This window comes from Dromiciops gliroides, chromosome 3, assembly GCF_019393635.1.
Source record: "Dromiciops gliroides isolate mDroGli1 chromosome 3, mDroGli1.pri, whole genome shotgun sequence".
Classification (NCBI taxonomy): domain Eukaryota; kingdom Metazoa; phylum Chordata; class Mammalia; order Microbiotheria; family Microbiotheriidae; genus Dromiciops; species Dromiciops gliroides.
In genome coordinates, this window is record NC_057863.1 from 261,523,475 (window position 1) to 261,595,055 (window position 71,581).

The 71,581-nt window shown below is 41.4% G+C and overlaps 5 protein-coding genes and 1 pseudogene across 8 annotated transcripts; all 6 read left to right on the top strand.

The window, feature by feature from the left end:
* The first annotated feature begins 7,301 nt into the window (after positions 1-7,301).
* LOC122746064 (keratin-associated protein 19-7-like) lies at positions 7,302-7,614 on the top strand. 2 transcript variants are annotated; one of them, XM_043991538.1, is made up of 2 exons: positions 7,303-7,363; positions 7,445-7,614. In XM_043991538.1, the coding sequence occupies exons 1-2, from the start codon at positions 7,303-7,305 to the stop codon at positions 7,612-7,614; spliced, it is 231 nt and encodes a 76-aa protein (XP_043847473.1). The 2 variants fall into 2 exon arrangements, with proteins under 2 accessions (XP_043847472.1, XP_043847473.1); XM_043991537.1 differs by having other exon boundaries at positions 7,302-7,614.
* Positions 7,615-13,416: 5,802 nt separating this feature from the next.
* LOC122745957 (keratin-associated protein 19-7-like) lies at positions 13,417-13,728 on the top strand. 2 transcript variants are annotated; one of them, XM_043991421.1, is made up of 2 exons: positions 13,417-13,477; positions 13,559-13,728. In XM_043991421.1, exons 1-2 carry the CDS (start codon positions 13,417-13,419, stop codon positions 13,726-13,728), a joined length of 231 nt encoding a protein of 76 aa, XP_043847356.1. The 2 variants fall into 2 exon arrangements, with proteins under 2 accessions (XP_043847356.1, XP_043847355.1); XM_043991420.1 differs by having other exon boundaries at positions 13,417-13,728.
* A 2,348-nt stretch (positions 13,729-16,076) lies between these two features.
* LOC122747438 lies at positions 16,077-17,289 on the top strand (annotated as a pseudogene).
* Positions 17,290-21,485: 4,196 nt separating this feature from the next.
* LOC122747439 (keratin-associated protein 6-2-like) lies at positions 21,486-21,719 on the top strand. The gene has a single exon (XM_043993457.1). The coding sequence runs from the start codon at positions 21,486-21,488 to the stop codon at positions 21,717-21,719; it is 234 nt and encodes a 77-aa protein (XP_043849392.1).
* A 5,376-nt stretch (positions 21,720-27,095) lies between these two features.
* LOC122751904 (keratin-associated protein 19-3-like) lies at positions 27,096-27,687 on the top strand. Its single transcript, XM_043999140.1, has one exon. It carries the CDS (start codon positions 27,131-27,133, stop codon positions 27,371-27,373), a length of 243 nt encoding a protein of 80 aa, XP_043855075.1. The 5' UTR covers positions 27,096-27,130; the 3' UTR covers positions 27,374-27,687.
* Positions 27,688-37,087: 9,400 nt separating this feature from the next.
* On the top strand, positions 37,088-41,143 carry LOC122745681 (keratin-associated protein 19-3-like). Of its 2 annotated transcripts, XM_043991090.1 has the most exons (2): positions 37,088-37,235; positions 41,064-41,143. In XM_043991090.1, the coding sequence occupies exons 1-2, from the start codon at positions 37,088-37,090 to the stop codon at positions 41,141-41,143; spliced, it is 228 nt and encodes a 75-aa protein (XP_043847025.1). The 2 variants fall into 2 exon arrangements, with proteins under 2 accessions (XP_043847025.1, XP_043847024.1); XM_043991089.1 differs by lacking the exon at positions 41,064-41,143 and having other exon boundaries at positions 37,088-37,521.
* The last annotated feature ends 30,438 nt before the right edge of the window (positions 41,144-71,581 follow it).

The window sequence follows — 71,581 nt, forward strand, 5'->3', positions numbered from 1 at the left end:
TTCCACATTTAAATAGTCCTTGCTTCTACTGCAATGCTGGGGTATTACTCAGAATGTCTAGTTGTTCTCATTTCACTTTCTTTGAAAACCGTGAAAATCACATTCCTGACCCTCACCTCAAGAGAAGCTGCTCCCTCCAAATTGTCCAGTGATGTCCTCATGACTAAATCTAAAGACCTCTTCTGAATCTTCCTGCTTCTTGAACTCTCCTTGGCTTTTGACACTACTAGGCAATTGTTCTTCCAAGTGTGCATGCTCTTTCAGCCTGAATGCTCCTTCGTGTTCATCTTAAATAATTTGCCATTTTGTCCTTTCATGAAAAATAACTCTGGCTGAAGCCTGAGGTTTTGTCTCTTTTATATCTCTCAGTTATGCTCTTTTGAATGACGAGAGTAGAGATTTCTTAGGTTCTAGGATTTCCAAGACATTCCTTTGGTCACTCACTGCCAAATGTCTAGATCCATAATGGCATCTCTGTTAAAATTCAGACCCACATTATCAATATTCAATATAAATAATTTCAACTTGATAACCAATAAATCTCTCAAATCACCCCAAATTGAAAAGATATTTCCTCATCCTGTATCATCCAAAGCACCCCAACTCTTCTCAACTTCTCTACTCTTTCAGGAGCACAAACATTAAACCAAGACCGTAGGTATATACTCAAGGACTTCCCTGACCCAACACTATCAATGTAAATATCTGATTAGTTGACTAAAGTTGTCTGTCATACCTTCACAGCATTACTGGCATCCAAAAATTCTTTCTACTCACATAGTTCCCACCTTGGACTAGGTGCTCACAGAACCTCGCCAAAAGAGTCTTTAATTGGTCTTGATTCAATAGCTTGCCCACCCAGATCATCTCTCCAATCAGCTGCACAATGGATTTTGCAAAGGCCTTCTTCTGAATCCTGGTCCATTATAACTCCCAAAAGTCTCAGGTCCCACACATGCTGTCTTAAATTCAAGATACTTTTCTTTCAGTGATGATTTAAATTGGAAGCTTCCATAAGGCATTTCACCCTCTTGTTTAGCTGGCCTATACCCACCTTTGCAGTATCAATACACTTTATTTCCCTCACCACATTTTATGGCCTTGCCCAACTTCTTTATTTTTTTTCGTTTTTTTTTCCCATATTTTTTACAGGGCAATGAGGGTTAAGTGACTTGCCCAGGGTCACACAGCTAGTAAAGTGTCAAGTGTCTGAGACCGGATTTGAACTCAGGCCCTCCTGAATCCAAGGCCAGTGTTTTATCCACAGTACCACTTAGCTGCTCCCCCAACTTATTTCAATAAGACAATGCACTGCATATGCCTTCTGCTTTCCTTTGCACTGAATGGCTGTGCTACCTGCCCAGAATCCTTTCCTCTCTCTTTCCTTCCCCTCTGACTTTCTTGGGTCCATTATATTCTCAGTTGGAAACCAGCCAAGGGCATATGGCCTTGATCCTTTGCCCAAGTACCTTGTGCCTCTGCATCTGAGGTCTCCTATCAACTCTACATGGTTGTGGCAGGTACCTTTGCATTTACACATTCCCCTGGGCCTTAGAACTTTGGAGCTGTGCAAGCAGATGATTCTGTGACATTGCTTTGTAACTCCAACCATGAGCACAGTGGCTGACACAGTGTAAACCCTGGAGAGGTGGTTTGTGCTTTGGATGCTCTTGGAATAGTCGTTGAATGGATGGATTCCATCAAGAGATACTCCACCCCAATCTCAACTCCAATCTGAAATTTGTGTGAACTGTCCTGTCACTTGAGTCTCAGGAAGAACTGATTTAGAGAGGTCAAATTCCATAGCCCAGATGAAGTTTCAGAGGGCCAGGGAGGCAAGTGTAATGGAAGGAGCACAATGACTACTGGGAGAGAGCTGCCATGGAGCCTAGGTAGGGCATCAGCCCATTAGCTCCATAGGCTTGGATTACACTATAATCTTTTCTCATTACAGGAATGAGATTGTGGCTGAGCCTTCCCAGAAAAACAACAAAGAGAGGGGGGGGTGGAGAGAGAGAGAGAGAGAGAGAGAGAGAGAGAGAGAGAGAGAGAGAGAGAGAGAGAGAGAGAGAGAGAGAGAGAGAGAAAACACCTTAATGAGCTGGGGAATGTTGTTGTCAGGTACCAAACAATGACAAGAATGTGATTTTCCCTTGGCAATTTGGTAAATAGGAATTGTGCAGATTTGGCTTCCATTGGCCACACCTCCTGATGGAAATGTATAAAAGTCTTCTTGAAGATGATGCCATACACATTCATTCACACAAAGGAAACCCTAACATCCATCTTGACAGAATGAGCTACTGTGGCAGCTGCTATGGGGGCCTGGGCTATGGCTATGGCTCTGGGTATGGCTGTGGATGTGGCAGCTACCGTGGTGGCCTAGGCTATGGCTATGGCTCTGGGTATGGCTGTGGATGTGGCAGCTACCGCGGATATGGCTATGGCTGTGGTGGCTATGGCTATGGCTGCTGCCGCCCATCTTGCTATGGAAGATATTATTCCTGTGGCTTCTACTGAAAAACTGCCTGCTCTGGCACTGTCATGGAATCCTTGTGCAAAATACCTTGGGATAATTCCATGGCTTTATAAGGACATCACATTCCATCTGCCTCTACAGCTGGGTAGTATAGCAAAGCTACCACAACAAGGCCATGGAATCACCAAGGAGCACTCAGGGAAAGGAAATGGCCAGGATTGTGAAGCAGCAGGACCCGTTCTTCTGGGAAATGATCCAGAATCTCACCTATCATGAGGGAGATGGCTTCAACAAAAATCCATTTCCAGCAAGTGTGTTCAACTCTGATACACCATGGTTGGGTGCTAATTATGATTTTCTAATAAATTTGTTTCACTGGTTTAGCAAAACTGTTTTTACCTGGCCTCCTTGAACTCCCTAGACTTGTGTTTTAGCCTCTCATCATGGAGAGATTTTCAACCTTGAGGTACTTATCTTGCATCTTTTGCAATTAGGTGATCAGGATTTTCTGGTCAGGAAGCATATTATTTCCATGTTAAATGTCTTTCTAACATTTGACTTTCACAGTACTCACATTTTAGTCCATTATAATGCCCAGGTCCCACTTTACTGAAGGGAAGGTATTTGTCCCTTATAACTGCATCCCTTCTCCCACATTCTGAACATAAATGGGCAGTGATTTTATCTTCATGGTTTCAAAAAGATTTACATGCTCATGGTGTCACTTTTGTGGCCCATGACTTCCACATGCAAGGTGTCCTGGATGATTCCAGAATTGTCTTCACAATCCCTTGTCTGGGAAAGCTGGGTAGAGCAGTGGATTGAGTGCCAGACCTGGAGTCAGGAAGACTCATCTTTTCAGAGTTTCAATCTGTCACTAGACAGACCCTGCATAAGTCACTTAGCCCTGGTTGCCATAGTTTCCATATATGTATATCACCTGGAGAAGAAAATGGCAAATTATTTTATTTTCTTGGCCAAGAAATTCTCAAAGAGGGTGACAGTGATTCAGACACTAGTGGAAAATTGCTGAAAATCAAATCCCTTGCCTTGCTGTCTTCCACCATCAAGGAATCTGAAGATTTGGAGCACAGAACAAGTAGATGGCATACCCCAAATATTACAGAAGAGAGTTATTTCCAAACTATGAACATTGTCATGCACCTTCTGTGTTGGGTGGACCTCATTGCTTCCAGCCAACTTCCCAGCCTATCCAACTTAAACACTGACCATGAACTGAGGCTCTCCCTCCAAATAATTAGTGAGCCCATGGTTGTAAGGAAGTTGTGGACAATACCCAAACACTTACATGCTCTTATCAACTCAAACACCCTGGGAAAGAAAGCAGCCTGGATACCCACCTTTGGATTCCTCAGCTGCACATGTCAGGCTGTCCCCAAAATCATGTCCCTCAAATGGGTCCTTAAGAAGAAAGCAAGAGTTTGGCACTCTGACACATAATAGGTGTTTACTAAATTTTTTTTGATTCAAATTCTACTTCAGGGAGTAGAGCAAATCCTATAATGTCCAGTAACAGTGACCTATCTGACCTGCTGTTTGTTAGTTTAAAAAGCATTTTCATTATTATATATTGTTCCTAAGCATTATTTTTCATTGAAAAAAAGGCATTTAAGTTTCTGTATCTCTACTACATCCACTGTATTTCAGAGGACAATGCCTCACTCTATCGAGTTCTCCCTAAACATGCCTCAAAAAGATTGACGGCCATGGTAAATGGCCATAAAAAGGTAAATTCTCCCTTAGACACATCTCATGGGGCAAAGAATATTTCATTCTCTTTAGCACAGACAAACATCAGTTGATGGGGATAATGCTATCTGTGAATCCATGTTATTCTCCTTAAGGACAAACAGAAGAGATCTTGTACTTGAACTATATGGTGGCCATAGAAACACCTTAAGAGAGCTAGGACAAGTCCCTGAGTGACCTCTAAACCCAAGAGTCCAAGTTCCTTGAAATGAGTCTCTTAGGTCTTGAGCTAGAGGGCCTTCTATCATGTAGTCTGGACTCCTCTGGATTCTCCTCAGCTTAGTCATAGACCAGTCATGCACACTGAGGAGTGCAGGTTATAGACAGACCATTGCCTCCATTTTCCTTAGTGCTAATCCCTTGTATTCCTCATCATGAAATCTCATAGTCACAGTAGGATTTTTGGTTGTCATGTGACATCTTTTGAGGTTACCCTTACCCTTTAGAATGTAGTTGTAAGAGGATTGGAAAGTGAGAAAAGAGATAACGCCCCCAAGGCTGCCCTGACAGTCTTGAGTTCATTTTTCTCGTGGTCAATTGAAGAATTTCTGAGCAGTGTTCAGAGGGCAAAAGTCTCTTTCTCTTCTCTCAACCACACTTTCCCAAATGGTGACCACCTCATTTGCCATGGGCTCAGTTATTTTCTCCTTTTGACATACAATGCCCCATCTCCAGTTCCACATCACCATTTCTCCTAAATCACTGGCTCAGTGGGCTGTCTATCTATTCCCATATTGCATGATTCTACCCAACCTGGTATTATCAGAGCTGTACTTCCACATTTAAATAGTCCTTGCCTTTATTATGGTCCTTTGGGCCTACTCAGAGTCTCTAGTTGTTCTTGTTTCACTGTCTTTGAAAGCCCTAAGCATCACATTCCTGACCCTCACCTGTAAGAGAAATTGTTCTTTCCAAGTTGTCCAGTGAGGTCCTCATAGCTATATCTAAGGGGCTCTTCTGAATCTTCCTGCTTCTTGAGCTCTCTTTGGCTTTTGACACTGCTGGCCAATTGCTGCTCCTGGTGTGTTTGACACTGCTCTTCCTCCATGATTGTTGCCTCTTGTTCAACTTAAATAGCTCACCATCTTGTCCTTTCATGCAAAATGACTTATGGCAGAAGCCCATGGTTCTTCTCTTTTCTTTCTTTTACCCATGATCTCTCAAAGGATGAGAGAGCATATCCCACTTATGTGCTGGAGTTTCCAAGACCTCTCAGCTACCCACTGTCACATGTGCAGAACCATACCTGCATCTCTCCTAAGATCTATACTGACATCAATAATCAATATACACAATTTGAACTTGATGACCCTTAGACATCTCAAATGACTCCAAGTCTAGATCAGATCATCCTGTCTCTTCCAAAGCACCCTACGTCTTCCCAATTTCTCTATTCCTTTGAAGAGCACCAACATTAAGCAAAAGTCTCAGGTTTAAAGTCTTGGGGCAGCTATGTGGTGAAGTAGGTAAAGCACCAGCCCTGGATTCAGGAGTACCTGAGGTAAAATCTGACCTCAGACACTTGAAACTAGCTGTGTGACCCTAGGCAAGTCACTTAACCTTCATTGTCCTGGAAAAAAAAGTCTTAGCAACTTCCCTGACTCTACACTATTAATGCAGCTTTCTAATTAGTTGACTAAACTTGTCTATTCTACCTTCACAAAATCACTGACATACAAAAACTTCTTTCTAATCACATAGTTCCCACCTTAGACTAGGTGCTCACAGAACCTTGCCAAAAAAGTCTTTCACTGGTCTTGATTCAATAGCTTGCCTACCCAGATCTTCTCTCCAATCAGCTGCACAATGGATTTTGCAAAAGCCTTCTTCTGAATCCTGGTCCACTATGACTCCCCAAGGTATCAGGTCCCACACATGGTGTCTTAAACTCAAGATACTTTTCTTTCTGGGATTATTTTAATTGAAAGCTTCTGTCTGGCATTTCACCCTCTTCTTTAGGTGGCCTACACCCACCTTTGCAGTATCAATATACTTTCCTTCCCTCACCACATTTTATGCTCTTGCCCAACTTCTTTCAATAAGACAATGCACTGCATATGCCTTCAGCTTTCCTTTGCACTGAATGGCTGTGCTACCTGCCCAGAAACCTTTCCTCTCTTTTTCCTTCCCCTCTGACTTTCTTGGGTCCATTATATTCTCAGTTGGAAACCAGCCAAGGGCATATGGCCTTGCTCCTTTGCCCAAGTACCTTGTGCCTCTGGCTCTGTGATCTTCTCCAATCAACTCTCCATGGTTGTGGCAGGTACCTTTGCATTTACACGTTCCCCTGGGGCTTAGAACTTTGGAGCTGTGCAAGCAGATGATTCTGTGACATTCCTTTGTAACTCCAACCATAAGCACAGTGGCTGACACAGTGTAAACACTGGGGAGGTGGTTTGTGCTTTGGATGCTCTTGGAATAGTCCTTGGATGGATGGATTCCATCAAGAGATACTCCACCCCAATCTCAACTCCAATCTGAAATTTGTGTGAACTGTCCTGTCACTTGAGTCTCAGGAAGAACTGATTTAGAGAGGTGAGATTCCATAGCCCAGATAAAGTTTCAGAGGGCCAGGGAGGCAAGTGTAATGGAAGGAGCACAATGACTACTGGGAGAGAGCTGCCATGGAGCCTGGGTAGGGCATCAGCCCATTAGCTCCACAGGCTTGGATCACACTATAATCTTTTCTCATTACAGGAATGAGATTGTGGCTGAGCCTTCCCAGAAAAACAACAAAGAGAGAGGGGGGGAGTGGAGAGAGAGAGAGAGAGAGAGAGAGAGAGAGAGAGAGAGAGAGAGAGAGAGAGAGAGAGAGAGAGAGGGAGAGAGGGAGAGAGAGAGAGAAAACACCTTAATGAGCTGGGGAATGTTGTTGTCAGGTACCAAACAATGACAAGAATGTGATTTTCCCTTGGCAATTTGGTAAATAGGAATTGTGCAGATTTGGCTTCCATTGGCCACACCTCCTGATGGAAATGTATAAAAGTCTTCTTGAAGATGATGCCATACACATTCATTCACACAAAGGAAACCCTAACATCCATCTTGACAGAATGAGCTACTGTGGCAGCTGCTATGGGGGCCTGGGCTATGGCTATGGCTCTGGGTATGGCTGTGGATGTGGCAGCTACTGTGGAGGCCTAGGCTATGGCTATGGCTCTGGGTATGGCTGTGGATGTGGCAGCTACCGTGGAGGCCTAGGCTATGGCTATGGCTCTGGGTATGGCTGTGGATGTGGCAGCTACCGCGGATATGGCTATGGCTGTGGTGGCTATGGCTATGGAGGCCTGGGCTGTGGTGGCTATGGCTATGGCTGCTGCCGCCCATCTTGCTGTGGAAGATATTATTCCTGTGGCTTCTACTGAAAAACTGCCTGCTATGGCATTATCAAGGAATCCTTGTGCAAAATACCTTGGGATAATTCCATGGCTTTATAAGGACATCACATTCCATCTGCCTCTACAGCTGGGTAGTATAGCAAAGCTACCACAACAAGACCATGGAATCACCAAGGAGCACTCAGGGAAAGGAAATGGCCAGGATTGTGAAGCAGCAGGACCCGTTCTTCTGGGAAATGATCCAGAATCTCATCTATCATGAGGGAGTTGGCTTCAACAAAAATCCATTTCCAGCAAGTTTGTTCAACTCTGTTACACCATGACTGGGTGCTGATTATGATTTTCTAATAAATTTGTTTCACTGGTTTAGCAAAACTGTTTTTACCTATCCTCCTTGAGTGTTTTAGCTTCTCATCATGAAGAGATTTTCAACCTTGATGTACTAATCATTGTTATTGAAGAAGATTTGTTTTCCAGTGCATCTTTGCAATTAGGTGATCAGGATTTTCTGGTCAGGAAACATATTATTTCCATGTTAAATGTCTTTCTAACATTTGACTTTCACAGTACTCACATTTTAGTCCATTATAATGCCCAGGTCCCACTTTACTGAAGGGAAGGTATTTGTCCCTTATAACTGCATCCCTTCTCCCACATTCTGAACATAAATGGGCAGTGATTTTATCTTCATGGTTTCAAAAAGATTTACATGCTCATGGTGTCACTTTTGTGGCCCATGACTTCCACATGCAAAGTGTCCTGGATGATTCCAGAATTGTCTTCACAATCCCTTGTCTGGGAAAGCTGGGTAGAGCAGTGGATTGAGTGCCAGACCTGGAGTCAGGAAGACTCATCTTTTCAGAGTTTCAATCTGTCACTAGACAGACCCTGCATAAGTCACTTAGCCCTGGTTGCCATAGTTTCCATATATGTATATCACCTGGAGAAGAAAATGGCAAATTATTTTATTTTCTTGGCCAAGAAATTCTCAAAGAGGGTGACAGTGATTCAGACACTAGTGGAAAATTGCTGAAAATCAAATCCCTTGCCTTGCTGTCTTCCACCATCAAGGAATCTGAAGATTTGGAGCACAGAACAAGTAGATGGCATACCCCAAATATTACAGAAGAGAGTTATTTCCAAACTATGAACATTGTCATGCACCTTCTGTGTTGGGTGGACCTCATTGCTTCCAGCCAACTTCCCAGCCTATCCAACTTAAACACTGACCATGAACTGAGGCTCTCCCTCCAAATAATTAGTGAGCCCATGGTTGTAAGGAAGTTGTGGACAATACCCAAACACTTACATGCTCTTATCAACTCAAACACCCTGGGAAAGAAAACAGCCTGGATACCCACCTTTGGATTCCTCAGCTGCACATGTCAGGCTGTCCCCAAAATCATGTCCCTCAAATGGGTCCTTAAGAAGAAAGCAAGAGTTTGGCACTCTGACACATAATAGGTGTTTACTAAATTTTTTTTGATTCAAATTCTACTTCAGGGAGTAGAGCAAATCCTATAATGTCCAGTAACAGTGACCTATCTGACCTGCTGTTTGTTAGTTTAAAAAGCATTTTCATTATTATATATTGTTCCTAAGCATTATTTTTCATTGAAAAAAAGGCATTTAAGTTTCTGTATCTCTACTACATCCACTGTATTTCAGAGGACAATGCCTCACTCTATCGAGTTCTCCCTAAACATGCCTCAAAAAGATTGACGGCCATGGTAAATGGCCATAAAAAGGTAAATTCTCCCTTAGACACATCTCATGGGGCAAAGAATATTTCATTCTCTTTAGCACAGACAAACATCAGTTGATGGGGATAATGCTATCTGTGAATCCATGTTATTCTCCTTAAGGACAAACAGAAGAGATCTTGTACTTGAACTATATGGTGGCCATAGAAACACCTTAAGAGAGCTAGGACAAGTCCCTGAGTGACCTCTAAACCCAAGAGTCCAAGTTCCTTGAAATGAGTCTCTTAGGTCTTGAGCTAGAGGGCCTTCTATCATGTAGTCTGGACTCCTCTGGATTCTCCTCAGCTTAGTCATAGACCAGTCATGCACACTGAGGAGTGCAGGTTATAGACAGACCATTGCCTCCATTTTCCTTAGTGCTAATCCCTTGTATTCCTCATCATGAAATCTCATAGTCACAGTAGGATTTTTGGTTGTCATGTGACATCTTTTGAGGTTACCCTTACCCTTTAGAATGTAGTTGTAAGAGGATTGGAAAGTGAGAAAAGAGATAACGCCCCCAAGGCTGCCCTGACAGTCTTGAGTTCATTTTTCTCGTGGTCAATTGAAGAATTTCTGAGCAGTGTTCAGAGGGCAAAAGTCTCTTTCTCTTCTCTCAACCACACTTTCCCAAATGGTGACCACCTCATTTGCCATGGGCTCAGTTATTTTCTCCTTTTGACATACAATGCCCCATCTCCAGTTCCACATCACCATTTCTCCTAAATCACTGGCTCAGTGGGCTGTCTATCTATTCCCATATTGCATGATTCTACCCAACCTGGTATTATCAGAGCTGTACTTCCACATTTAAATAGTCCTTGCCTTTATTATGGTCCTTTGGGCCCACTCAGAGTCTCTAGTTGTTCTTGTTTCACTGTCTTTGAAAGCCCTAAGCATCACATTCCTGACCCTCACCTGTAAGAGAAATTGTTCTTTCCAAGTTGTCCAGTGAGGTCCTCATAGCTATATCTAAGGGGCTCTTCTGAATCTTCCTGCTTCTTGAGCTCTCTTTGGCTTTTGACACTGCTGGCCAATTGCTGCTCCTGGTGTGTTTGACACTGCTCTTCCTCCATGATTGTTGCCTCTTGTTCAACTTAAATAGCTCACCATCTTGTCCTTTCATGCAAAATGACTTATGGCAGAAGCCCATGGTTCTTCTCTTTTCTTTCTTTTACCCATGATCTCTCAAAGGATGAGAGAGCATATCCCACTTATGTGCTGGAGTTTCCAAGACCTCTCAGCTACTCACTGTCACATGTGCAGAACCATACCTGCATCTCTCCTAAGATCCAGACTGACATCATCAATACTCAATACATACCAGGCTGCTAGGTGATGCAGTGGATAGAGCATCAGCCCTGGATTCAGGAGGACCTGAGTTCAAATCCAGTCTCAGACACTTAACACTTACTAGCTGTGTGACCCTGGGCAAGTCATTATCCCTCATTGTCCTGCAAAAAAAAAAAAAGTCTTAGGAACTTCCCTGACTCTGAACTATTAATGCAACTATCTCATTAGTTGACGAAACTTGTCTACTCTACCTTCTCTGAAAAAAAAATTAACAACTCTAATCTGAAATACTTGTTACTGTGGCCTTTATGAAAAATTATATCTGGGCCGTAAGTCCCTTCATGGTTGCCATTCAAATGTAAGAATTATTTTAACTCATGAGCCTATATCTGTGTACTTTTGACTGGATGGCTATCTGACTGCTATTAATTGCCTAAGCCAGTCTGTTAGGGCCATTACAAAATTCTCACAACTTCTTCTCCCAAATTGATAAGCAGTCTCTTTCCATTTAACACCAAAGGATTTATTTAGGTGAATAAACTTAGGGATAAAAGCAACGAAAGTAAAATATGACTTCTAAGTGTCTCTGTAACATCTTCCTTCACCATCTTACTGCAACCCCCCTCTCTTTCTGTACCTTTTCTCTGGCATCCTTCCGTGTGTCTCCTTAGCATCCTCCTCTTCTCCCTACTGTTTCCTTAGTCCTCTCTGTGTCCCCTTAGCCTCCTCTGTACCAATAGAACTTCTTCTAGCATCCCCTCTGACCATCTAACTTCCCCCAGTATATAAAAGGCTTCTCTTCTTGGGAACCCTGGGGCCAAGCCCCACCCCACATCAAGCTAATTGGTTAGCCACCCTAGGGCCATGGCTAGAGTCTGGAGGGGCCCTTGCATACCAAGAACAGGGCTCTAGAGGGCCATGCCTCCCCCCCACACACACACACACATGCGCACACACACACACATATGCACACACACACACACACACACACACACATCCAGGGCCTCTGCAGGGCTGTGCCAGGGGCTGGCAGGGGCAAGCCTGGGATCTCTGGGAAGATCCCCTCATGGCAGAGGGAGCTGGGGCTTTTCACAGCCATCCAGCCCGGCCAGCTCCCCGTAAGGCTCCAAGGCCCACTGGTTTCTCAGCTCTGCCTCTGAAGCAGAGGGGGGAGGAGCTCCAGCCTGTCTCACACAGAGAAAAAGCCTGAGGGCCTAAGGCTTTTTAATCTCAGCCCAAAGGTAGGGTACCCAAATCACAATAAATTCCCACACTTCACAGAATCACTGGCCTCCAAACACTTCTTTCTAATCACATAGTTCCCACCTTAGACTAGGTGCTCACAGAACCTTGCCAAAAGAGTCTTTGGTGTTGATTCAATAGCTTGCCTACCCAGATCATCTCTCCAATCAGCTGCACAATGGATTTTGCAAAGGCCTTCTTCTGAATCCTGGTCCACTATGACTCCCCAAAGTCTCAGGTCCCACACATGTTGTCTTAAACTCAAGATACTTTTCTTTCTGGGATTATTTTAATTGAAAGCTTCTGTCTGGCATTTCACTCTCTTCTTCAGCTGACTTATACACACCTTTGCAGTATCAATACTCTTTATTTCCCTCACCACATGTTATAGCCTTGCCCAACTTCTTTATTTTTTTTCCTTTTTTTATAGGGCAATGAGGGTTAAGTGACTTGCCAGGGTCACACAGCTAGTAATGTGTCAAGAGTCTGAGACCGGATTTGAACTCAGGTCCTCCTGAAACCAAAGCCATTGCTTTATCCACTGTACCACCTCACTGCGCCCACAACGTCTTTCAATAAGACAATGTCATACATATGCCTTCTGCTTTCCTTTGCAGTGAATGGCTGTGCTACCTGCCCAGAATCCTTTCCTCTCTCTTTCCTTCCCCTCTGACTTTCTTGGGTCCATTATATTCTCAGTTGGAAACCAGCCAAGGGCATGTGGCCTTGCTCCTTTGCCCAAGTACCTTGTGCCTCTGCCTCTGTGATCTTCTCCTATCAACTCTCCATGGTTGTGGCAGGTACCTTTGCATTTATACATTCCCCTGGGCTTTAGAACTTTGGAGCTGTACAAGCAGATGATTCTGTGACATTCCTTTGTAACTCCAACCATGAGTACACTGACTGACATAGTGTAAACCCTGGAGAGGTGGTTTGTGCTTTGGATGCTCTTGGAATAGTCCTTGGATGGATGGATTCCATCAAGAGATACTCCACCCCAATCTCAACTCCAATCTGAAATTTGTGTGAACTGTCCTGTCACTTGAGTCTCAGGAAGAACTGATTTAGAGAGGTGAGATTCCATAGCCCAGATAAAGTTTCAGAGGGCCAGGGAGGCAAGTGTAATGGAAGGAGCACAATGACTACTGGGAGAGAGCTGCCATGGAGCCTGGGTAGGGCATCAGCCCATTAGCTCCACAGGCTTGGATCACACTATAATCTTTTCTCATTACAGGAATGAGATTGTGGCTGAGCCTCCTCAGAAAAACAACAAAGAGAGAGAGAGAGAGAGAGAGAGAGAGAGAGAGAGAGAGAGAGAGAGAGAGAGAGAGAGAGAGAGAGAGAAATGCCTTAATGAGCTGGGGAATGTTGTTGTCAGGTACCAAACAATGACAAGAATGTGATTTTCCCTTGGCAATTTGGTAAATAGGAATTGTGCAGATTTGGCTTCCATTGGCCACACCTCCTGATGGAAATGTATAAAAGTCTTCTTGAAGATGATGCCATACACATTCATTCACACAAAGGAAACCCTAACATCCATCTTGACAGAATGAGCTACTGTGGCAGCTGCTATGGGGGCCTGGGCTATGGCTATGGCTCTGGTTATGGCTGTGGATATGGCAGCTACCGTGGAGGCCTAGGCTATGGCTATGGCTCTGGGTATGGCTGTGGATGTGGCAGCTACCGTGGAGGCCTAGGCTATGGCTATGGCTCTGGGTATGGCTGTGGATGTGGCAGCTACCGCGGATATGGCTATGGCTGTGGTGGCTATGGCTATGGAGGCCTGGGCTGTGGTGGCTATGGCTATGGCTGCTGCCGCCCATCTTGCTGTGGAAGATATTATTCCTGTGGCTTCTACTGAAAAACTGCCTGCTCTGGCACTGTCATGGAATCCTTGTGCAAAACACCTTGGGATAATTCCATGGCTTTATAAGGACATCACATTCCATCTGCCTCTACATCTCGGTGGCATAGGAGAGCTCCCACAACAGGGCCTTGGAATCCCAACAAAGCACACATGTCTGGGCAGTGGAAGGGACTCAGAAGCAGCAGAACCTGTCTATCTTGGAAACACTGCAGAATGTCACCTTTTATGAGGGAGACTCTTCCAACAACAGCTCATTTCAAGCAACCTTGCTCAGTTCTAATACACCATCTCTGAGGTGTCTGTTATGATTTCTAATAAACTTCTTTCACTGGCTCAGCAAAGCTGTTTTCTTTCATATTCCTTGACCTTCATGTACTTGGGTTTCAGCCTCTCATCATGAAGAGATTTTTGATGCTCATGAACTTATATGTGTCATTCCAGATTTGCTTTCGCATGCATCTTTTGCAATGAGGTGATACTTCTCCAAATTTCTATTCAGAAAATATCTCATTCGTATGTTAAATAGTTTTCTAAAATTTGACTTCTGTAGTACTTATATTGTAGTGCATCATAATATGCAGGTCCCACTTTACTAAAGGAAAGGCACTTATCCCCTGTAAGCTTCATCCCTTCTCCCACATTCTGAGCACATATGGACATGATTTTTATTTTCAAAATTTCAAAAAAATTCACATATTCTTGGTGTTATATTCAAAGCAATCTATAGTCAAATGAAAAAAATGCTCTAGATCACTATTGACCAGAGAAATCCAAATTTAAAACTTCTTATTTAAGGTTTTGAATTCCACCTAACAGAATGGCTAATATGACAAAAAAGGAAAATATTGGGTGTTAGAGGAGATGTGGGAAAACTGGATCACTAATCCACTGTTGGTGGAATTGTGAATTGATACAGCCATTCTGCAGAGCAATTTAGTACTATGCCCAAAGTTCTATAACATTGCTAGGTTTATATCCCAAAGACATTCCAAAAAAAAAGAGAGAAAACCACCTCTTTTTGTGGTGGCTAGGCAAGCTATGATATATACATGTGATGGAATATTATGTATAAGAAACGACAAGCAGGATGATTTCAGAAAAACCTGGAAAGACTTACATGAACTGATGCATAGTGAAGTGAACAGAGCCAGGACAACATTGTACACAGTAACAACAATATTGCTTGATGAAGAACTGTGAATGACTTAGCTAATCTCAGCAATATAATGATCCTAAAGAACTAGTGATGAAGCATACTATCCATCTCCAGAGAAAGAACTGATATTGAATGAACACAGACTAAAACATGTTATTTTTCACTTTCTTTCATTTTTTCCTTTTATTTGAGTCTATTTATACAAAATTACTAATATGAAAATGTTTTACATAATTGCATATGTATAACCCATATCAGATTGCTTACCACCTCAAGGAGGGATGAGGCAAGGGAGAGAGGAAGGGATAAAATTTGGAATTCAAAACTTTCAATAAGAATGTTTATTTTTTTTAAGTAAATGACCTACCACAAAGATTAGAGAAGGGAGTCATATATAAAGTCTGAACATTGTCATGGAAGCTTGCACTTTGGATGGGCCCCACCTCTTCTAGCCCACAGCACAGCATGTCCAACTGAAACACTGACCTTGGACTTAAGTTCTCCCATCCATAGGGGTAGTGGATGCATGATTGCAAGGATGCCCTACATAGCACTCAAACACTTAATTTTATTCAGTTCAAGAATCTAAGAAAAGAGAGCATCTGCTTTACTGCAGACAGGTTCTTCAGAAGAAAGCCAGAGCTTGGCATTCTTCCTGTATGTAACACAGGATTATTAAATTTTTATTGATTAAAATTCCATTTAAGGGAGTGGAGGAAATACTACAATTGTCAATAGATCTTATCTCTCCTGCTGTTTTGTTAGTTTAAAATGCATTGACATTACTCTCTATTGCTCCTAGGCATTATTGTGCATTGGAAAAAAATGTAAGTTTCCATATTCACTGGATTTTAGAAGTAAATGCCCTCAGTACCCTCACTCTATTAATTTCTCTCTAAATATACCTCCATAAGATTGACCAACCATTTTTCAGGAGACAAGCTATGAAGTTCAATTCAACAGAAACAAATCCTTTGGTAAAAAGTAAATTCTTGTCATTGGGCAAAGAATATTTAATTTTCTTTAACAAAGACAAAAATCAATTAATAGGAGAATACTATATCTGAATCCATGTTATCCTCCTTAGGGACAAACAGAAAGAAATCTGGTAGTTACACTATGTGGTGGCCATAGAAACACCTTAAGAGAACTAGGGGAGAGTGGATCTGCAGCCAGGCAGGAAAAAATGTCAAGATGAAGTAGCTGACTGCAAGCTAAGCAGCAGTCCCAGACTCGTCAAACAGATTCTTGCCAGGAAACGCAATTCCTTCAAGCCAAAAAAAGGGAAACAGCTCAGGATGTAAAGGGGAAAAAAAGAGGAGACTGTGGCCAAGAGACAGCAATATGAAATTAGGAATTGTTGGACACCTATGTTATCTGGGGGTATCACTCCTTACATTATTATTGAAACACCACAGGAAGAAACTGTCACCAGTGACTTCTCCAGATTTACTAATTATAGGTTTAAAAACCTTCTCATAAATCCTTCACCTCTGCCTGACCCAAGTTGGGAATGTTCTAAGGATGTCTGGTTTAAAATGTTAAAAAAGGAGACCAATTATGTTTATGACAAACATTCTGACTTAGAACCACAGATGAGTTCAGTACTTCTGGAATGGCTTTTAGGAGCATGTGAAGTATATACAATTCACAGAGAAATGTTTTATCTTGCTGAAGACTTTTTTTTATATATTTATGTTGACACAAAAGATAAAAACAAAAATATGCTTCAGCTCATTGGTATTACCTCATTATTAATTGAGTCAAAACTTGAGGAAATCTATGCTCCTAAATTACAAGAATTTGCTTATGTCACTGATGGTGCTTGTAGTGAAGATGATATCCTAGGAATGGAACTCATTATATTAAAGGTTTTAAAGTGGGAGCTCTGTCCAGTAACAGTTATTGCCTGGCTAAATGTCTTCAAGTCAATGCTCTAAAAGATGTTCCTAAAGTATTCCTACCTCAGTATTCCCAGGAAACATTTGTTCAAATAGCCCAGCTCCTGGATTTGTGTGTTCTCTCCAATGATTCATTAGAATTCCAGTATAGAATATTGTCTATGACTGCTTTATGCCATTTTACCTCCATTGAAGTTGTTAAGAAAGCTTCAGGTTTAGACTGGGAAAACATTTCAGAAATGTGTAGAATGGGTCGTACCTTTTGCCAGAGTAGTGAAGGGTGGTCCTCCAGTGAAACTGAAGGTTTTTAAGAAGATTTGTGTAGAAGACAGACACAATATCCAGACACACACAAACTACTTGGCTATGCTGGAGCAAGTCAATTATTTGTCAGTTTTCACCAAATTGGGACAGTTGTCACCAGTGTACAATGGAGGCATTATGACACCCCCAAAGAGCACAAAAAAAGTCCCCCAGAAAACACTAAAGAGGAAGTAAATTGAGTGTATTTGTTCTTACTTGACAGTAGAATATTCAATTTCTTTTGGAGTTCTAAAAAAGCTAAAACACAACTTTAGTAACTGTCCTAACCAATTCAGAATTACACTGTCATGAATGAGTTAAAAGTCTAATGCATTCAGAAGTGGGAGAACCATAGTTCAAATCTTAGCTGTCCAAGAAACAGCTGAACTAGTTTAGAAACATTAATATTTCATTCCCAGAGTGAGTACAGATCCAGGAACTATGTAATCAGATGTAATTTTTACCACAGCTACATTTTTGGGACGCATGCAACAAAGTTCATTCTGATAAATTAGGAATGTTACTGTTTGAAACATTTTGGATTGGATGAGTGCTACTTTAAATTGTGCTCTGGAAGTTCAAGAACTCATTTGATTGGTGCTATTCAGTTAATTCCTGAAAAACATTCTTGACTCTGTTTACAAAGGTTTGTTTAAGTTTTTAAGATAATGATATTTTCAGGGAGCAGCTAGCTGGTGCAGTGGATAAAGCACCATCCCTGGATTCAGGAAGACCTGAGTTCAAATCCAGCTTCAGACACTTGACACTTACTAGCTGTGTGACCCTGGACAAGTCACTTAACCCTCATTGCCCCGCCCCCCCCCACAAAAGATAATGAAATTTTCATTATACCTGCCACAGCATTCTGCTCCAAAATACATGAACTTTTGTGAATTTCTGGAAGATCAATATAATCTTTGGGTAAAATCAAAGAAGATAAAACAAGAAAAAGGTTAGTTTTTCTAAAATCCAGATTTAGCAAACAGCTGTGCACATCTTAATTAGAGCTTTGTTTAATATACAGGTTGATTTATATGAAAACTTTGGATATTATCACAATGATTTTAGTAGGTAAAATTTTATGTGAAAAATAGTTTTATTAAATACCAAAGAAAATATCCCCTTTAAGGTACATTTTTTAAAAATTGTAGAGACTAAAGTCATTTATGTTCAAAAAATTTAGGGTTCCCCTCACAAAATACATTATAAAAAAAGAACGATGTGGGAAGAGAAATGATTTAAAGTAGAAAAGGCAGAAGGTGTACATACGGTGACATCTAGGAAACTATTACTAGAAAAATAATGTTAAGAACTCAAAGCATGGCATTCAAGAACTTGGTGTATAAAGGAAAGCTTCTATGTAAATGTCTTAGAGCTCAGCAACTAAGCAACTGGACTTCATCAGAAAAAAATGTTTCTGCTACTTGACCTGTGAAATCTTTTCTTCTTCTGAAGAAACTGTACTAGGTTAGTTTCCCCCCCCCCTAAAATGTTTCAGTACATTTCATGAGGAAAACTTCACCACTTATGTATACATATATTGTATAAATGTAATGTTTTAATATTGTTTATTTTAAGCTTTGTTTAAAAAAAGTTAATCATACTTTGTGGAAAAAAAGAGAGAGAACTAGGGCAAGTTCTCTAAACCTCTGAGTGTTCTCTAAACCCCAGAGTTCCTTGAAATGAGTCTCTTAGGTCTTGATCTGGAGGGTCTTCTCTGGATGCTCTTCAGTTTAGCCAAAGACCAGCCATGCACTGGGGAGGGCAGATTACAGATAGACCACCACCTCCATTTTCTTTAGCTCTAATCCCTCAAGGTCAGAGTAAGGTTTCTTTTATTTTATTTTGTTTTATTTTTTTTATTGAGGCAATTGGGGTTAAGTGACTTGCCCAGGGTCACACAGCTAGTAAGTATTAAGTGTCTGAGGCCGGATTTGAACTCAGGTACTCCTGACTCCAGGGCCAGTGTTCTATCCACTGTGCCACCTAGCTGCCCCATGTCATGTGACATCTTAATGGAGTACCTTATCCTTCAAAGCAAGGCTTCTTAAACTTTTTTCATTTGCTAACCCTTTTCACCTGAGAAATGTTTATGTGACCCTGGGTATATAAGTATATAACATAGGTATACATAACCTTTTATTGTTGACAATTTTGTGACCCCCACATTCAGTTATGTGACCATGGGGTCACAACTCCTCAGTTTAAGAAACTAGGCTTTATAGTAAAGTCATAAGAGGATTAGAAGCTGAGAGGAAAAATAACACACCTATGGCTGCCCTTAAAGTCTTGAACTCATTTTTCTCCTGGCCAATTGAAGAATTTCTGAGGAGATCCTCCACCTGAGAGCCACAACCTCATTCTCTTCTCTCTACTATACTTTATCAATTGGTGACCACCTCATCTGCCATGAACTCAATTACTTTCTCATTTTGACATGCAATACCCCATCTCCAGATGCAGAGCAGTATTTCTGCTGAACTCAATGGTTCAGCAGGCTATCAATGCCTCGATTGCATGACTATACAACTTCATATTATCAGCACTGTACTTGCACATTTAAATAGTCCTCACCTTTACTGTGGTCCATGGGACCTACTCAGGGCCTCTAGCTATTCTCCTATCACTATCTTTGAAAGCCCTGATATCACATTCCTGATGCTCATCTTCAAAAGAAACTGCTTTTTTCTAAGTTGTCCAGTGATGTCCTCATGGTTAAACCTAAAGGCCTCTTCTGAATTTTCCCGCTTCCTGATCTCTCTTTGGCTGTTGATGCTACTGGCCAACTGCTGTTCCTCAGTATGCTTGATACTGCTTTTCTTGCCTGATCATTCCTGAGTGTTCCTCTTAACTCGCTAACCATCATGTCCTTTAGTACAAAATTACTCTGGCTGAAGCCCAAGATTCTGTCTCTTTTCTTTCTTTTATCCATACTCTCTCAAAGGATGAGAGAGTAGATCATCCTTGGGTTCTAGAGTTTCCAAGACATTTATTTGACTCATTGCCAAATATCCTGATCCAGGTCTTCATCTATCCTGAGATCCAAACCACATCATAAATAGCTGATATACATAATTTCAACTTCATGACCAATAAATATCTCAAATAATTAAAATCACCCCAAGTCTAGAACAAATTTCTCCATCCTTCCTCATCCAAAGCACCCAACCTCTTCTCAGCTTCTCTACTTCTTTCAAGATCATCACCATCAAGCCAAGACATTAGGTTTACAGTTTCAGGGACTTCCCTCTCCCTGAACGATCAATGCACATGTCTAATTAATTGACAAAACTTGTCTGTTCTACCTTCACAACATCACTGGCATCCAAAATCTTCTTCCGCACAGTTACCCCCTCAGATAAGGCTCTTTCCCAAGGTCTCTAAAAGATAGCCTTTGATTGCCTCTTTTCCTCAATCATTTTTCCTACCCAATTCTTCTCTCCATTCAGCTGCTCAAGGGATTTTCTTAATGAATTCTTTATCCCCTATAACTCCTAAAATCCCAGACCTCACACTTATTGTCTTTAAACTCCAATTGATTTCCTTCTCTAATAATTTAAATAGATAGCTTCTACCTGGCATTTCATTCTTTTCTTTAGATGGCCCATTCCTACTTTCACATGTAACCTGGGGCACATGGCCTTGCCCCTTTCCTCAAGTGACTTGAACCTCTCCCATCCCCTCTCCATGTTTGTCACAGGTGCCTTGTCATTTTCATGTTCTCCCTGGGAATAGGATTTTAGAGTTGCCTTAGAAGAAGGACTATCTTGACATTTCTTTGTAATTACAACCAAGAACACAATGACTGGCACAATACAAACACTGGGAATGTGGTTTGTGCTTTTGCAGCTTTTGGAATAGTTGTTTGATGGATGGATTCCACAAAATGGTGGTCCACCATAATCTCAATGACAATCTGAAATTTGCATGAACTATTCTGTCACTTGAGTCTCAAGAATCACTCATTTAGAAAGACAAAATTCCACAGACTAGATAAAGTTTCAGAAGGCCACAGTGGCAAGTGGAAGGAGGTCAAAGACATCAGGGGGAGGGCCACCATGAAGCCTGGCATCAGCCACATTAACCACATAGCTTTGGTTACACTATCATTTCTCATTACAGGAACAAAATAATGGCCGAGCCTTCTCAGAAGAACCACAAATCGAGAAAAAAATTCCTTAATAATCAGGGAAAACTGTCATCAGGGACCAAACAATTTCAAGAATGTAATTTTGTCCTGGCAATTTGGTTAATGGGCATTATGTAATTCTGGCCTGGGTCTGCCACACCTCCTGTTGTAAATATATAAAAGGTCCTGTGTAGAATCTGGTGCTGTACACACTCACACAACCTACCCTTAACATCCAACCAAATCTGTTAATCCTGACACAATGAGCTACTGGGGCAGCAAAGGGTGTGGCTATGGCTATGGCTCTGGTTATGGCTGTGGATGTGGCAGCTACCGTGGCCTAGGCTATGGCTATGGCTCTGGTTATGGCTGTGGATGTGGCAGCTTCCGTGGCCTGGGCTATGGCTTTGGCGGCTATGGCTATGGAGGTCTGGGCTATGGTGGCTACTACCGTCCATCTTGCTGTGGAAGCTATTATTCTTCTGGCTTCTACTGAAAAACTATCTCCTCCTGCACTGTCCTGGAATCCTCGTCCCTCACTACTTTGGGCTAATTCCATGCCCTTGTAAGGTCATCTCATCCCAATTGCCTCTATTGCTGTGTGGCATGGGAGAACTACCACAAAAGAATCAAGGAATTCCTGTGGAACACTCAGGGCAGGGAAGTGGCAAGGACAGAGAAGCATCAGGACCTGTCCTTCTAATGATGCAGAATCTCACCTATCATGGGGGAGACTCATACAATAACAGCTCATTCCCAGCAAGTTTGCTCAGCTCTAATACATCATGGCTGAGGTTTCTTTTATGATTTTCTAATAAAATTATTTCACTTGCTCAGCAAAATTGCTTCAGCTGTCCTCTTTGACCTCCCTGTTCTTGGGTTTCAGCCTCTCATCATGAAGACAGTTTCAACTTTGATGTATTTATCTGTGTCACTGCAAAAGATTTGCTTTCCCATGCATCTTTTGCAATGAGGTAATACCTTTCCAGGTTTTTGTTTAAAAAATATATCATTTTCTTGTTAAATGTCTTTCTAAAATTTAACTTCTGCAATACTTACATTTCATTCTATTATAATACCCAGGCTCCACTTTACTGAAGGGAAGGTATTTGTCCCCTGTAAGCTGCATCCCTTCTCACCTGTTCTGAGCACACATGGACAGGATTTTATCTTCAAGGTTTCAAAAGTATTCACATGTTCATGGTTTGTGACCTCCAAATCAAAAATATGCCTGATGACTGCCAAAATTGACTTAACATATCCTTTGTCTGGGGCAACTAAGTGGTGCAGTGGTTTGTGTACTGGGCATTGAGTTAGGAAGATTCCGCTTCCTAAATTCAAATCTGTCCTCAGACACTAAGTAGTCTCTGTGACCCTGGGCAAGTCACATAACCCTGTTTGGCTCAGTTTCCTCATTTGTTAAATGAGATAGAGAAGGAAATGGCAAATGATGCCATTTTCTTGGCCAAGAAATACTCAAATGGAGTGACAAAGATTCACACATGAATTAAAAATGGCTGAGCCACCAATCCCTCCATCATGGGAGCACCAAACCCATGGTTTCAAAGATGCTCTCCAAGGAAGCAGCGCGTCTCCTTTGTTGTTCAGCAGCCTGGCTATCAGCCTTTGGATTCCTCAAGCTCCACTGCCTAATCTGTCCCTGAAATAATTTCCTTCAGACTGCAACTTGGGAAAAAAGTCAGAGTGTGGCCCTCTACCTAGTACGTTATTTTTATTGATTAAAATTGTGTTTTAGGTAGTGGAGGAAACGCTACAAGTGACATTACAAATGGGTCTCATCTGTCCTGTTAGCTGAAAAATATTTTCATAACTATGTATCATCCCTAGGCATTACTGTGCATTGGATAAAAACATGTGAGTTTCTATATATCCACTAGATTTTAGAAGGAAATGTCTTCAGCAAACTCATTCTATTGATGTCTCCCTAAACATGGCACCGATAACTTGACCACTCATTTGCCATGAGACATTCTATGAAGGTCAACTCAATGGAAACAAATCCTTCAGGAATATTCTTTCTCTTGAGCACCTCTCATTGGGAATATAATATTCCATTCCCTTTAATTTTTTTCTAATTTGAAATTTTATTTTCCAGATTACATGTAAAAACCAATTTTGACATCAATTTTTAAAGCTTTGTGTTCCAACTTCTCTTCCTCCCTCCTCCCCCCCCGCCCCACCCAGAACTCAAGCAATTCCATATAAGTTATACATGAGTAGTCACACAAAATATCTCCACATTAGCCAGGTTGTGAAAGAAAACAGAGAAAAACAAAACTTCATATTAAGGAACAATCAAGAAAATTATGCTTCAATCTGTTTTCAGATACCATCAATTCTTTCTCTGTAGATGGATTGTGATTTTCATACGTCCTCCAGAGTTATCTTGAATCATTGGATTGCTGAAAATAACCAAGTCATTCACAGCAGATCATCTTACAATATTGCTGTTAACTTTGTGTACAGTACATTTCACGGTGCATCAGTTAATGCAGGTCTTTCCAGGTTTTTCTGATAGTATCCTGCTCATCATTTTTTATAGTAAGTTACATTTATATAGTACTTTAAAGAGAGATTTCCTTACAAGAAATCCATGAGGTTGATTATTGTAACAACAGTAATAGATAACTTTCATATAGTGCCTTAAACTTGACAAAGAATTTTCTTCACAATAGCCCAGTAAAGTAACATAGGTTTTGCCATCATCATCAATCCTCAATTATCATCCATCAATCCTAATCATTGTCAATAAATCCTCATCCTTTCCATTCAATCCTCCTCATCATCTATTGGTCCTAATCATCAATAAATCCTCCTCCTCATCAATCCATCAATCAACTAATCCATCATCAAGCAGCAGCAGCATCTTACATTACTCTTGCCTCTGTCCATTCCCTTTAGTAAAGACAAAAATCGATTGATGGGGGAAATGTCATCTCTGAATTCCTGTTAACTTCCCAAGAGATAAAGTAGAAGAGATCTAGTACTTATAGTACATGGTGATCATGAAATCACCTTAAGAGACCTAGGACAAGTTCCTGAGTGCCCTCTAAAAGCAAGAGTACAAGTTACTTGAAATCAGTCTCTTATTTCTTGAGCTGGGAGGCCTTCTGCCACATTGTCTGGACTCCTCTGGATGCTCTTCAGCTTAGCGAAAGATCAACCATGCACTGAGCAGTGTAGTGTGGCTTAAAAACAGACCATCAACTCCATTTTTCTGAGCTCTGGGCTCTGTGTTCCTCCATGCAATCTCAAGGTCACAGTGGGATTTTTGGTTGTCATGTGATATTCTATTATGTCTCCTCATTTTTTAGCATGCAACTGTGAGATACAACTGAGATGAAAGACGAGACACCTATTACTACCCCAAGCACTTGGAGCTCCTTTTTCTCAATTGAAGTCTTCCTGGAATGCTCCTCAATCAGAGAGCTTCAATCTGGTTCTCTTCTCTCCACCAGACGATACCAATTGTTGTCATTTTCATCTGCCCTGGGCTGTTACTTTCTCTCTGACACTCAATGGCCCATCTCCATCTCCAGGCAATCATTTCTCCTAAACTCACTGGTTTAGATGAATGTCTATCTATGCCCAGATTACATGATCCTACCCAACTTCATATTATCAGCACTTCACAGTTCTTCCACATTTAAATGGTTCTTGCTTTTACTGATGGCCTTGAGGCCTACTCAGGATCTCAAGCTGCTCTCCTACCACCATCTTTGAAAGCCCTGACATCACATTCTTGACCTTCACTTTCAAGAGAAACTGTTCTCTTCAAGTTTTACAGTGGTGTCCACATGGCTAAACCTAAGTGACTCTTCTGCATATTCCTGCTTCTTGATCTCTCTTTGACTTTTGACACTGCTGGCCAACTGTTCTTCCTGGTGTGCTCCCCACCTGATTGTTCCTTCTTGTTCATATTAACTAGTGCACCTTCATGTCTTTTCATGTAAAATAACTTTATCTGAAGCCCAAGGTTCTGTCTCGTTTCTTTCTTTTATCCATGCTCTCTCAAAGGATGAGAGAATAAAAACTTCTTAGATCCTAGGGATTCTAAAACATTTCTTTGATCACTCACTATCACATGTCCAAACCCACACCTGCATCTCTCCTGAGATCCTGTCCTACATCATGAATAGTCAATGTACACAATATCAACTTGGTAACCCACAGACATTTCAAATCACCCCAAGTCTAGAACAGATTTCTTCATCCTGCCACATCCAGAGCACTCTTCCTCTGCTCAGTTTCTCTACACCTTTCTTTTCTTCAGGAAAATGGGGGTTGAGTGACTTGTCCAGGGTCACACAACTAGTAAGTGTCAACTGTCTGAGGCCAAATTTGAACTCAAGTCCTCCTGAATCCAGGGCTGGTGCTTTATCCACTGTGCCACCTAGCTGTCCCCTTTCCTCCTTTTTTTTGCATTCTCCACACCTTTTCAAGAGCAACAACATCAGGTCAATATCTTTACACTCTAAGGGACTTCCCTGACCCTGCATTATCAGTGCAGATGTCTGATTAGTTGACAAAATTCGTCTATTCTACCTTCACAGCATGGCTGGCATCCAAACACTTCTTTCCAATCATATTGTTCCCATTTTTGATTAGGCTCTTAGGGTATGTCTCTGAAAGAGCTTTTGCTAGGCCTCTTTGACTAATTTTTTTCCACCCAGATCCTCTCTACACTCAACTGCCAAAAGGATTTTTCCAAGGCATTCTTCTGACTTTTGGTCCCCTATGACTCCTGTAAATCCCAGACCCAATGTGTCAAATCTTGTAAGTTGCGTTTCCTTCTGTAATGACTTAAATTCATAATTTCTGTCTGGTGTTTTGCTCTTTTCTTTAGTGGTCCCATTCCCACCTTTCCAGTCTCAGCACACTTTATTTCCCTCCCCCAAATTTTCTAGTTTTGCCAATACTTATCCACTTTCACTTAGATAATGCCCTGCATGCCCTTCTCCTTGTCTTTGCACTAGCTGACTGTCCACCCTTCCCAGAGTCTTCTCCTCTCTCCTCCCTCCCCTGTTGACCTTCTCTGTTCTATTATGATCTCATTTCTAAGCCCACATGTGGCACATGGTCTTGTCTCTTTCCCCAGTGGCTTTTTCCTCTGCCTCTGAAATCTCCCATCAACTTTCCATGTTTGTGGCAGGTGTATTGGCATTTTCATGTTCTTCCTGGCCTTAGGACTTTAGAACTGCCTGAGGAGAGTGGACTCTGTTGACATTCCTTTGTATCCCTAACATGAACACAGTGCAAACACTGGGGAAATGGTTTATGCTTTGGATATTTCTTGAATAGTTGTTGGATGGATGGATTTCATCAAGAGATACTCCACCCCAAACTCAACTGCAATATAATATATGTGTGAAATTTTAAAATTAAATAAAATAAAATAAAACAAAAAAATGTGTGAACTGTTCTGTCACTTGAACCTCAAGAAGCAATGATTTGGAGAGACAAGATGACATAGCCCAGATGAGTATCAAAAGACCAGGGCAGCAGATATAATGGAAGGAGGACAATGCCATCTGGGAGAGGGCTGTCATGAAGCCTGGGTAGGGCATCAGCCACATTAACCACATAAGCTTTGGTAACACTATAATCATTTCTCATTACAAGAATGAAATTGTGGCAGAGCCTTCTTAGAGAAAAAATAAATTGAGAGAAAAAACCTTAATGAGCTGGGGGTATAGTTGTCAGGGACCAAACAATGAGAAGAATGTGATTTTGCCCTGGAAATTAGGTCAATGGAAGTTATGCAATTCTGGCCTGGGTCTGCCACACCTCCTACTGGAACTGTATAAAAGTCCCTGTGTAGAAGGTGTTATACAAACTCACACAACTTAACCTTGACATCCACCCAGCTAAGTGAATCCTGACACAATGAGCTACTACGGCGGCTACTATGGTGGCAAGGGCTATGGCTATGGCTCTGGTTATGGTTGTGGATGTGGCAGCTTCCGTGGCCTAGGCTATGGCTTTGGTGGCTATGGCTATGGTGGCTATGGCTGTGGAGGCCTGGGCTATGGTGGCTATGGCTGTGGAGGCCTGGGCTATGGTGGCTATGGCTATGGCTGCTATCGCCCATCTTGCTGTGGAAGGTATTCTTCCTATGGATTCTACTGAAAAACCACCTGCTCCTGCTCCATTATGGAATCCTTGGCTCTCCCTTCTTCAGGCTAATTCCTTGACTTTTTAAGGACATCACATTCCATCTGCATGGGAGAGCTACCTCAACAAGGCCTTGGAATCCCCAAGGAACACCCAGGGCAGGAAAGTGGCAAAGACAGAAGCAGCAGGACCCGACCTTCTGGGGAATGATGCAGAATTTCACCTGTCATGAGGGAGACTCCTCCAACAACAACTCATTTCCAGCAAGTTTGCTCAGCTTTGATATACCATGGCTGAGGCATATGTCACAAATTTTTAATAAACTTGTTTTACTGGCTTAGCAAAACTGCTTCACCTCTCCTCCTTGACCTCCATGTACTTCAGTTTTAGCCTCTCATTATGAAGTGACTTTCTTTTTCATTAATAGACATTTTTATTTAAAGTTTTGAGTTTCAAATTCTATTCTTCCCTCTCCTCTCCCCTCCTTTACATGTCAAGCAATCAGATACAGGTTATACATATGCAATGATGTAAAACATTTCCACATAAGACAAATAAAAGAAAGAAAGTGTAAAATAGAATGCTTTATTCTGTGTTCAATATCAATTTTTTCTCTGGAGGTTCATAGTATGCTTCATCATCAGTTCCTTAGGATTGTTTTAGATCATTGTATTGCTGAGAATAACTAATTCATTCACATTTCTTCAACTAACAATATTTCTGTTACTATGTACAATGTTCTGCTGGTTCTGTTCACTTCACTATATATATCAGTTCATGTAAGTCTTTCCAGGTTTTTCTGAAATTATTCTGCTGGTTATTTCTTATAGCACAATAATATTGCATTACAATAATATGTACCACAGCTTGCCTAGCCATTTCCCAATTGATGGACATCCCTTTGATTTCCAGTTCTTAGCCACCACAGAAAAGGTGCTATAAGTATTTTTGTACAAATAGGTGGTTTTGACTTCTGGGGCAGAGCCAAGATGGCAGAGAAAAGACAGTGAGCTCTCGAACTCATGACACAATCACTCCAAAAAACCATCCAAATAACACCATAGGAAAATGCCTGGAGCAGCAAAACTCACAGAATGTGCTGAAATCATCTTCTAACCAAGAATGGCTTGGAAGGTCAGAAGGAGGGAGCTGCTGTGCTAATACAGGAGTCGAGCCCAACCCCACAGTCACCCTGACACAGATCCAGTCTCAGGAAGGCCTCACCAGAAAAGGAGACCCCCCCAGAGCCTCTGAATCAGCTGAAGCACCAGTGTCTTCTGGAACTAAGCTCACAGTCTGGTGAGAGGGCTGAGCCCTGGGCAGGGGGGAGACTACAGGGCTCTATGCTGGTGCTGAGGCAGAACTTGGGTTTTTCACACCAGCTGGGAACCAGGAGGTAGGCTTGAGTAGCATTGGCCCAGGTGGGAGAGGGGCACAGGCTCATTGGAGCTAACACATAAAGCTGGTTAATTAGCAAGTTGGTCTGGGGTCATCTACAGAACAGGAACAGGCCAGGCAAGTGAAGAGCCTGCTCCTCCTTCAGTCATACCACCTGGGACTTCTTAAGCTTGGGATACTGCAGCCTGGAAACAGTGCCCCACTTTAAGGAGCTAAAAGTCAAGTAAAAGAAAGGAAAGATGAGCCGACAGAGAAAGGTGAGGACCATAGAAAGTTTCTTCAGTAACAAGGAAGACTGAGGTGCACCCTCAGAGGAAGATGTCAACATCAGGGCCCCTATATCTAAAGCTTCCAAGAAAAATATGAATTGGTCTCAGGCCATAGAGGTGCTCAAAAAGGACTTTGAAGACAAAGTTAAAGAGGTAAAGGAAAAAATGGAAAGAGAAATGAGGGTGATACAGGAAAGACATCAGACAAAAGTCAACAGCTTGAAAAGCCAAATGGAAAAGCTCTCTGATGAAAATAATTGCCTAAGAATTAGGATTGAACAAATGGAAGCTAGCGACTTTATGAGAAACCAAGACTCAATAAAGCAAATCCAAATGAATAAAAAAATAGAGGGCAATGTGAAATATCTTCTGGGAAAAACTGCTGACCTGGAAAATAGGTCCAGGAGAGATAATTTGAAAATTATTGGTCTACCTGAAAAACATGATCAAGGAAAGAGCTTAGACACCATCTTCCAAGATATTCTCAGGGAAAATTGCCCTGAAATTCTAGAAGAAGAAGCTAAAATAGAAATTGAAAGAATCCACCGATCACCTCCAGAAAGAGATCCCAAAAGGAAAACTCCTAGGAATATTATAGCCAAATTCCAGAGCTCTCAGGTCAAGGAGAAAATATTGCAAGCTGCCAAAAAGAAAGAATTCAAGTACTGTGGAGCCCCAGTCAGGATAGCACAAGATCTAGCAGCTTCTACATTAAAGGATCAGAGGGCATGGAATATGATATTCCAGACGACAAAAGAATTGGGATTACACAACCAAGAATAACCTACCCAGCAAAACTCATCATAATCTTTCAGAGGAAAAAATGGGACTTTAATGAAAAAGAGGACTTTCAGGTATTCGTGATGAAAAGACCTGAACTGAATGGTAAATTTGACTTTCAAATACAAGACCTTAGAGAACTATAAATAATTGGAGTTGGGGGACATACCTGGGGTTGTACAGTGGGTGACTGTCTTGTGTCTGAGGCCGAGTTTTGGCTGTGATTCCCCTGGGTCTGGGGGTGATGCTTTGTCCACTGTGTCACCTAGCTGCCCCATGATGACATCCTTAGGGTTAAATTGAGGGGTGAGGGGAATGCATTGGGGGAGGGGGAAAGGCAGAGGTGAAATCCTACATGAAAGAAACAAGAAAAGGCTTATGGAGTAGGGGAAGAGATGGGGGAAGAGCAGGACAGTAAATGAATTTTACACTCATCAGAAAAGGCTCAAAGACCTTAAAATCATCAGAGTTGGCTCAAGGAGGGACTAACACACACACCCAACTGGGTGGAGTAATCTATTTAATCTGGGAAGTAAATGAGCCCAACACTCATCAGAATTGTCCCAAAGACCTCAATCTCATTAGAATTGGTTCAAGGAGGGAATAATGTACACACTCAATTGGGTGGAGTAATCTTTCTAACCCTGCAGGAAAATAGATGGGTAAGGGGATAAAGAGAGAGGGGCTAAAGAAGGAATGGCAGAGTGGGGGAGGGGACAGACAGAAGCAAATCCCTTTTGAAGAGTGATAGGATGAAAGAAGATGGATAATAGAATAAATATCATGGGGAAGGGAATAGGATGGAAGAGAAACAGTTAACAATAGTAATCATGAAAAAGAGAAAAGGGGGAAAAATTGTACAAAAAATATTTATAGCAACTCTTTGTGGAGGCTAAGATTTTAGAATCAAGGGAATGTCCATCAATTGAGGACTGATGTAAGAAGCTGTGTTATATGATTGTAGTGGAATGGTCTTGTGCTATAGGAAATGACAAATAGGATAATCCCAGAAAAACCTGGAAAGACTAATGAACATTGATGTATAGTGAAGTGAGTAGAGCTGGGAGGACATTGTGCACAGTGATAGTAGTATTGTTCAATGAGCAATTGTGAATGACTTGACCACTCTCAGCAGTGCAATGATCCAAGACAATCCCAATGTACTAATGAGGAAGCTTACTATCCACCCCCATAGAAAGAACTGATAAAAAGAACACTTGTGGATTGTGCATATATAATCAGGTTGTGATCTTGTGGAGGGGGGAGGAAAAGGAGGGAGGGAGGGAGAAAAATTTGGAACTCTAAATCTTATGAAAATGAATGTTGAGGGGCAGCTAGGTGGTGCAGTAGATAGAGCACCAGCCCTGGAGTCAGGAGGACCTGAGTTCAAATCTGGCCTCAGACACTTAACACTTACTAGCTGTGTGACCCTGGGCAAGTCACTTAACCCCAGTTGCCTCACACACAAAAAAAATGAATGTTGAAAACTACCCTTACATGTACCTGGAAAAAATAAAATAAATGTTTGTTGCTTAAAAAACAAAAAAGAGAGAATGCTAGTAAAGGGAAGAAGAATAAAAAGCACAAATTCCAAAGAAAAAAACCAAATAGGTGGTTTTCTCTTTTTTTGGATGTCTCTGGAATATAAACCTAGCAGTGGTATTGCTGGATCAAAGGGTATGCACAGTTCTATAGCCATTTGGGCACTGTTCTAAATTGCTCTCCAGAATGGTTGTATCAATTCACAATTCCACCAACAAAGGATTAGCAACCCAATTTTCCCACATGTCCCCCAACATCCAACATTTTCCTTTTTTGTCTTATTAGCCATTCTGATAGATGTGAGGTAGCTCCTCAGAGTTACTTTAATTTACATTTCTCTGATAAATAGTGATCTAGAGTATTTTTTCATATGATCATAGACAGCTTTGATTCCTTTATCTGAAAACTGCCTGTTTATATATTTTGACCATTTATCTATTAGGGAATGATGTGTTTTTTTTATAAATTTGACTCAGTTCTCTACATATTTGATAAATGAGGTCTATTTCAGAGATATTTGCTGCAAAAAATCTCTCCCAGTTTTCTGCCTTCCTTATAATTTTGTTTACATTGGTTTTGTTTGTACAAAATCTTTTTAACTTTATATAATCAAAATTATCTATTTTACATTTTATAATGTATTCTATATCTTCTTTGGTCCTAAATTCTTCCCCTGTCCATAAATTTGACAGATAAACTATACCATGGTTTCTTAATTTGCTTATGGTATATAACCCTTTATGTGTAAATGATGTACCCATTTTGACCTTATTTTGGTATATGGTATGAGATGTTGGCCTATACCTATTTTATGCCATACTGTTTTCCAGTTTTCCCAGCAGTTTTTGTCAACTAATGAGGTTTTGTTCCCAAAGTTTGGATCTTTTGGTTTATCATATATGATATTATTATAGTCATTTACTATAGTGTAATTCATACCTATTTTATTCCAATGATCCACCACTGTATTTCTCAGCCAGTACCAATTGTTTTGATAATTACCACTTTATTTTTATTTTTGGTGGGGAAGGGCAATGAGGGTTAAGTGACTTGCTCAGGGTCACACAGTTAGTAAGTGTCAAGTGTCTGAGGCCGGATTTGAACTCAGGTCCTCCTGAATCCAGTGCTGGTGTTTTATCTACTGCGCCACCTAGCTGCCCCCACTAATAACCACTTTATAATACAGTTTGAGATTTGGTACAGCCAGACCACCTCATGAAGAGATTTTCAACCTTGATATACATACCTATCTGTGTCATTGCAGAAGATTTGGTCTCCGATGCATCTTTGGCAATGAGCTGATACTTCTCCAGATTTCTGCTCATAAAACATTTTTTTTCCTTCTTAAATGTCTTTCTAAAATTTGACTTCTGTAATACATTTTAATACATCATTTACTTTACTGAAGGGAAGGTATTTGTCCCCTATAAGCTGCATCCCCTATCACAAATTCTAAGCACACATGGACAGGGTTTTATCTTCAAGGTTTCAAAAAGATTCACATGCTTATGCTTATTCATGATTCATGACCTTCAGATCCACGGAGTCCCTGATGTCTTTCAGAATTAGCTTACAGTATTGTCTGGGGAAGTTAGGTGGTGCTGTTGATCAAGTATTGGGCCTAGAGTCATCCTCCTGAGTTCAAATCTGTGTTCAGATACTAACTAATCTGTGTGACACTGGGCAAATTATTTAACCTTATTTGTTTCAGGTTCCTCATCTGTCAAATGAGCTGGAGAAGAAAATGGCAAACCACTCTATTATTATAACCAAGAAATCATTGAATGAGCTCCCAATTGACAAACAACTGAATAATAAGTCCCTCATATAGCTTTCTTCTATCACTTTGTTATTACCAAGTAATCTGAAGATTTGGAGCACAGCACAAGTGAACAGCCCACCAGAAAGATTACAGTAGAGAGTCATATTCTAAGTCTGAAGGATGTCATGGAACCTTGTGCCTTTTGTTGGTCCCATCTCCTCAGACCATCTGCACAGCCTGTGCAACTCACAACACTGAACTCAAGCTGAGGCCTTCTGTCCATAGGGAAAAAGACTCCATTGTTGTAAGGACAGTCAGCAAAACACTCAAAAACCTCAACTGTCTAATAAACTCAAACACCAAGGGAAAGAAAACATCTGCTTTGCTGCTCAGCAACTGGTCTACCAGTCTTTAGATGACTTGCCTCCATAGGCCAACATAGCCCTTTGTATGGGTCCTTGGGAAGAAAGCTGAGCCTAGGACACTCTCTGGCACTGAGTGGGTACTTAATAATTATTTACTGATTGAACATGTGATTCAGACAGTGGAGAAAGCAGTACAAGTGTCACTGCCAACATTAGCTTAAAATATATTTTTATTACTATATATAACTCCTTGGAGTTATTCTGAATTGAAAAAAACATGTACATTTCTGTATATCCACTGAATCTTAGAGGGAAATGTCCTTAATAGTCTCATTCTATTTGATTTCTTCCAAAACATAACTCCAAAATATCCACCGATTGTCAGGAGAAAGTCTATGAGGATCCATTTAACGGAAACAAATCCTTGAGGAAAAAGATATTTTCTGTCTTTTACACTCACATTGGGTAAAGAATATTTCATTCTCTTTAGCAAAAACCAAAAGAGTTTAGGGATGGGTGGAACAAATGCCAACTTTGAATCCATGTTATTCCCCATGGGGACAAACAGAAGTGCCTTTCTCTAATAAGTAATCATAAACTATGTGATGGCTGTTGAAACACCCTAAGAATCCTAGGACAAGCCCCTGAGTGTCCTCTAAAATGAAGGATCTAAGTTCCTAGAGGCCCTTCAGCCTTATGGTCTGGACTTCTCTGGATACTCTCTTGCTTAGGCAAAGAAAATCCATACCCTGAGGAGTGTAGATTACAGACAAACCATCATCTCCATTTTCCTGAGCTCTAGGCTCATGTACCTCTTTTCATGCAATCTCAAGGTCACGGTGGGATTTCTGGTTGTCATTTGACATCCTATTGGACTTCCTTATCCTTTAGAGTGGGGCAGCTAGGTGGCACAGTGGATACAGCACTGGTTCTGATGTTGGGAGGACCTAAGTTCAAATCTGACCTCAGACATTTACTAGCTGTGTGACCCTGGGCAAGTCACTTAACCTCAATTGCCTTAAACATCCAGGGCCAACTCCAGTCATCCTGATATATATCTTGTCACAGGATCCAGATGGCTCTGGAGGAGGGAGTGAGGCTCGTGACTTTGCACAGCTCTACCACACTTAAATCCAATTCACGACTGCAAGTCATGACATTACCCTCATGTCATGGTCCTCCTCAAGAATGAAAGACAAACAACAACATCCTTTAGAGTAGAATTGTAAGATGATTGCAAGGTGGGAGAAGGGATGAGGCACCTATTGCTGCCCCCAAACTCCTTGAGCTCTATTTTTCCAGTTAGCTGAAGAATTTCTGAGATTCTCCACAATCAGAGAACTGAAACCTACCTTTTCTTCTACCCACTACATTCTCTCAGTTGGTGACAATCTAATCTTCTATGGGCTCAGTTCACCTCTCTCTGACAATCAATATCCCTTCTCCAGCACCAGGCCAGCATTCCTTCCAAACCAACTTGTTCAACTAGTTGTCTACTGATGCCTAGATTGCAGAATCCTACCAACCTCATATAATCAGCATTTTCCAGGGCTTCCACATTGAAAAAGTCCAAAGATCTATTGAGGTTATTGGACCTACTCTGGGTCTCTGGCTACTCTCCTTTTACAAACTATGAAAGCCCTGAACATCAGATTCCTGACCCTGATCTTCCAGAGAACCTGCTCTCTCTAAAGTTCCCAGTGATGTCCTCATGACCAGAACTAATGGCCTCTTCTGAGTCTTCTTGACTGTACTTAGAGTTTTGACTGTACTGCCCAAGAGATGTTCCTGGGTATACTTGACACTGCTTTTCTGGCCTAACTGTTCCTTTCTGGTGGTTTAGGTGGCCCACCATCCCATTATCTCAGACACACTATCACTGACTTAGCCTTACAGTTGTGCCTCTTTTCATTTCTCTCTTCTTTACTCTCTACAGAGGTGAGACAGTAGATCCTCCATAGGTCTTGGGGCTTCATTGAGCTTTTCTCTACTACTCATAAAATCTGCAGATCCATACATTCATCTCTCCTGAGCTCCAGTCCCACATCATGAACTGTCGATGTCCACAAATTTCAACTTGATGTTCCCTACATATCTCAAAGACCCCAATTCTAATACATATTCCTCATCCTGCCTTGTCCAAAGCACCCTACCTCTTCTTAATTCTCTGTTCCTTTGAAGATCACTTACATCAAGTCGAGGTTTTAGGTTCACAGTCTCAGAGATGTCCTTGACCCTTCACTATCATAGTACCTATTCGATCAGTTTATAAAACTTGTCTTTTCTACCTTTACAACATCTCTGGTTTCCAAACACTTCTTTCAAATCCTATAGTCTCCATTTTAGATCAGAGCTTTACAGCTCCACTGTGCAAATGTCTTTGATAGGCCTCCCTACCTCAATCATCTTCCCACTAAGATGCCTTTTCCAATTAGCAGCCCAAGATATTTTTTAAAGCATTTATCTGACTCCTGTTCCCCCTAAAGCCCTCCAAGTCCCTGGCCTTGCACCAATTATCTTGTAAACTCCAGTTGCTTCCTGTTTTGTGCTGATTTATATAGATAGCTAATGTCTGACAATTTGCTCTCCTCTTTAGCTGGCCCATTCCCACCTTTCTAATCTCAGTACATTTTATTTTGCTCCCCACAATTTTGCAGTCTGGCCAATGTTAGCCTACTTTCTTTCAGTCAAACAATACACTGCATGTCTCTTCTGCTTGTCTTTACACTGGCCTACTGTCCACCCTGCTCAGAATTCTCTCTACTCCTTTCCCCTCTGACTCTCTCTATTCCATTATATTCTCAGTTTTAAACCCACCTGTGGCACATGGCCTTGTCTCTTTCCTCCAGTGGCTTTTTTTTCTGTCTCTGAGATCTTCTCCCATCAACTCTCCATGTTTGTGGCAGATGCCTTGGTTTCTTCATGTTCTCCCAGGCCTTAAAACTTTAGAGCTACCTGAGGACAGGGACTCTGTTTGTATTCCTTTGTGTCTCTAATACGGGCACAGCGGCTGTCACGGTGCCAATACTGTGGGGGTAGTTTGTGCTTTGGCTGCTTGTGGAATATTTGTTTGATGGATGGATTCCACAAAACAGTGCCCCACCCTGATCTCAACTGCAATATGAAATTTATGTAAAGCGTTCTATCACTTGATCCTCAAGAAGCACTGATTTGGAAAGACAGGATTCCACAGATCAGATAAGGTATCAGAAGGCCCAGATGGCAAGTGTAATGGAGGGAGGACAATGCCATCTGGGAGAGGGCTGCCATGAAGCCTGGGTAGGGCATCAGCTGCATTTACCACATGGGCTTTGGCAACAAGATAATCATTTCTCATTACAGCAATAAAATAATGGCTGAGCCTCCCCAGGGAAACAACAAATCGAGAACAAAAAAAAATTGTTAATGAGCTGGGGGTATTATTGTCAGGGACCAAACAATTTCAAGAATGTGATTTCAGCTGAGCAATTTGGTTAATGGCAGTTATGCAATTCTGGTTCTGCGTCTTCCAGGCCTCCTTCTGGAAACGTATAAAAGCCCCTGTGTAGATAGTATTCTATATAGTCACACAACCCACCTTCGATATCCATCCAACTAAGTGAATCCTGACACAATGAGCTACTACGGCGGCTACTATGGTGCCAAGGGCTATGGCTATGGCTCTGGTTATGGCTGTGGATGTGGCAGCTACCGTGGCCTAGGCTATGGCTATGGCTCTGGTTATGGCTGTGGATGTGGCAGCTTCCGTGGCTTAGGCTATGGTTTTGGCAGCTATGGCTATGGAGGCCTGGGCTATGGTGGCTATGGCTGTGGCTGCTACCGCCCATCTTGCTGTGGAAGGTATTATTCTTCTGGTTTCTACTGAAAAACCATCTGCTCCTGCACTCTTGTGGAATCCTTGTCAACTCCTGATTTTGGCTAATTCCACAGCATTATAAGGAAATCACATTTCATCTGCCTCTGTGGCTGTGTAGCATAGGAGAGCTACCACAAGCGGTTCTCAGAATCCCTAAGAAGCACTCAGGGCAGTGAAGTGGCAGGGACTGAGAAGCAGCAGGACCTGTCCTTCTGGGAAATGGTGCAGAATCTCACCTGTCATGAGGGAGATTCCTCCATCAACAGCTCATTTCTAGCAAATCTGCTCAGCTTTGATACACCATGGCTGAGTTGTCAGTTACAACTTTCTAATAAACTAATTTCACTGGAATAGCAAAACTGTTTTTACCTCTCCTTCTTGACCCCTGTGTACTTGGGTTATAGTCTCTCATCATGAAGAGATTTTTAGCTTTGATGTAATCTGTGTCACTGCAAGTTTTTTTTTCCTCCAATGCACCTTTTGTGATGAGGTGATACCTTCCAGATTTTTGTTCAGAAAAAAATATTATTTCTTTGTTAAATGTCTTTTTAAAATTTGGCTTCTGCAGTACTTACATTCTAATACTTCATAACATTCCAGCCACATTTTATTAAAGGTAAGGCATTTGTCCCCTATAAGTTGCATCCCTGCTCACATGTTCTAGGCAAACATGGATAGGGCTTTTATCTTCAAGGTTTCAGGAAGATTCACATATTCATGATTCCATGTTCATGGTTTGTGACCTCCAGATCAGGTGTCGCTGATGACTGAGAATTGGTTTAACCTTATCTCTTGTCTGGGGCAGCTAGGTGGTACAATGGATCTAGTGCCAGGCCCAAAATCAGAAAGACTCATCTGCCTGAGTTGAAATCTTGCCTCAGACACTACCTAGTCTATGTGACCCAGGGTAAATCACTTACCCATGTTTTTTTTAACTCACTTTCATCATCTATCAAATGAGCTGGATAAAGAAGTGGCAAACTACTCTAATATCTTTGCTAAGAAAACACTGAATGCAGTCACATGAGTGAAAAATGACTGAATGACAATCCCTCATCAAGTTCTCTTCCACCACTTTGTTTTCACCGAGCAATCTAAAGATTTGGAGCACATCACAAATGAATGGTCCACCACAAAGATTATATAAGTGAGTCATACCAAGTCTGAAAGTGGTTATGGAACCTCTCCTTTGGGTGGGGAGGGGCAGCATCTCCTTCAGGCAACTGCACAACCTGTCTAATACAGAACACTGCTTTCAAACTGAAGCTCATCTGTCCAAGGGAGAATTACATTGATTGTTGCAAGGGTATTCAAACAGATAAACTCTCTAATCAACTCAAACTGCCAGGTTAAGAAGGCATCTGCTTTATTTCCCCACAACTGGCCTTGAGGTCTTTGGATTCCTCAGGTCCATAAGCTAACAGGCCCCTGAAATCATGTTTCTCAGATGGGTTCTCAGGAAGAAAGCCAGAGCTTAACATATTATCTGGCACATAGTAGGTGATTAATAAATATTGATTGATTTAGTGTTTCAAAGAGTGGAGGAAACAATACAAGTGCCACTACCAACAGATCTTATTCTTCCTGCTACATTTGAGTTTAAAATTAATTTCTGTTTCTATCTATGGCTCCTTGACATTATTCTTCATTCACAAAAAGTGTGTATATTTCTATATTTCCACTGGATTGTCAACAGAAATGCCCTCAGCAGCCTCACAACATTTGAGTCCCCCTAAAATATATCTCCAAAAGATTTATCAATCATTTGTCAGGAAACATTATATGAAGGTCAGTCAAATGGAAACATCCTTCACAAATAGAATCCTTTCTCTCTTGCACGGCTCTCATTAGGCAAAGAATATTCATTCTCCTCAGCAAACACACACACACACAAACAGTTTATGTAGAGAAAATGCCAATCGAATCTGCATTTTCGCCCTTAAAGACAAAAAGGATAGATCTAGTACCTATAACTATGTGGTGGCCGTTAAAACACATCAAGAGAACTAGGACAGCCTCTTGAGTGTCCTCTAAGTCCAAGAGTCCCTACTCCTTTAAGTGAATCTTTTAGGGTTTGAGCTAGAGGTCATTTTACCCACTGGTCTGGACTCCTCTGGATATTTTCCAAAGACCAACCAACCATGCACTGAGCAGTGCAGATTACAGATGGACTATCAATTTCCTGAGTTCATGTCTCTTCTTGCAATGTGAGTCACAGTGTGATTATTGGATGTCATATGACATCTTATTTGACTTGCTTATCCTTTAGTGTGCTGTTGTGAGAGGTTTTGAATCTGGGAGGAGAGAGGAGATGCCTATTGTTGTCCCATTTACCTTGAACCCATTTTTCTCCTGGTCAGTTAAAGTCTTTACAAGATGCTCCATAACCAGACAGCTATAATCTGATTTCTCTTCTCTGCACTACACTCACTCACTGCCCTGAGAGAAGATTGGATTGGATTCCCACCCAGATCTCTTCTCCATTCTGCTACCCAAGGAATTTCCCTAAAGCATTCTTCCTGTTCCTTTTCCCCTGTAATATCCAAACATCCCAGGCCCCACACGTGTTATCTTGTAAGCCCTCTTTGCTTCCCATTTTATGTTGATTTAAATAGAGACATTCAGTCAGGCATTTCATCCTCTTCATCAGGAAGTCCCTTCCCACATTTCTAGGTTTGGTACACTTTATTGCCCTCTCCAGATTTTATGGTCCTGACTATGCTGGCCTACCTGCATTCCCTCAAATAAATGCTTGCCTTTGCACTGGCTAGCTGTCCACTCTGCCCAGAATCCTCTCCTCTTTCTGCCCCTCCTGGTTAACTTTCCCTGGTCAATAGAGTCTCATTTCTAATACCACTTGTGCCACATGGCCTTGTCCCTTTATCAGGGTGACTTCTGCCTTTCCTCTAAGGTCTTCTTTCATCAATTCCCTGTGTTTCTCACAGGTACCTTTCCTCAGGGTCTTTAGAACATTGGGACTGCCAAAAACAGGAATTCTTTTGACATTTCTTTGTATCCCCAGCCCTGAAGACAGTGGCTGGCACAGTGAAAAACTAGGGACCTGGTTTGTACTTGGATTCATTGTGGGATTGTTGTTTGATTGACCTATTTCATACACTGGTACCAAGACACCATCTCACCTCCAGTCTAAAATGTATGTAATTCTGTCATTTAAGTCTCAAGAATCACTTATTAAAAGAGATGGGACTCAACTACTCTGAATCTGATTGCCAGGATTGAAAGTATAATGGAAAGAAGTCAATGTCACCCAAAAGAGGACTGCCATGAAGCCTGGGCAGAGCATCAGCCACAGTAACCACATAGGCATTGGCAACACTACGATCATGTCTCACAATAAAAACAGGAATGTGACATAGTCTTCTCAGAGAAAGGGCAAATCAAGAAAAAACAAACTTAATGAGCTGAAGGAATTTTTGTCAGGGACCAAACAATGTCAAGAATGTGCTTTTGCCCTGGCAATTTCATTAAAGGGAATTGTGCAATCCTGAAAGGAATCTGCAACACCTTATTCTAGAAGTGTATAAAAGCCCCCGTGCAGTACACACTCACACAAACTACTCTAGACATCCATCAAACTAAGTGAATCCTGACACAATGAGCTACTACGGCGGCTACTATGGTGCCAAGGGCTATGGCTATGGCTCTGGTTATGGCTGTGGATGTGGCAGCTTCCGTGGCCTAGGCTATGGCTTTGGCGGCTATGGCTATGGAGGCCTGGGCTATGGTGGCTATGGCTATGGCTGCTACCGCCCATCTTACTTTGGAAGGTATTATTCTTCTGGCTTCTACTGAAAACTATCTGCTCCTGCAAGTGTCATGGAATCCTTGTCCAAAACCACCTTGAGGTAATTCCATGGCATTATAAAGATACCACATTCTATCTGCCTCTTCAGCTGGGTGGATAGACAAGCTCCCAAAGGAGAGTCTTGGGATCCCTGTGAAGCACTCAGGGCAGAGAAGTGGCAGGAACTTAGAAGCAGCAAGACCCATTCCTCTGGAAAATGTTGCAGAAACTCGTCTTTGAGACTCCTCCAACAACAACTCATTTCCAGAAAATTTGCTCAGTTCTGATACACCAGAGCTGAAGTGTTTGTTATGATGTTCTAATAAACCTGTTTCACTGACTTATCAAAACTTTTCACCTCTCCTCCTTGAAGTCCTTGTACTTGGGTTCCAACCTGATATTGTGAAGAGATTTTTAATCTTTACCTATGTTTGAATATCATTGCAAACAATTTATTCTCTAATTCATCTTTTGCAATGAAATTATACCTCTTGAGATTTCTATTGAAAAAATATAGTTTCCTTGTTAAATGTCTTTCTAGAATTTTACTTCTGTAGTACTTACATTTTAGTATTTCATACTGTCTAACCCTAACTTTATTGAGGTTAAGGTATTTGTCCCTACCCTTCTGCCATGTTCTCTGTGCACATGGACAGGGTTTTTATCTTCAAGGTTTCAAAAAGATTGACATATTCAGGGCCTCATGTTCATGGTTCGTGACCTCTAGATCTATGGAGTCCTTGATCACTGTCAGAATTTGGCTTAGCCTATTTGTTGTCTAGCTCATTTCCATCAATTTGTTATCACCCACCAATTTGAAGTTTTATTACCCTCTATTTTTTTATTCATTTAGATTTGCTTTACTGTGTCTTGGTTTCTCATAAAGCCACCAGCTTCTATTTGTTCAATCCTAATTCTTAGGTAATTCTTTTCTTCAGAGAGCTTTTGTATCTCCTTTTCCATTTGGCTTTTCAAGCTATTGACTTTTTTCTCATGACTCTCCTGCATCACTCTCATTTCCTTTTCCATTCTTTCCTCTACCTCTCTAAATATTCCTTCTATCTCTCCTACTTTCTCTTCAAAGTCCTTTTTGAGTGCTTCCATTACCTGAGACCAACTCATATTATTTTTGGAAGCTTTGGGTGTAGGAGCTTTAACTTTGTTATTATCTTCTTCTGAGGGTGTATTCTAGTCTACCTTGCCCCTGAAGAAGTTTTCAATGGTCTTTTGTTTTCTCTTCTTACTCTTCATGACTGACTATTTCTTGGCTTTTAACTCCTTCTTAAAGTGTAGTGCTATTATGAGCTACAGCTTGGTCCAGGGGGATTAGGAACAATCTCAGCCTGCCTAGCCTATGAGTAACCACAGCCCTCTTTCTCTTTTAATTTGAAGTTTTAGAGCACAGTACAAGTGAATAGAACACCACAAAAATTACAGATGAGGGTCATATGCCAAGTTGGAAAGTTGTCATGGAAGCTTTCTTGTTGGGTAGGTGCCCATCTCTAACAGCCACGTGCACTGTTGACCCAATTCACAACACTGCCCTCAAGCTGAGGCCTACTTTTCTACAAGGGAAGTAAACTCACTGGTGTATGGGTGTCCTGCAAATCACTTGAACACCTGAACTCTCTAATCAACCCGACTTCCAAGAAAAGAGACCATCTGCTTTGCTGCTCCACTGCAGGCATTGGGGCCTTTGGATTCCTCAGTTCCTTAAACCAATAGGAGCCTTTAATCCTGTCTTTCAGAGATGTTCTTGAGAAGAAAAACAGAGCTTAGCATTCTACCTGAGAAACTGGATGCTTAATAAATAATTATTGATTAAACTTTTGTTTCAGACAATGGAGGAAACAATACAAATGTCACTACTAATGTATCTTATCCCTCCTTCTGTTTGTTAGCTCAAAATCAACTTCTGTCACTAAGTATCATTTCTAGCCATTGTTTTATATTATATATTATGTATGTATAAATATAGGCATTCATAAAAAGCTTGTCCATTTCTATGGATTCAATTGCTTTTCTACAGAAGTGTTGTCAGCAGCCTCATTTCATGCTAATCTTCTGAAAACACATCTCCAAATGATTCACAAATCCCTTGCCAGAAAATATTCTATGGTGATCACTTCAGTGGAAACTTTTTTTTTTTTTTTGGTGAGGCAATTGGGGTTAAGTGACTTGCCCAGGGTCACACAGCTAGTAAATGTTAAGTGTCTGAGGTCGGATTTGAACTCAGGTACTCCTGAATCCAGGGCTGGTGCTCTATCCACTGTGCCATCTAGCTGCCCCCCGGAAACTAATTCTTTAGGAAGATCATTCCTTTTTGGAAAGCTTTCATTGGATAAAGAATATTTCAGTTTATCTAATAAAGTTGATGTTCTATTTCGGGGGGGGGGCATAAATTGCCATCTCTGGATTCAAATTCTCCTGCCTGAATACAAACAATAGATATAGTACATGTTTTACGTAGTAGAAACTAAATCAACTTAAGAGAACCAGCACAGGGGCAGTTGGATGGCGCAGTGGACAGAGCGCCAGCCCTGGAGTCAGGAGTGCCTGAGTTTGGGTCCAGCCTCAGACACTTGGCACTTGCTGGCTGTGTGACCCTGGGCAAGTCACTTGGCCCCTATTGCCTCACTAAAACAAAACAAAACAAAACAAAAAGAGAACCAACACAACCCCCTGAGTGTCCTCTATGCCCCAAAGTCCCAGTTACTTCAAGTGAATATACTAAGGCCAGACATGGAGGCCCTCCTGTCATATGGTCTGGACTTCCAGCTTAGCCAAAGACCTGAGCAGTGCAAGTCATAGACAGACCATCACCTCCATTTTCCTGAGCTCTGGTGTCTTGTGCTCACCTTAATGCAATCTCAAAGTCACAGTGGAATTTCTCGTGGTGATGTAATGTCCTGTTGTCTTCCTTATCCTTTGGTGTGCAGTTGTGAGAAGACTGGGAGTGGGGAGGAGAGAGGAGACACTGTAACATTTCTCTCCTTAGCAATAGAAGTCTTTCTGAAGTACTTCACAACCAAAGAACTACAATCTTCTTCTCTAGCCTCCACTACACTCTCTCAATCAGTGACCTCCTCATCCTCCATGGGCTCAGTTTCCTTCTCTCTGACAATTGATCTCTTGGGTGGCTAGGTGGCACAGTGGATAGAGCCCTGGGCCTGGAGTCAAGAGGACCTGAGTTCAAATCTCATGTCAAATATTTACTAGCTGTGTGGCCCTGGGCAAGTCATTTAACCCCAATTGCCTTAAAACATCTGGGGCCATCTCCAGTTGTCCTAATATCTATCTTGCCACTTAAATCCAATTCACTGCAAGTCATGACATTGCCTCCCAATGTCATGGTCCTCTTCCAGAATGAATGAAAATACAATAAACAACTCCATCTCTAGGTCTAACCCAGCATGTCTCCTGAACTCACTTGTTCAGCTGGCTATCTACCTATACCCAGATTTCTTGTTCTTACCTAACCTCATGTTAACATATAACATTTCCCAGTATTTCCACATTGAAAAGTTCATGGCTGTAATGCATTCATTGAAACCTACTCATGATTCCTGGATGTTCTCCTTTCACTGTCTTTGAAAGCCCTGCAAATCATGTTCCTGACCCCAAACTTCAAGAGAAACTTTTCTCTCCAAATTGCTTAATGATGTCCTTAATAGCCTAAATTAATAACCTCTTCTGAGTCTTCCTTCTTCTTGATCTCCCTTTGGCTTTTGGCACTGCTCGTCAATCTGCAGTCATGCGTGTGCTTAACACTGCATGTCCAGCCTGATTGTTCCTTCTTGGTTGCCTTAGCTGACACACCCTCGCATCATCTCAGACCCACTATTTCTGATTGAACCCCAATCTTCTGTCTCTTCTCTCTACCATGCTCTCTCAAGGGGGGAGAGAGTAGACCCTTCTTAGGATTCATGTCTTCAGGGACCTTTTCTCTGACACACACTATTACATTTCTACAACCAGACCAGCATCACTCTTGAGCTCCAGGCCCACATAATAAACCATCTTATTGGACAATTTCAACTTGATGTCACCTACACGTCTCAAAGCCACCAAGTCGAGAACAGATTTCATCTTGTCTCATCAAAAACATCCTACCTCTCCTTAAGCTTCTCTAGACCTTTCAATAGCACCAACATCAAGCTTAGAACCCAGGTTTACTGCCTCAGGGACAGCCTTGACCGCTCACTACCACTGTACTTGCCCAAACCATTTGGCAAAACTTGTCTTTTCTACTTTCACAACATCTCTGGAAATCCAAGTACTTCTCTCCATTCACATAGTTGCCATCTTAGATCAGGCCATTACAGTGTCTCTCTTCAAGAGCCTTTCATTAGCCTCTCTGCTTCAGTCTTTTTTTTTTTTTAAATTGATGAGGCAATTGGGGTTAAGTGACTTGCCCAGGGTCACACAGCTAGTAATTGTTAAGTGTCTGAGGCCAAATTGAACTCAGGTCCTCCTGAATCCAGGGCCAGTGCTCTAACCACTATGCCACCTAGCTGCCCCGAACTTACATTGCATTTTTTTGTTGGTTTTTTTGTTTGTTTGTTTTTGTGAGGCAATTGGGGTTTAGTGACTTGCCCAGGGTCACACAGCTAGTAAGTGTTAAGTGTCTGAGGCCGGATTTGAACTCAGGTCCTCCTGACTCCAGGGCCGGTGCTCTATCCACTGCACCACCTAGCTGCCCTTTGCTTCAGTCTTCTTTGACCCACATGCTTTCTCCATTCAGCTGCACAAAGGATTTTTCTAAATCATTCTTCTGACTCCTTTCCCCCTTTAAACCACAAAAGTCCCAGGCTCCACACTAATTATCTTGTAAATTCAAGTTGTTTCCTGTTCTGTGCTGGTTTAAATAGATACCTTCTGCCTGGAATTTTGCCCTCTTCATAAGCTGGCCCGTTCTTACCTTTCCAGTCTTGTTACACTTTATTTCTTTGCCCATATTCTATGGTCTTACCCATGCTGACCTACCTTCTTTTGTTCAGACAATACACTGCATGTCTATTCTGCTTTATTTTTCACTGGCTGGCTATCCAATCTGCCCAGAATTCTCTCCTCTCTCCTCCCCTTTACCTCTGAATTTCCATGTTCCCCTCGCATCTCAGCTCTAATCCTACCTGTAATAGTGTCATTGCCCCTTTCTCCCAATGGTCTGTGCCTCTGATTCAGAAGTATTCTACTATCAATCCTCCACATTTATGGAAGGTACCTTGTTGTTTTCATGTTCTCACTAAGCTTTAGAACTTTAGAAATGCTGGGGGGCAAAGACTCCATTGACATTTTCTTCTATTCAGAGCCCTGATCAGAATAGTTGGCTCAGTGCAGACACTGGGGAGTTGGTTTGTGCTTTGACTGATTTTGGAATGGTTGTTTGATTGATGTATTCTACAAAGTTGTGCCCCACCCCCATTTCAACTCCATTCTGAAACTTAGGTGATTTTGTCATTTTGGTCTCAGACGAAATAAATGAAAAGAGACAGGATTACACAGCCTGTCAAAAGAATCAAAAGGCCAGGATGGCAAACATAATAGAAGGAGGAAAATACAAATGGGGAGAGGAATGCCATGAAGTCAGGCACCAGCCACATTAATGATATGGGCTTGACAACACTATAATCATTTCTAATTAAAAGAATGAGATCCTTGCAAAGCCTTCTCTGAGAAAGAGCAAATCAAGAGAAAACAACCTTAATGAGCTTGAGAATTTATTCTCAGCGAACAAACAATGACAAGACTATGACGTTGCAGTGGCAATTTCTTTAATGGGAATTATGCAATTCTGAAATGGATTTGCCACACCTCCTACTGCTCATATATAAAAGTCCCTTTGCAAAGTTCCATATACATTGAAACAACCTACCCCTAGGGGGCAGCTAGGTAGTGCAGTAGATAGAGCACCAGCCCCGGATTCAGGAGGACCTGAGTTCAAATCTGGCCTCAGACACTTAACAATTACTAGCTGTTTGACCCTAGGCAAGTCACTTAACCCCAACTGCCCCCCACACACACAAATTAAAAAAAAAAAAAAAGAAACAACCTACCCTTGACATCCATGAATCCTGACAAAATGAGCTGCTATGGCAACTACTATGGTGGCCTGGGCTATGGCTATGGCTCTGGTTATGGCTGTGGATGTGGCAGCTTCTATGGCCTAGGTTATGGCTTTGGTGGCTATGGCTATGGAGGCCTGGGCTATGGTGGTTATGGCTGCTATCGACCATCTTGCTTTGGAAGGTATTCTTCCTATGGAGGTTACTGAAAAACCACATGCTCCTGCAGTGTCATGGAAACCTTGTTTGTGCCTGCCTTGGGCTAATTCCATGGCCTAGGAAGGACATCACCTTCTATCTGCCTCTATATCAGGGTAGCACAGGAGAAATACCACAGGAATCCCTATAGAGCAATCAGAACAGTGAAATGGCAGAGATCAAGAAGCAGCAGGAGCCTTCCTTCTGGAAAATGATGCAAAATCTCACCTTTCATGAGGGAGACTCCTCCAACAACAACTCATTTCCAGCAAGTTTTTTCAGCTCTGATACACTATAGCTGAGCTGTCTGTTATGATTTTCTAATAAACTTGTTTCACTGACTTAGCACAACTGTTTTCACCTGTCCTCCTTGACCCGCGCGCCCCCCCCCCCAGTACTAAGAGTTTCAGCCCTTTGGTTTTGGTTTTTGTTTTTTGAAGGGCAATGAAGGTTAAGTGATTTGCACAGGGTCACACAGCTGGTAAGTGTCAATCGTCTGAGGCCAGATTTGAACTCAGGTTCTCCTGAATCCAGGGCTGGTACTTTATCCACTGTGAAACCTAGCTGCCTCCATTTCAGCCCTTTGTAATGAAGAAATGTTCAACCTTGATGTACTAATCTGTGTCATTGCAGATTTGCTTACCAATTCATCTTTTGCACTGAGGTGATACCTCTCCAGATTTCTGTTTTTAAAATGTTATATCCTTGTTAAATATTTTCCTAAATTTTGACTTCTGTAGTACTTAAATTTTAATACTTCATAATGATCAAACTCCATTTTATTAAAAGCAAAGACATTTGTCCCTTTAAGCCCTTCTCCCAAGTTCTTGGTGCACATGGAAAGGAGTTTTAACTTCAAGGTTTCAAAAAATTCACATGCTCAGGGCCTCATGTTCATGGTTCATGGCCTCCAGATCCAAGGTGTCCCTGATGATTGTCAGAATCTGGCTTAGCCCATCCCTTGTCGAGCTGTCTTCCACTAATTTGCTATCATCAAGCAATTTGAAGCTTTTGAACAAAGAACAAGTGGATGGCACACCAGAAAGAAAACAGAAGAGAGTTATACTGTTAGAAGGTTATCATGGATCCTTGTTCTTTGGATGGATGTCATCTCCTCCAGTCAACTGCACAGCTGGTCAAACTAATAACACTGCCCTCCAGCTGAGGCTGTCCCATACAAAAGGGAAGTAGAATCCTTGTTGCAAAAATCTCCAAAGCATTCACTTAAATTCTCTAATGAACTTGAACTTTCAGATAAAATGACATCTACTTTGCTGCTCTATAACCTTCTTCAGGCCTTTGGAGTCCTTAGCTCCATAGGTCAACATAGACTCCAAAATCAGGTCCCTCAGATGGGTTCTTGGGAGAAAAGCCAAAACTTAGACCTCTTTGTGTATGTAGTAGATGCTTGTTAAATATTTATTGATTGACCTTGTGTTTGAGACAGTGGAAGAAACAGCATAAGTGTCACTACAAATGGATCTTATTCCTCCTTCTGTTTCTTAGCTTAAAATGGATTGTATTACTACATATCACTGCTTGGCATCATTCTCCATTCACAAAAAACAAACCAAAAAACTATCTATTTCTTTGGCTCCGCTAGTTTTTTGACAGATATGCCCTCAGCAGTTTCATTACATTTGATTCCTCCCCAAACATAACTCCAAATGATTCACTAATCCTTTGTCAGGAGACAGTCTATGGAGGTTACTTCAATGGAAACAAATCCTTCGGAAAAATTATTTCTCTCTTGGACAGCTCTCATTGGCTAAAAATGTATTTTATTTTCTTTAACAAAGTTGAAAATGTAGGGGAAAATGCCATCTCTGAATACTTTGCAGACAAACATAATAGAACTAATACCTATACTACGTGGTAAACATTAAAACATTTTAAGAGAGTTAGTTCAAATCCATGAGTATCCTCAAAGCCCAAGAGATACAGTTCCTTTAACTAAATCTTTTAGGACTTAATCTAGAGGCCCTTCTACCACCAACCCAGTAGTCTTCTGGATGATCCCAAGCTTAGAAAAATATGAGCAATGCAAGTTACAGACAGATTACCACCTTGATTTCCTGAGTCCTAATCTCTTCTTGCAATATCAAGCTCACAATGGAATTTCTGGTTTTCCTGTGACATCCTAGTGAGCTTCTTTAGCCTTTAGAGAAGAGTTGTGAGAAGATTAAAAGCTGGGAGGATTGAGGAGACACCTAATGCTGCACCAGCCACTTTGGGCTCATTTTTCTCCTGGTCAATTGAAATCTTTCTGTGATGCTCCACAACCAGAGAGCTATGGCCTGCTTTTTCTTCTCTCCACTACACTCTCTCAGTTGCTGACCTCTTCATCTCCTATGGACTAGTTCCCTTCTCTTCAAAACTTACTACAACATCTCCAATTCCAGCCTAGAATCTCCCCTGAACTCATTTGTTCAGCTGACTTTGTACCTAAACCCAGATTGGATGGTCCTACCCAAACTTATATTATCAGCACTTCCCAGTACTTCCACATTTACAAAGCCCATGACTGTACTGCAGTCATTAGAGCTGATGCAGAATCCTTGGCTCCTCTCCCTTTTCTACCTTTAAATGCCCTAGAAATATGGTTGCTCACTACTCCTTTAAAAAAACTGCTCTTGGGGCGGCTAGGTGGCACAGTGGATAAAGCACCGGCCCTGGATTCAGGAGTACCTGAGTTCAAATCCGGCCTCAGACACTTGATACTTACTAGCTGTGTGACCCTGGGCAAGTCACTTAGCCCCCATTGCCCCGCAAAAAAAAAAAACAAAAAACAAAAAAAACCCTGCTCTCTTGAAATTGCCCAGTGATATCCTCATGGCCAAAACTAATGGTCTCTTCTGAGTCTTCCTTCTTCTTAATCTCCCTCCAGCTTTTGACAGTACTGACCAACTGCTGCTCCTGAGTGTGCTTAACACTGCTCTTACTACCTGATTGTTGCTTTTTGCTCAACTTAACTAGTTTATCATTATGTCAAATCATGCACATTTATTCTGGCTGAAGCCCAAGGATCTGTCTTCTTTGTTCCCTCTCCACTATGATCCCAGGTTGAGACCTCCTTATGTCTCTGAGCTTTAGGGACCTTCTCTCTGTCACTCACAACCACACTTCTGGATTCAGACATGCATCTCTCCTTAGACCCATACCCACATCATGAATTTTCGATGTACACAATTTGAGTCTTTGGGAAGGGTAGGTGACATCAAGTTCAAAGTCTAGAATAGATCTTATCTTGCCTCATCAAAAGCACCCTACTGGGGGCAGCTAGGTGGCATAGTAGATAAAGCACCAGCCCTGGAGTCAGGAAGACCTGAGTTCAAATCTGGCCTTAGACGCTTGACACTTGATAGCTGTGTGACCCTGGGCAAGTCACTTCACTCTCATTGCCACACAAACAAAAAAGTAAAAAAAAATGTTTTAAAGCACCCTACTTCTTACCAACTTCTCTACTCCTTGGAAGAGCAGCAACATCAAGCCAAAACTTAGTTTCACAGCCTCAGAAACATCTTTGACTCCTCACTATCATTTCACCTATCCCATCAGTTGGCAAAATTTGTCCTTTCTGCTTTCTCAGCATCTCTGGCATACAACCACATCTCTTCACTCACAAAACACCCACCTAAAATGAGACCTTCACAGCATCTCTTTGCAAGATAGACAGCCTCCTTGCTTTAACCTTGTTCCCTCCCAGACCCATCCTCTACTCAGCTACCTAAGGGATTTCCTAGATTTCCATTCTCCTGACTCCTCTAACCCACAAGTACACACACACACACACACACACACACACACACACACACACACACACACCATCTGATAAACTTTCAACGCTTCATACTCTGTGCTGGTTTAAAGAGATATCCTCTAGGCAGAGCTAAGATGGCAGAGAAAAGACAGGAAGTTGCCTGAGTTCTCCCCAATTTCCCTTGAAACAACTTTAAATCATACCTCAAAATGAATTTTGGAGGGACAAGACCCACAAAAGAATGGGGTGAAAAATTTTCCAACCCAAGACGACTTAGAAGGACTTCAGGAAAAGTCTATCTCAATTGAGTACAAGGGGAATGGAACCCATTAAAGGCAGTGCCTGGGCAAGCCAAGGGGAGGCCCCTCCCCTGAGCACAGATAAGCAACAGGCCAGTGGCACAGCACATCAGCTGTGAGTCCTCTGCCCCAACACAGCAGGCTAGTGGTCAGGCCTGGTAGATCTGGAGGTACTGGCACAGCTAGAAAGATGAGGCCAAGGGACTCCAGTGCAGTGGCTGAGCTGCCAGCCCAAGGCCTCAGCACAGAAAGACAGTGACCAGGCCTCTGACTCATGCACAAGAAGCTTGCAACATTCCCTTCATACCCTAGGAACAGAGCTCAACTTCAAAAGTCATGAAATAGACTGGAAACGAAGAGGAAAAAAAGCCCTGACCAAAGAAAGCTACTATGGTGACAGGGAAACTCAAAACACAAACTTAGAAGAGGACAATAATGTCAAAATGCCTAGATGTGAAGCCTCAAAGAGAAATATGAATATATCTCAGACACTAAGGTCTTCTTGGAAGAGCTAAAAAAGGATTTTAAAAATCATAAAAGAGAGGTAGATGAAAAATTGGGAAAAAAGGATAGTTATGCAAGAGAACCATGAAATAAAAGTCAACAGCTTGGAAAAGGAAGAATAAAAAATAGAAAAAGAAAACAATTCTTTAAAAAGTAGAATTGGTCAAATAGAAAAGGAGGTACAAATGCTAACTGAAGAACATGATTCCTTAAAAAACGGAATTGAGAGTGGAAGCTAATGACTTTATGAGACATCAAGAATCAATCAAAATCAACAGAATAAAAAAATAGAAAATGCAAAATACTTCATTGAAAAAATAAATGACCTGTAAAATAGATGCAGGAGAAATAATTTAAGAATTACCTAAAAGCCATAATCAAAAAAGAGCCTAAACTGTATCTTTCTAGAAATTATCAAGGAAAACTGCCCTGATATCCTAGGACTAGGGAGTGAAATAGTAATTGAAAGAATCCATCCCTCACCTCCTGAAAGAGATCCCAAAATAAAAACTCCCAAGAATATTATAGCTAAATTCTAGAAACTCTCAGGCCAAGGAGAAAATGAAGCAAGCAGGCAGAAACAATTCCAATATCAAGGAGTCACAATCAGGATTACACAGATTTAGCAGGTTCTTCCCTAAAGGATCAAAGGGCTTGAAATATAATATTCCAGAATAGTAAAGGAACTTGAATTACAGAGAAAAACTGAGCATAATACGTCAGGGATAAAATGGACATTTAATGAAAAAAAGGACTTTCAAACATCCCTGATGAAAAGACCAGACATAATAGAAAATCTGATTTCCAAATGCAAGACTCAAGAGAAGCACAAAAAGGTAAACAGGAAAGAAAAAAAGAAACATAAGTTATTCAATACAGTTAAAATGTTTACATCCCTACATGGGAAGATGAGATGCATAACTCTTAAGAACTGTATTTCTATTAGGGAAGTTAGAAAGAAATAGACAGAGGGTGCAGGTATAAGTTGACTTTTATAGGATGTTATAAAAAATTAAGGAGAAAAAGGATTTCACTAAGAGGGAAGGGATAGACTAAATGAGGTAAAGTGTCTCATATGAAGAGCCCCCATCTATAAGTTCTTTCCTTCTCCCATGTTCTCTGTGCCCATGGACAGGGTTTTCATCTTCAAGGTTTCAAAAGATTCACATGTTCAGGGCCTCATGTTCATGGTTCATGACCACTAGATCCAAGGTGTCCCTGATGACTGGTCAGAATTTGGCTTAGCCTCTCCCTCATCTAGCTATCTTCTGCCATTTTATTATTACTAGGCAATTTGAAGCTTTGAAGTACAGCACAAGTAATTTTGGAATACCAGATAGAATACAGAAGAGAATCATATGCAAAGTCTGAATGTCATCATCTCTTGCAGCCACCTGCACTCTTGATCCAAGTCACAACATTGCCCTTGAGCTGAGGCCTAACCTGCCACTGGGAATGTAGACTCATTTCTTGCAAGGGAGTCCTGAAAATCACTCAAATACCTGAAATCAACTCAAACACCTCTAATCAACTCAAACTACCAGGGAAAGAGAGCATCTTCTTTGCTGCTCCCACAACTGTCATTGAGGCATTTAGATTCCTGAGCTCTTTAGGCCAACAATTCCCCCATAATCATTCCCTCAGATGGGTTCTCAGGAAGAAAGCCAGAACTTAGTACTCTACCTAGAATATAGTGGTTGCTTAATAAATGATTATTAATTGAAATTCTATTTCAAACAATGGAGAAAGCAATACAAATGCCACTATAAATGGGTCTTATTCTGCCAACTGTTTTTTTAGCTTAAAGTGAATTTCTATTAACTCCATATGTTTCCTTGGCATTGTTCTTCATTCATAAAAATTCTATTTCTATGAATCCAATTTTTTTTCTACAGAAATGCCCTTAGAAATCTCATTTCAATCTATTCTTCCTAAAACACATCTCCAAATGATTCACCTGTCCTTTGCCAGAAGACATTCTAGTGAAATTACTTCAATGGAAACTAATCCTTTGGGAAAATGATGATTTCGCTCTTAGACAGCCCTCAGTAGGCAAAGAATATTTCATTCTCTTTTAGCAAAGTCAAAATTCAATTTCTGGTAGGAAATTGCCACCTCTGGATCCAAATTCTCCTGCCTGGGGAAAATCAAAATAGATCTAGTATATATTCTACATGATGGTCATTAAAACTCCTTAGGAGAGTTTGTATTACCTAACCCCGAGTATCCTCTAAACCCAAGGGCCCCAATTCCTTCAAATGAATATTCTAGGCACTGAACTGGAAGCCCTTTTACCACCAAGTCTATATTTCTCAAGATGCTCTCCACCTAGCCAAAGACCAGCCATGCCCTGAGAAATGCAAATAATAGATAAATCAGTAGCTCCATTTTCTCGTGGGTAGTTCCTTAAGCCCTTTTTCATGTAATCTCAAGGCCATGGTAGGATTTCTGTTGGTCATGTGACATCTTATTGGGGTTGCTCATCCTTTAAAGTGGATTTGTAAAAGGATTGGAAGCTGGGAGGAGAGATGAGACACCTATTCATGCTCCAACTGCCTTGAGTTCATTCTTCTCATAATCAACTCAAGTCTTGCTGAGATGCTTCACAACAAAAGAGCTACAGCCTGCCTTCTCTTGTCTCCACTACATTCTCTTAATTGGTGACCTCCTCATTTTACAAAGGTTCAGTTCCCTTCTCCCTGAAATTTACTAATCTATCTCCAGGTCCAGTCTAGTATTTTTCTTGAATTCACTTGCTCAATTGGCTCTCCAAATATTCCCTGAATTCATGATCCTATCTCATATTATCAGCACTTCCCAGTACTTCTCCAAATAAAAGGTTAATGACTGCATGTGATCTTTGGTTCCTACGTAGGAACCCTTCCTACTCTCCATTCTTTGCCTTTGTTTGATAGAACTATTCCATACAGTTGTGACCCACAAATATCTCAAGTCCAATCTGAAAATGGTGTGATTCAGTCACTCCAGTTTCAAGAAGCTCATGTTAAAAGAAGCAGAATTTCACAGCCTGACAAAAGAATCAGAAAGCTGGGATGGTAAACATGCTAGAAGGATGACAGTGCCCCCTGGGAAATAGCTGCCATGAAGGTGAGGTAGGGCAGCAGCAATATTTAATGAAATAAGCTTTGGCAACACTATAATCGTTTCTCATTACAGGAATTAGATTGTGACAGAGGCTTCTCAGAGAAATAGAAAATTGAAAGAAAATGATGTAAAATTAAACTTAATAAGAGTAACTGTTTTCATCTAACAAAAAATGAAAAGAATGTGATTTCATCTTCACATTTTCATTCATGTGAGATATGCCATTGTGAAATAAATATGCCATACCTCCTGCAGAGGGATATAAAAGTCCCCACGCAGATGGTGCTGTACACACTCACAACTTCTCACTGACATCACTTCAAATTGGTGAATCCTGACAAAATGAGCTACTATAGCAACTACCATGGTGGCCTGGGCTATGGCTATGGCTCTGGTTATGGCTGTGGATGCGGCAGCTTCCATGGCTTAGGCTATGGCTTTGGTGGCTATGGCTTTGGAGGCCTGGGCTATGGCAGCTACAGAAGCCTAGGCTATGGTGGCTATGGCTATGGCGGCTACCGCCCATTTTTCCCTGGAAGGTATTCTTCCTATGGCTTCTATTGAAAAGCTACTTGCTGCTTCTGAGCTCTCATGAAATCCCTGGTTTTGGAGCAAATTCCACAGAGCATCCTTGTACCTGCCTCTGCTGCTGAGAGGCATGGGAGAGCAACCACAAGAAGAAACTGGATCCCTACTGGAGCAACCAGGGCCATGCAATGGCAGGGAATGAGGAGCAGCTGGACCTGTCCTTCTGGGAAATGATACTGAATATCACCTGCCACAGGGGAGAACACTCCACCAACAACATCTCATTTCCAGCAAGTTTTCTCAAATCTTACATGCCACAGATGTGATGCTTATTACAATGTTCTAATAAATTTGTTTCACTGCCTTAGCAAACCTGTTCTCATATCTCCTTCTTGACCCCACTGTGTTTGGGTTTCAGCCTCACATTATGAAGGAATTTTCAATTTTGACCTATGGTTATATGCCACTGCATGGGATTGGTTCTGCAATTCATTTTTGCAATGAAGATATACTACTCCAGATTTCTGTTGAAAAAAATCTATTATTCCTTTGTTGAATATATCTCTAAAATTTGATTTCTAAAGTATATAAACTTTAGTATGACATAATGTTAAGCCCCCACCTACAAGTTGTTTCCCTTCTCCCATGTTCTCTGTGCCCATGGACAGGGTTTTCATCTTCAAGGTTTCAGAAAGATTCACATGTTCAAGGCCTCATGTTTATGGTTCATGACCTCCCGATCCAGGGTGACCCTAATGACCCCCAGAAGTTGACTTAGCCTAGCTCTTGTCTTCCACTATTTTGTTATCATCAAGCAACATGAAGGTTTGTAGTATACCACATCTGAATGGCTCCACACACGGACCACAGAAGGGAGCCATATACCAAGTCTGAAAGCTGTCATGGAAAATTTCCCTTTTAGTATTTGTCATCTCCTCCAGCCACCTGCTCTGTTCATCCAACTCACAACCCTGGCCTCAGGCTGAGGCCTACCTTTCTGTAGGGGAAGTAGACCCACTGCTGTATGGGTGTCCTACAAATCACTCAAACACAGCAACTTTCTAATCAATTCAGCTCCCAGGAAAAGAGACCATCTGCTTTGCTGCTACACAACAGGCCCTGGGGCCTTTGCATATCTCAGCTCCTTAAAACAACATGGACCTTTAAGTCTGTCCTTCAGAGGGGTTCTTGGGGGTAAAGCCAGAGCTTATCACTCTACCTGGCACAAAGTAGGTGCTTAATGACTGTTTATCAATAGAACTTGTGTTTCAGACAGTGGAGAAAACAGTACAAGTGACATTAAAAATGGATCTTATTGCTCCTATTGGGGTTTTGTGGCTTAACATTAATTTCTATTACTATACATCATTCCTTGGCATTATTCATCATTAACAAAAAGCCTGTCCATTTCTACGAGTCCACTGGTTTTTCAACAGAAATGCCCTCAGCAGCTTTATTTCATTCAATTCTTCCCTAAACACATATCAAGACATTTTATGGAGTTCAGTTCAATAGAAACTAATCCTTCAGGAAGAAGATCATTTCTTTCTTTGAAAGCACTCATTTGGTAAAGAATGTTTCATTCTCTTTAGTGGAGCCAAACTTCACTTTATGGGTGGAAATGGCACTTCTGGAACTACATTCTCCCCCACGGGAACAAACAGAATAGATCTTGTACCTTTGCTACTGGGTGGCATTTAAAACACTTTAACAGAGCTAACACGACCCCATGAGAGTCTTCTAAGCCTAAGATTCCAAGTTCCTTCAAGTGAATGTCCTAGGGACTGAGCTGGACACCCTTCTACCTAACACTTGGTCTGGGATCCTCTGGGTGCTCTTCAGCTCAGCCAAGGAATAGACATGCACTGAGCAGTGGAGATTACAGATGGACCATCACCTCCATTTCCTTGAGGGCTAGTTCCTTAAGACTCTCTTTATGCAATCTCAAGGTCATATGGGATTTCCAGTGGTCATGTGACATTCTATTGGGGTTGCTTATCCTTTCTAGTGCAGGTCTGAAAAGTTTTGAAGTTAGGAGGAGAGATCAGATATCTATTGTTGCCCCAAATACCTTAAGCTCATTTTTCTCTTGGTCAATTGAAGTCTTTCTGAATTTTTCCACAGCCTAAAAGCTACAGCCTGCCTTCTCTTCTCTCTACCATACTCTCTCAGTTGGTAACCTCCTCATCTGATGTAGTCTCAGTTCCCTCCTTTCTGACACTCACTACCCTATCTGCAAGTTCAGTCCAGAGTCTCCCCTAACTCACACATCTAGCTGGTTATCTAAGTATCCCCTGAATGTAAGATCCAACCTAAACTCATATTATCAGAAAGTCTATATTTTAAAAGTCCATGGCTGTACTGCAATCACTGGATCCCAGGCAGAATCCCCATTTAGTATCTTTTCACTGTCTTTAAAAGGCCTGAACATCTGTTTTTGACCTCCATCTTCAAAAGCAATTTCACTCTCCAAGTACTGAATGAGGTCCTCAAGGCCTAAACCAATAATAGCTTCTCAGTCTTTCTTCTTCTTAACCTCCCTTCAGCTTCTGACAGGGCTGACCAACCAATGCTGCTAGGAATGCTTGACACTGCACTCCCAGACTAATTGCTCCTTCCCAGTCAAATTAGCTGGGCCACCCTCATATCATCTCAGCCCCATTTTCTTTGGTTGAACCCTAAAAAGCTCTTTGGTTTTTCTCTCCACTATGGTTTTTCGAGGCTTGAGAGACCATTAGGTCTCAGGGTTTCAGGGACCTTCTCTATGCCACTCACTGCTACATTCCTGGATCCTGACCTGTATTTCTGCTGAGCTCCAATCTTACATCTGAACTTGTCTGATTAGACCATTTCAACTTGATGTCCCCATAACATCTCAAACCCCCCCCCCCCCGCTAAGTGTAGAACAGATATTCTCATCCTGTCTGATCCAAAGCATCATACATTTCATCTTCTTTACTCCTTTTGAGAGTATTGCCACCAAGCCAGGAACTCAGGGTCATAGTTTCAGGAACATCCTTGATCCCTCTGTATTATCACATCTACCCCATCAGTTAGCAAAACTTTTCCATCATCTATGGAATCCAAATACTTTTTTCTACTTACACAGTCTCCATCTCCAATCAGGCCCTCACCCTCTCCTCTATAATAGTCTTTATTTTACTTCCTTGTTTCAATCTTCTTGCCAACAAGATCCATCCTCCAATTAGCTGACTAAAGGATATCCCTAAAGCCTCCTGACTTCTCTTCTATCTCTAAAAAGAACCAATTTCCAAGCCAATTACCTCATAAACACAAGTTGCTTTCTCGTCTCTGCTGGTTTGAATATATATCCTTTGCCATTTTCCTTTCAAGTTGAAGTACCTTTCAAGTTGAAGTACACTTTATTTTACTCCCAACATTTGATGGTCTAGCCTATGCTGGTCTGCATGTTTTTGCTCAAAACAATACACAGAATGGCCCTTCTGCTTGTCTTTGCACTATCTTATTGTCCACAGTGTCCGCTATCATCTCTCCTCTCCCCTCTAACTTTCCCTGGTCCGTGACATTCTCAGCTGTAATCCCACCTGTGGCATCTGGCCTTAACCCATTACCCAAGTCTCTTGTGACTTTGCCTCTAAGATAGCCCATCAACTATCCATGTTTGTTTGCAGGTGCCATGCTGTTTCCATATTTTCATTGGCCTTGGAACTTCAATGATGACTGAGGAAAGAGAATCTTTTGACACTTCTCTGTATCTCAATATCTGAGAATAGTGGCTGGCACAGTGCAAACACTGGGGAGTTGATTTGTGCTTTGGGTGGTTTTTCAAACAGTTGTTGGATTGTCCTGTTCTGTACACTTCTGCCACAGTCCCATCATCTCACTCCAATCTGAAACTTGTGTGTGATTCTGTCACTTGAATCTCAAATAGTACTGATTAAAAGAGACAGTATTGAATTACCAGCCTAACAAATCAGAAGGTCAGAGCAGAAAGAATAATAGGAGAACAATGCCATATGGAAAAGGCATACCCTGAGGAATGAGTAGGGAACCAGACTATATGGGCTTTAGCAACACTATAAAGATTTCTCATTATAGGAAGAAGATAAAGAGCACATAGAAAAAAAGCACATAGAAGGGAAATGCTCTTTTAAAAATAATAGTATTTTATTTCCCCCAATTATAAATAAAAACTATTTTAAACATTAATTTTTAAAGTTTTGAATTCCAAGTTCTAAATCCCTTCTGATATGTTATATCTGTGCAATTATGTAAAATATTTCCATATTAGTAATTTTGTCCAATAAACTCAAGCAGAAAAAAAAGTGAAAAATAGCATACTTTGGTGTGTAAGCAGATGGTATCAGTTCTTCCTCTGGAGGCAGATAGCATTTTTTATCAGAAGTCCCTTGGTATTGTCATGGATCGTTGTATTGCTGTGAATAGCTAAGTCATTCACAGCTGTTCATCACACAATATGGCTGTTACTCTACACAATGTTCTTCTGGTTCAGCTTGCTTCATTTTGCATCAGTTAATGTAAGCCTTCCCAGGCTTTTCAGAAAGCATGATGTTTAGCCATTCTCCAATTGATGAGCATCCCTGCCCCCATTTCCAATTCTTTGTCAAGACAAAAGAGCTACTATACATGTTTTTATAAACATAGGCCCTTTTCATTTTATTTCTTTGGGATACAGACCTTGTAGTGGCATTGCTGGGTCAAGAGATATACATAGTTTTATTGCCCTTTGGGAAGCATTCTGAATTTGCTCTTTAGAATGGTTGCATCAGTTCAAAACTCCACCAAAAATGCATTAGTGTCTCAGTTTTCCCACATCCCTTCCTACATTTGTGATTTTCCCTTTCTGTCATACTGGTAAATCTGATAGGTGTGAGGTGGTATCTCATAGTAGTTTTAATTTGCATTTCTCTAATTAATGGTCATTTAGAGCATTTTATATGACTATTTATACCTTTAATTTGTTAATTTTAAAACTGCCTGTTCATATCCTTTTTTGTTGTTATTTAGCCATTCCATTCATGTTTGACTCTTCATGATGCCATTTAGGGTTTTCTTGTCTAAGACACTGGAGTAGTTAGCCATTCCCTTCTCAAGATCTTTTTACAGAAGAAGAGACTGAGGCAAACAGGCATAAGTGAATTGCCCAGGATCACATAGCTAGCAAATGTCTAAGTCTAGATTTGAATTCACGTATTCTTGACTCCGAGCCTAGCACTCTATTCACTGAGTCACTTCACTGCTCTCATATCCTTTGATGATTTATCAATTGTAAAATGGCTTGTATTCATATAAATTTGACTTGCTTCTCTATATATTTGAGAAATGAGGCCTTTATCAAAGAACCTTGCTATTAAAAATATTTTTCTCAGTTTTCTTATTTCTTTCCAATCTTGGCTACAGTCATTTTTTGTGTGTGTGTGAAAAAATATTTGAATTTCACGTACCCAAAATTATCCATTTAAAATCCAGAGATCTGACAGGTAAACTATTCCATGTCCCCCTAATTTGCCTAAGGTATCACCCATATGTCTAAATCATGTCCCATTTTGGCTATAACTTGGTGTATTGTTTGAGATAATGTTTTATACCTGGTTTCTGCCAAACTGCTTTCCATCAAGTTTTTTTGCCAAATAGTGAGTTTTTGTGCCCAACATGCTTTTGCTCTGTGATGCAGAACCTCTTATGGACATTACAACAGATTCCTTCTCCCAGTACAGAAAAAATGAACTTGTAGTCTCCTTCTGACCCCCTTATCATCTATGTGCTGAGATCTTCAAAAGCCCCTGCCACAACCTCACATTCAGCTACCTTCAGGCCTGCTGCAGATTTACCAAGCAAGACCTGTGCTTGACACAGCCTGCACTGGACTGTGCTCCATTCACATGCTAGTGAGACAGACTTTCCTGCCTAGCTTCCAGTTATCTTTGGCTGGAAAATTGTTTCACCTCATCCAGTTTTTAGTTCTGCTGCTCTAGAATTCATTTGGAGATGACTGTAACATAGTTTGGAGGAGAATTTGGAAAAGCTCAGAAAATTTATTGCCTTTATTTCACCATCTTGGCTCTATCTGCAACTGAAATCTTTCTGAGATGCTTGGCAACCAGATAGCTACACCCCACTTTCCCTTCTCTCCACTACAGTCTCAAAGTTTGATACCAACCTCTAAGCTGGAGCTCCTGCGGAACGAGTTCCCTTCTCTCTGAAACTCAAAAACCTATCTCTAGTTTCAGCCCAGAACCTTCCTTTAACTCAGATGTTCAGGTGATTGTCCATGTATGCCTGAATGCATGATCCTAGCCAAACTATCAGCCTTTCTGAGTATTTCCACATTTGCTGAGACCTTTTTAGCACTGCTCACCCAGCTATGGTGTCTGTCATTTGGCTCTCACCTGTGGTTCCAAGAACTTGTATCAATTACAAAAGCCACACCTAGGTAAAATGATCTTGGCAGACAGACTAAATCAGGCTGAGGGTAACTGTAGGGATATGTCTGCCCCAAGCATATGAAGACTCCCTTCAGCATAATGGGCAGATGAAAATAATTTGTTCCAACAGCCAGTACAGTGTCTAAAGCAGTGACTGTGGTGTGCTTAGAGCTTGGTCAGACATGGAAGACAGCAAGGTCATGCACTACATCCCTGGCCATTGTCAGTCATCTTGAATTTTATCTTGCCACTGGACTTTGATGACTCTGGATGAAAGTGAGGCTGATGATCTGTGCAACTCTCTCTCACTTAAATCTAATTCATGCACAAGTTGAGCTATCACCAATTGATATCATTCATTGGTCCTCTTTGAAAATGAAGGATTGGGGCAGCTAGGTGGCGCAGTAGATAGAGCACCAGCCCTGGAGTCATGAGGACCTGAGTTCAAATCCGGCCTCAGACACTTAACACTTGCTAGCTGTGTGACCCTGGGCAGGTCACTTAACCCCAATTGCCTCACCAAAAAAAAAAGAAAAAGAAAAAGAAAAAAAAGAAAATGAAGGATCAATAAAAAAATAAATGAAAGCTATTTAATAGTTATGTAAACATGAAAAAAAAAGAAAGTGAAGGATCATCATCAACAACAACAGCAGCAAGCAACAATCTATTCCCAACCTTTCTACTCCTTTCCAGAACACCAATATCAAGCCAAGAACTTTTGTTTAGATCCTCAGGAAGGTCCTTTACCCCTGACTGTCATTGCAACTATCTGATATGTTGGAAAAACTTGCCTTTTCTACTTTTACAATATCTCCAGCACCCAAAACCTGCTCTCTACTCACACAATATCTGCCTTAGATCAGATCCTTGCAACACTTTTCTACAAGAGCCTTTCATTATCCTCCCTGCCTCAGTTTTCTTCCCACTCATATCCCTTCTCCATTCAGCTGCCCAAGGCATTTTCCTAAAGCATTCTTCTGATTCCTCTCCCCCTCTCACCTATAAAGCTGCAGCAGGGTACCAATTAACTTATAACCTCCAATTACTTGCTTTTCTATACTGATTTAAATAGATATCTCCTCTGCCTGGCATTTCTTCCACCTCATGAGCTGATCCATTCCTACTTTTCTGGATTTCACATGTTTTGTTATCCTCACCATACTTCACGGTCCTGCCCATGCTGGCATACCTGCTTTAGCTGGAGTAACATACTCAGTGTTTCTTCTGTTTCCCTTTTCACTGGTTGGCTGTACAGCCTCTCCTCTTCCCACCCCTTCAGTTTGACTTTCCCTGGTCCAACAGGGTCTCAGCTTTAATCCCCCCTGTAACATGTTTCCCTCGATGGCTTCTGCCTTAGCCTCTAAGATATTCTCCCTACAACTCTCCATGTTTGCTACAAGTGCCTTGCTGTTTTCATATTCTCACTGTCCTTACAACTTTAGAACTACATGTAGAAAAGGAATATAGGGCCATTTTTTGGATCCCTAACCTTGGATAGAACAGGGCAAATACTGGGAGAGCTGGTCTTTGCATGGATTGATTTAGGAATAGATGACTGATTGAGACATCCCATGCAGTGGTTCCCCAACACTATCTCAACTGCAACCTGAAACTAGTATGACTCTGTCACTTGAATCTCAAGTAGCACTTGTTAAAAGAGACAGGATTTCATGGGTTGTCTAAAGAATCAGAAGACCAGGCTGACAAGCATAATGAAAGGAGGACAATGTCACCATGGAGAGGGCTATCATGGGACCTGGGTTGGGCATCAGCTATGTAAGGCTTTGGCAACACCTTAATCATTTTTCATTACCAGAAGATCCTTCCCAGAGAAACAGTAAATTGAGAGAAAATACCTTTAATAAGCTAGAGTAATTACTTCATGGAACAAAACATGAAAAGAATGTGATTTCATGTTCACAATTTCATTCATGTGAGTTATGCCATTGTGAAATAAATCTGCCACACCTCCTGCAGAGGGATATAAAAGTGCCCATGCAGATGGTGCCATACACACTCACAACTTCTCACTGACATCACTTCAAAACGCTGAATCCTGACAAAATGAGCTACTACAACAACTACTATGGTGGCCTGGGCTATGGCTATGGCTCTGGTTATGGCTGTGGATGCGGCAGCTTCCGTGGCCTAGGCTATGGCTTTGGTGATTATGGTTTTGGAGGCCTGGGCTATGGCAGCTACAGAGGCTTGGGCTATGGAGGCTATGGCTGTGGTGGCTATGGTTATGGCAGCTACAGCCCATCTTTCTCTGGAAGGTATTCTTCCTATAGCTTCTATTGAAAAGCTACTTGCTGCTTCTGATCTCTCAAGAAATCCCTGGTTTTGGAGCAAATTCCATAGCATTCTAAGGACATCTTTGTATCTGCCTCTACTGTTGAGTGGTATAAGAGAGCTACCACAAGAAGAACTGGGATCCCTCTTGGAGCACTCAGGGCAGTGAAATGGCAGGGAATGAGGAGCAACAGGACCTGTCCTTCTGAGAAATAATACAGAATTTTACCTGCCATGGGGGAGAACACTCCACCAACAACACCTCATTTCCAGCAAGTTTTCTCAAATCTTACATGCCACAGATGGGATGACTATTAAAATGTTCTAATAAATTTGTTTCACGGCCTTAGCAAACCTGTTCTCATGTCTCCTTCTTGACTTCACTGTGCTTGGGTTTCATCCTCACAATAACAGGGCATTTTCAATTTTGACCAATGCTTATATGTCACTGAATGGGATTAGTTCTCCAATTCATTTTTGCAATGAAGAGATACTACACCAGATTTCTGTTAAAAAATATCTATCATTTTCTTGATGAATGTATTTCTAAAATTGTATTTCTCATGTACATAAACTTTAGTATTCCATAATATTAAGCCCCCACCTATAAGTTGTTTCCCTTCTCCCATGTTCTCTGTGCCCATGGACAGGGATTTCATCTTCAAGGTTTCAAAAAGATTGACATTTTTAGGGCCTAATGTTCATGGTTCATGACCTCCAGATGCAGGGTGACCCTAATGACCCCCAGAAGTTGACATAGCCTAGCTCTTGTCTACTTGACTTCTACTATACTGTTATCATCCAGAAAACTGAAGTTTTGTAGCATGCCACATGAGAATGGCACCACACATAGACCACAGAAGGGAGCCATATACCCAGTCTGAAAGTTGTCATGGAAAATTTCCCTTTGGGTATTTGTCATCTCCTCCAGTCAACTGCACTGTTCATCCAACTCACAACCCTGGTCTCAGGCTGAGGCCTACCTTTCTGTAGGGGAAGTAGACCCACTGCTGCATGGGTGTCCTACAAATCACTCAAACACAGCAACTTTCTAATCAATTCAGCTCCCAGGAGAAGAGACCATCTGCTTTGCTGCTGCACAAGAGGCCCTGGGGCCTTTGCATATCTCAGCTCCTTAAAACAACATGGACCTTTAAGTCTGTCCTTCAGAGGGGTTCTTGGGGGTAAAGCCAGAGCTTATCACTCTACCTGGCACAAAGTAGGTGCTTAATGACTGTTTATCAATAGAACTTGTGTTTCAGACAGTGGAGAAAACAGTACAACTGACATTAAAAATGGATCTCATTCCTCATACTGTTTTTTTTACCTTAAAATTAATTTCTATTACTACATGCCATTTCTTGGCATTATTCTTCATTAACAAAAATCCATTCCGTTTCTATGGGTCTATGGGTTGTTCAACAGAAATGCCCTCAGCAACCTCACTACATTTAATTCTTCCTAAAAAACAGCTCAAGCCATTCTAGGGAGGTCACTTCAATGGAAACTAATCCTCCAAGAAGAAGATCACACTGCCCTCTTTGACAGCACTTATTGGCCAAAGAATATTTCATTCTTTGTAGTGAAGTCAAACTTAAGTAAGTATATGGGTAGGAATGGCACCTCAGGAACTACATTCTCCCCCTTGGGAAAAAACTGAATAGATCCTGTACTTTTGCTATTGAATGGCATTTAAAACACTCTTCTCTCCATCACACTCTCTCATTTGATGACCTCCTCATCTGCCATTGGCTCAGTTCCTTTCTTTCTGGCACTCACTACTCCATCTCCAGGTCACATCCACTATCTCTCCTAACTCATGTGCCTCATTGTTTGTAAGTATACTTTGATTGCTTCTAATTGTCTACCTAAACTCATATTCCTCTCATGGCTACAGATTTCACTGAAGACTAGGGGAGTCAGGGGCTCTTTAAGAAAGGGTCTCACCAAGAATCCTTGATAAATTTGAAGGAGGGACCTGAGGAAGAGGAAATGGTATTTTGGGTAGATATAGGAGCCTCTAGATCAGCCTTAATTCTCTCTCCCTGTGGAGGTAGATTATCACAAGAAAAATTTGGAGTCCACAAGTTTAAGGGTAAGGGGTTTGAGGTTCCCATCTTTGAGGAGATGAAAGTGAAAGCTGGGGAAAAGGAAGCTATGGTCAGACTGTTGCTGATTCATGAGGCAGGAAGTAATTTATGCTGCAGAGACCTTATCGTACAATTGGGACTAAATGTAGAGATCCCTGAATCAAAAATTTCCATAAAAATGGCTATATTGACAGAAGAAGAAGAGAGGGAAATTGATCCTGTAATCTGGGTTAGAGAAGGGAATCGAGGGGGGGTCTACAAATCAAACCTTTGAAGGTCCATTTGAAGGAACTGGGATAAATAGTTCAACTGGGGCAGTATCCTATTTCATTGGAAGGAAGAAGGGGACTCCAGCCCGTGATAGAGGGACTGATAAGGGATGGATTACTAGAATCATGTTAATCACCCTACAACTCTCCTGTGCTTCCGGTCAGTAAAACAGATGGTTCTTATTGGTTGGTACAGGATCTCCGAGCTATAAATTGCGAAGTACAGTCCAGACATTCTATGGTTCCTAATACATACACCATACTGAGTAAAATTGCCCTTGAACACAAATGATTCAATGTAGTGGATTTGAAAGATACCTTCTGGTCTTATCCTTTAGATTCATATATATCTTTGCATTTGAGTGGGAAAACCCTGTGATGGGGAGAAAGCAACAATATAGATGCACAGTCCTACCACAGGGATTCACAGAAGCTGCTAACCTATTTGGTCAAGTTTTGGAGGAATTACTAGAAGAATTCCAAGTTCCAGTGGAGGTCTCGCTATTACAATGTGTGGATGATCTATTGGTATCAGGGGTAAAGAGGCAGAGAGTGGCAGAAGCCACCAATCAACTATTGAACTTCCCAGGAGAAAAGGAGCTGTGAGTATCCAAAATTAAATTGCAGTATGTGGAGAAAGAAGTTAAATATTTAGGGCATCTGATCAGTAAAGGAAAAAGAAGGATATCTCTTGCTAGAATACAGGGAATAATAGGACTTCCCCTCCCCAAGACAAAGAAGGAATTAAGGAAATTCCTAAGCTTAGTAGGATATTATTGATTATGGACTTACTCCTATGCCCAGAAAACCAGGGGTCTCTATTTGACATTATTAGAGTGAGAACCAACCCAACTGAGTGGGACAAAAGAAGAAAAAGAACTAATAGAGAACCTCAAACAGGCTTTAATTCAAACCATGGTCCTGGCCCTTCCCAGCTTGGAGAAACCATTGATATTGTAAATGTCGATGAGGGCACAGCACTAGGGGTATGAACTCAGAAGAGAGGAGGTAAAAGGCAACCTGTGGCCTTCCTCTCTAAATTACTGGACCCAGTATCCAAAGGATGGCCCAGATGTGTTCAGGATGTGGCTGCAACGGCCCTTTTAATGGAAGAGAGAAGGAAACTGACTTTCAGAGGTGCATTGATAGTAAGCACACCCCATCAGGTTAGGAGCATTCTGAATCAGAGGGCTGATAGATGGTTAACTGATTCTAGGATACTAAAACATGAGGCTATGCTCATGGAAAAGGATGATTTAGTACTTACCCCAGATCACAATCTGAATCCTGCTGAATTTTTGTGGGAAGGGAACAACAGGGGAAAGGAAATAGAACATAATAGACATTATAGAATATTAGACTAAGGTGAGACCTGATCTGAGGGAGGTTCCCCTCCATAAGGGGCTCATAGATGGATCCTCCTGGGTAATAGAGGGGGAAAGGCACAATGGATATGCGATAATAGATGCAGGTGACTTTTCTCTCGGTAATCAGGTCGGCTCCCCAACTCTGGTCTGCCCAGATTTCTGAGTTGTATGCAATAAGCCAAGCGCTAAAACTGCTAGATGGAATAGAAGGGACCATATACACAGATTCAAAATATGCCTACAGGGTTGTGCACACATTTGGAAAGATATGGAAAGAGCAAGGACTTATCAATAAGAAAGGGAAAGAATTGGTCCATAGGGAATTAGTGAAAGAAGTATTAAAACACCTCCTCCTTCCCAAAGAAATTGCTGTGGTACATGTGGGGGGACATCAGAAAGGGTGCTCATTGGAGGCAAGGGGTAACAGGATAGCAGATGCTGAGGCCAAACAAGCCACTCTAAAAGAGGAAAGGGTTAAATTATTCCCTGTTATTCCATCAATTTCCACCCCAAATGGTGTACCACAATTCATTGAACCAGAAAAAAAGGAACTAATGGAATTAGGAGCTACTGAAATTCAAGGGGGGGGGGTGAGTTTTGCCACACAGCTGAGAAATGATTAACAAACCTGCGATGAGGGAAGTACTATCTTCCTTACATCAAGGCAGTCACTGGGGGGTTCAAGCCATGTGTGACTTAGTACTGTGTCAAGATAATGGAATGTGATAGATGAGATTTAGTAGATACTCAGGGGCCCACCTGGAGACTGGTTTTAAACTGATTGAATTGGATAAGGTGACTGACTGCTGACTGGATTACTGGCTTACTTCCAGCTTAATAGATTGTAAGCACATCTGGTTGGAACTTAAGGGTACTTAAGGAAGTAATTGTTCTCAGAAGCTAAAAACTTTGAACTTTACATCAAGACCACCTTCAGGCCCAGTGAACTAATAAATTTGAATGACACTAGCCAATCAGCTTGAAGAACCTCCCATTTCTGGGGTGGGGGGGAACATGAGGCAAGAAGTGGATGCTGGAGAGAGAGTTCTGGCTTTTTGGTGTGAGAGACCAGAGTGGTGGCAGAGGACTTCAGAAGTGGGAGCTTAGGAAGGTTAGGATTACCAAGTTCTAGGAAATCTCTTCTCAGTCTTTCTCTTTCTTTTACTATCTTTCAATAAACCCTTTAAAAACCTAAAATCGTTTATCAGTGACTTTAGTCAGTTTTCCCCCAAAACTGGTGAGGACAGAATAGAACCCACATTTAGAATTTTAAATTACACAGTACTAAAGAAATTCAGGTGCAAAGCAATTTATACATTGGGTAAGCAGGTCTGTGAGGGATGTGTAGTACGCAAAAAAGGTAAAGAAGAAAGTGATCAGAAAGACACCACAGGGGGGATGAGAACCAAGCTTAAGTTCATTTCAAAGTATCCAGGTTGATTTTACTGAGATGCTGAAAATAGGATACCTGTAGCCTCTCCCAAGGGTGGAATCACTTCCAGTGCAGGGAATAGATCAGGTCTATCAATAGCACTTGAAAAACACGAGGGCTTTTTGGTGAGTTGTCTTTCCACTCACTACACTGTCTATTCCCATTCCACAAGTCAGACAAAAACATACCTTCCTTCAGCTTGCAGAAGCTGTAGCAGTGGCCTTTAATCTCACCAAATGTTGGGTTTGTGGGGGACCACAGTCTGGATCGCTGGCGATGGATTTCAGTTCCTCTAGCACCCAAATGACAGTTGGTGCTACAAGATGCCAATATATATTTTAAATAGATTGATCAGGCTTCAGGCAGTATTAGAAATAATAAATAATCAAACTGCCATAGCACTGGAATTGTTAGCAGACCAAGTAACTCAAATGAGAGAAGGGATCTTGCAACACAGGTTGGTCCTGGATTATCTGTTAGCAGAAGAAGGGGCAGTTTGTAGAAAATTAAAACTGAGTACTTGCTGCCTACAAATTGATGATAATGGGAAAGAGTTAAAGCTATAGCCACAGAAATTAGGAAAGTGGCTCATGTACCTTTTCAGAAATGGAATTCTTGGTTTGAGGGTGGATGGTTTTCATGGCTAAATGGAAGCTGGTGGAAGCAATTGGGCTTCTATCTCCTATGTGTGCTGGCAGCTCTATTAGTCATACCCTGCCTAACTCCCTGCTTTATTAATTTAATTATTAGAGTGGTAGAAGGATATGGAGAAGGACATCGAATGATGATCCTCCAACAAGGGATAGAACCAGGTCAGGAGGTGGAAGAAATGGTGGATAAAGTTTACTTGGCATGGGAGGAGAACAAAGGGTGAAGAGAGACACGAATGAATAAATAAAGAGATGGGGTATTGAGAGAATCAGATGTGTTCTCCACATAAAGTCAAAGGGTTTTTTTTTCCCTTTCTCCCACCATTCTTTCCTTTTTCCTACTGAGTTAACAGTTAACCAGGAGAAGATTCTTTCCCTCAAATTAGAGTAGAAAACATACATTATTCAAACCCCAGGGGTTTATCTCCTTCACCAAATTTCCCTTTCCTGAGTTAAAGTTAGGTAACAAAGAATCATAAAATCTTGGTGGCAACACATGGGGGGGGCAGTATACATGCTTAGAAGTATGATAAAGAATGTGAACACAAAATAACCACTTCAGGTGAAATGGGGCAGGGAATCCTTGAGTTAGGGACCTATATAAACTCGGTGTGAAACAAGGATAGGGCGTGCACAACTTCTTTGGAGTGTGTGCCCTTTCTTGCAAGATCATAATAAAGGCCTTCCTGCTTGGCAACAGACCAGGGGTCCTGCCTCAGTTTACCTGATTCTTACAGTTCTGAAATGTTCTTCAGAATAGTTGGATCAGTTCACAACTCCACCAAAATGCATTAGTGTCCCAATTGTCCCACATCCCCTCCTGCATTTCTGATTTTCCCTTTCTGCAATATTTGAAAATCTGATAGGTGTGAAGTGGTATCTCAGAGTTGTTATAATTTGCATTTCACTAATCAAGCGTGATTTAAAGCATTTTATATGACTATATATACCTTTGGTTTCCTCATCTTAGAAGTGCCTATTCATATCCTTTGTTGTGGTTATTTAGTCATATCAGTCAGGTGATTGATTAAGACATTCCATGCAATTGTACCCCAACACTATGTCAACTCCAACCTGAAACTATTGTGAGTCTGTCAATTGAGTCTCAAATAGCACTTGGTAAAAGAGACAGGATTTCATAGGCTGTCTAAAGAATCAGAAGACCAGGCTGACAAGCATAAAGGACAGAGGACAATGCCACCAGGGAAAGGCCTGATATGAGACCAGAATTGGGCATATTAACAATATAGCTTTTGACAACACCATAATCATTGCTCAATACAAGAAGATCCATCTCAGAGAAACAGCAAATTTAGAGAAAATGCCTTTAATAAGCTAGAACAATTGCTTCATGGAACAAAGAATGGAAAGAATGTGATTTCATGTTCACAATTTCATTCATGTGAGTTATGCCATTGTGAAATAAATCTGCCATACCTCCTGCAGAGGGATATAAAAG

Excerpts from the sequence above, each read along its gene's own strand:
- LOC122745681 (XM_043991089.1), top strand. The coding sequence starts at position 37,088 with ATGAGCTACTACGGCGGCTACTATGGTGCCAAGGGCTATGGCTATGGC.
- LOC122746064 (XM_043991537.1), top strand. The coding sequence starts at position 7,303 with ATGAGCTACTGTGGCAGCTGCTATGGGGGCCTGGGCTATGGCTATGGC.
- LOC122747439 (XM_043993457.1), top strand. The coding sequence starts at position 21,486 with ATGAGCTACTGGGGCAGCAAAGGGTGTGGCTATGGCTATGGCTCTGGT.
- LOC122745957 (XM_043991420.1), top strand. The coding sequence starts at position 13,417 with ATGAGCTACTGTGGCAGCTGCTATGGGGGCCTGGGCTATGGCTATGGC.
- LOC122751904 (XM_043999140.1), top strand. The coding sequence starts at position 27,131 with ATGAGCTACTACGGCGGCTACTATGGTGGCAAGGGCTATGGCTATGGC.